At 36.4% G+C, this 64,813-nt stretch overlaps 1 protein-coding gene across 3 annotated transcripts; it reads left to right on the forward strand.

The window, feature by feature from the left end:
* Positions 1-34,400: 34,400 nt before the first annotated feature.
* Positions 34,401-60,618, forward strand: LOC126816107 (uncharacterized). 3 transcript variants are annotated; one of them, XR_007678240.1, is made up of 13 exons: positions 34,401-34,494; positions 35,661-35,953; positions 38,057-38,146; positions 42,402-43,044; positions 48,887-49,118; positions 50,498-50,718; positions 52,063-52,109; positions 53,353-53,419; positions 54,122-54,226; positions 56,108-56,210; positions 57,105-57,232; positions 57,890-60,138; positions 60,203-60,618. XR_007678240.1 is itself a non-coding variant. In XM_050542307.1 (12 exons), exons 2-12 carry the CDS (start codon positions 35,688-35,690, stop codon positions 58,040-58,042), a joined length of 2,055 nt encoding a protein of 684 aa, XP_050398264.1. In that variant the 5' UTR covers positions 34,401-34,494; positions 35,661-35,687; the 3' UTR covers positions 58,043-60,618. The 3 variants fall into 3 exon arrangements, 1 of the variants encoding a protein (XP_050398264.1); XM_050542307.1 differs by having other exon boundaries at positions 57,890-60,618; XR_007678241.1 differs by lacking the exon at positions 42,402-43,044 and having other exon boundaries at positions 57,890-60,618.
* Positions 60,619-64,813: the final 4,195 nt, after the last annotated feature.

Consider the following 64,813-nt stretch of genomic DNA (forward strand, 5'->3'; position numbering starts at 1 on the left):
GTTCAGTAACCAATAGCTCCACTAATGTACACGCTAAGCTCCAAACATCGGAGGATTTGGACGATGTGGAAATCCTCAAAATTAATTCGGGGCCTTGATACATCGGTGTTCCTAATTGAGTTGCCTCCCTCCCAGTACAAGTCAGCGTTTCCAGTTCGTTCACCCTACTCAAGCCGAAGTCACATAATTTGGCTTTTAAATTAACCTTGTCAATTAATATATTTTCTGGTTTAATGTCCGTGTGTATTATCGGGGGATCTATATTATGCAGATAGGATACTGCTCGCATCATGTCATTGGCCACATTTAATCTTTTATCTGGTGTAAATTCAAAATTCGGTCCAAAAATATCTTCAGTATACCCAAATAGAAGTTCGTCTAAATTTGGACCATCAACAAATTCTGATATCATAAATACTGAAGATTTATCAATTGAATATCCCATCAAAATAAAGATATTAGGGTGTCTTATTCGTCCTTGAACTTGGATTTCGCCATCTATAATCTTTTGAATAAGCTTAATTCTTTTGACTTTTACTTCTTTTACAGCTATCACAGTACCCAACCACTGCGCTTTATATACTGTTCCAAAAAGAACCCTTTCCTATGTTATGGGCATTAAAAATGATATCTTCTTTGTTAATTTTCTGAACACTATTTTGGCATATCTTTTTTATTGGTGGTTCAAGTAACTCACACTCTTCTCCAAATTCACTGTTTTGTCTAAATTCACCGTCTGAATTATTAAGTTGAGGAAGATCAACATCAACTGTGTTCGAATAATTAAAAATCATGCCTTGAATCTGTATGGCAACTGAATATCTTCCAGATTCCTTCACAACTAATATAGGCAAATCTCTGCTTTTACAAATTTCAATTCCATCTTTCATCCATATATAATTTATATCACATCCATGTAAGGAAGAAATAACGCCTACTAGGAAATCTTTTCCGTTTACTTCAAATCCATTAAGTACATCCGGCCCATGAAGAATAATGTTGTTGGTAGTTGTGCTCTGTGGAAATTTAAAGAAAATCCTACCATCGTCAGCAAAATCATAATCTAAATATTCCTTCTGGTCTTTGCTGATACCAACAACTGTATAGCCATTTAATAGAGGATTAAAACAATCTGTCCTTGATTCCTCTGTAAAAGAACTGTCTTTACAATCTTCCAAAGAAAAGCACGTTAATCGACTTTCATTGTTAGAAATAATGCTGGTTTTCGAAATCATATACTTGACCTCTAGGTTAGTGTCTGTTGTTAGGACCATTGTTTCTTTTTCGGCATTCTCTGCACACTCCCCTTTAACTGCTTCGGTGTTAATTCGTTCAGTAGTTAACAGATACAATGACGTTCTGGACGAAAACAATCCATGTGAATGTAAGTAGTCTTGAAAAGAGCACTGATTATTCTTCACATCCCTGAAACATGTAATTGTGGCTCCTGCATAGTTACCAAGAGCAACATCTACACTGTTTAGGCTGGAGAGGGTATTAACACCGTTGGGGAAGAACATTTCTTTTCCTTTTGATATGAAGTCCTCAACAGTCATTGGTTCTGCAGTTAGAAACTCTAGACACCGAACTCCTCCACCGTTTGGCGACCTGACTGCTTTAAACGACGTTTGTTTTGCTTTTTTGTGTTTCCAACCAATATAGGCTTTATAGGTCTTTTCTTTTGTTGATGTTGCTGATAACCTATCAACGTTGGTACGCTTTCTTCGAGGTGAGGGACTATCCATATCTTTAATGTTTCCTAATAATTCTCTGATCTTCGTAGCTCTATTCACCTCGACATCTCCTAAAACAAGAAAATAAATATTTCATGATAATGCTACATGTTGTTGATTCGTGATAATATGACTTTCATTTATGCTTATATTTTGCTTGTTAAAACCAAGTACGAACGATCCGAACCACAAAACAAAAATCCTTAAAAAACATTAATAGAAATTAATAGAATGATTTAAACTAAAGGTAGGATACTAACACATTTAGAACTTAAAATAAGGCTTTTTTTTAGCCAGCCAGTGGATTGTCTCTTTAAAGATATTATTATTATTAGTAGTAGTATTATTATTATCATTATGTCTGGGAGGGGCTATAATGACAATGGGCAGAACAAGGTATAGCAATAAGGAAGAATAATTAACAAGTTTTTTTAGAATCCTTATTTAGGGAAGGGGGTGGAGATACCAGCATGTCTGGTGTCGGATAGCATTAGCTATGGCATCGGAACAGTCCTTTGGTATCAAGGGTGGGTGGGGGACTCGAACTCATGGCACCTAATCGCATAGCAGTCGGAAGTTCTACCTACTTAGCCACGGCTAAATTCGACCAAAATATTTAGTTTTGTACACTAGAGAATTAATTTTCTTCTGTGAACCTTTGAAAACAATACTACATCTTCCAAGGAGCCTAGATTTTTTTTTTAAATGCGGAAAAGAAAATGGACATTTGCAATCACCGAAACGTTAGTTATTCTATATCTAAATACGTCAATCACTTTACCTTCCTTCCCCGCTGACCCTGTGTTTATTAATTAAAGTCTGAATTTATATTTAAGAGCTGGTGTTTAATCGCGTATGTATAAATTGCATTTGTAAAGGTTGTTTAATTAAGCCGCATTGTCTTAGTTATATTTAGGAAGTAATATCATTATTTACCAGTAAACCAATCGTTAAGGGCGAATTGAGGCTGGCGCGTATTGTTTGAAAGCAAATTATACAGGATCGAATTGTCGCAGGAACGTGTGTCTGGGAGTGAAAGTTTGTAACATACGAGGGGTTTTATAATAAGTTAATGCTACAGTAGGCATACTATGCGACGCTTAGATAATTGTTTAGGTAGAGCAATAGAAAAGGAGAACCCTTTTTGAGAAATGGCAGTCTAATAAAATTTTGCTTGCCCTAATACGATTAATTCTCATGGGCCCCTGTAACTGTGGACCCCTTACTTGTTTGAAACCCCCCCCCTCCCCGCCCCCTTAAAATAATTTAGGTCCCATATATATATATATATATATATATATATACATAGTTCAGGCATTTAAATGAAAATAAAGGCTACGCAATAGTTATTTCAAACAAATATACAGTGTTTAAAGAGACAATCCCACTCTTGCTGGCTCTAAAAAAATGCCTTATTTTAGGTTCTAAATGTGTCAGTAGCCTACATTTAGTTAAAACCATCCCATTATATTCTATTTTACTAGTCCAACAATTCGAAAATATTTTTAAATCCATTATTCATTTCTATAAAGTACGTGCCTTTATGGCAAAAAAAGGAAATTTAATGTGGACCGGATTCTGACGTAGTAGTAAATATGACGAAATAGATATGGTATATCAACCGTAATATTATATCCTACAAAACAAGATTTCATTCTTCTGTTTGTAGAATGTTTTACTAGTCTCTCGTTCAATTTTATATTTCTAGATTAATAATATAACTGGCCTACGTAAATTTTTTAATTTTTTTTAAAATATTTGTTTTAGATAAAATATATACATGTAGCATCAATAAATTGAATTATCAACTATAATATTACAATTTATTAATCAGAATGAAGATTGGGACATTTTTATAAGTTACAGCAAGAGTGGGATTGTCCCTTTAAATGTGTGTGAGAGAACCTTTTGAATAAAAATATGAACAAATATTTATGTATTTTTCAATCTTATGGGAAAAAAAATATAACAGTAAAAACCGGGGAGTTAGGCGAGCACCTTTAAAAATCGTAACTCGTAGATTATTCTTGCTGTGGCAATAGGACCTGGGCCCTATTCTACAAAGAAGTGTAAATCTATGTGTAATCGTAAACGTAAGAAAGATCGACCCAGACCAGACATAAATTACGAATCATTTGCTCGTGCATAATGTCTGGGAAACAAAAATGTTAGTCACATAAATAGTTTACGTGTGAAAACACACTTACGAATCTCTGTAAAACCGAAACCAGGCCCGTCGCCAGCGAGACAATTGTTTGCCCCCACCCCATAAAAAAACAAGTGGCTGACCATAATTCTAAAATACCTACTAAAGACATACCCACCCTGAAAATTTTAAATGTGCACCTGCCCCTGTCCCTCTGTGGACCGTGGATAGAATGACCATCAATAGGGTCGAGGGTTCGAGTCCCTTTTTTGGCGACCTCAATGACAAGGTGCGGGCGTAGCATGTCCGATCACGATGACCAGATAAGATAACGGTATCGCCGTGCCATAAAACAACATTCATTTATTTATTTACTTCCTAAACAACATTCATGCATTTACTTCCCCGTGACTACGGGAGAAAACATAGCCTATACTAATTACTAATACTATACTCTATAGGCTACTACCCCTTTCCAATTTCATAGGAAATCTTAGTCAGGACACCCCAAAGGCTATATAAGTTTATAACATCAATAAGACCATTCAGATGTAATGTAATTCGCATTCTGAACTTACCTCCACCAGCTTTGGAACGATTTTCATCCATTTTCTCATCCACTGCTTTTCACTTGGTTTAGGCGGGAAAGTTAGCACGAAAGTAGCAACTGCGCATGCGCTTTTATAATATCTCCGAATTTAAGTCTGAAGTAGGAATTCTGAACTCAGAAGTGGGAAGTCGGAACACAGAAATTAAAAAAAAAAGTAAATGAGCTCTGTAGGCTTTCGTATTTTTCGGAAAAACGACAACAAATGAAGAAAAAAGAATTAAGGACTATGCTTTAAGAAGTAAGAATTAAGAACACTGAATAAAAGGTTGTTTGGTCTTGCATATATGTTAGTCTCGACGTGACCTAGTTTGTGTCGATTTGACGCTAAAATAACATTTGGGTTTTTTTTTTCAAACATATATTATTTTAAAACTGGGTGTGTTATAAAGCATTGAGGGCATTAGTGGACGTGTTAAATCGATTAATCGAACTGACTTATTGGTTAAGCGAGCTAATTAATTCGTCAAATTAAATGATTAATTCGTTTAAACGAATTTGTATATAAGAGTGGAATCGTGCACGAAAAAAATATATAATTACATATTTTATTTTCAAATTTGGTGTGTGTAGCATTGAGGCCATTAGTCGACGTTTAAAAATCGGGGTGTTCTCACTTTCCCAGCAGCTATTGTTTTCCAGGTAAAATCATTGGACCAGTACTAATTAGGGTAACAATGGTATTAAAACTATAGTCTTTTTCATATCAATATTAACCACTTCACATAAAAGTTATTTTATTAACAAATTTAGCATGTACATATATATTTTTCATATCAATATTAACTACTTTACATACAAGTTATTTTATTAACAAATTTAGTATAGTACATGTATATTTAAAATCCGGCTAAATGTGATATCGAATTTCCGTATTCATATAAAGTCTTCTTGGTAAACTGCTGGAATTGGCTTAGAATCTGCTTTAACCGATTCTTTCGGTGCTGATAAAAACATGTCAACTTTTAATTAGGTTGGATCAGCTTGATGATTATGGATGTTTCTGTAGGTAGTAACCAGGTCATTCCTGGTATTGCAAGTATCGGGGCATTCACGAACAGTACAACCTCCAGTGAATGGTGGCTCCTCTTCTTGTCTTAACACTAAACTTATAAAATTATCATAAACTAGGCTTCGAGTACCTCTCGAATTTGGAATGAACCTAACGTTTATCTGTGCATTAGCCATTTTGGAATGACATACACTTTGAACTTTCAACTATTTAATAAACTGTTATCACAAACAGTGTTCATCGTAATTAAGTATAAAATTAAACTGACATATGAACGAAAAATCAGACAGTGATTTATAGTTCACACATGTCATAGGTTAAATTGAACTGTTCATGCAATAATTAAAACAGAGTATAAATCACTAATCTATAACTAATCCCTAATCCGCTTAATTAGTATGGTTAATCTGCTGGGAAAGTGAGAACAAACCTAAAAATCGTAACTCGATTAATCGAAATAATTAATTCTTTAAACGAACTAATTAATCCGTTAAACGAAATTATTCATTTAAACGATTAATCATATAAGCATGGAATCGTGCACGAAAAAAAGTAAATAAGAGTGGAATGGTGCACTTAAGAGGACAAAGCGATTGGAAAGTTGAAAGGGAACGTAAGAAATATCGTGGATCTAGAAAAAATATGTGAAACGCATTATGTTGGAACTTGAAACTTAACAATTCTTATAAGTTATAACAAGGTTATTGATATTTGCAGCTTACACCTGTGTGTATACTCTTGACAATTTCTTGAAGTCCACTATGTATAACACAGTAAGTAATATTAAACGAACACGTATGTAGTTCCTGGGCCCTGTTTCACGAAATTTTAACTAAGATAAAATCCAAATTTTAGTAATTTGATTGGATAATATTAAATTGATTTTAGTGCTTATGTAATACTTTTAGTAGAATTTTTGCTCGAGAAATAACATATTCGCATAATATGTGATATGTACTTAAAATACTTAAATTAACTTAGTCTGTAATTGACATATTGTTATATAAAAAAGAGCTCTTTAACCAAAATATGTCAATTATTTACCACCAGAATTACACGTGAGTGAAATATTTTAATTGCATCATTTGATTTAAAGTAACCAATCATTTTGTTAATTACACAAGTTCAGGGCCATGATCACGCTTTATGGTGCATGATATTTATATACCTGTAAAAGAAACCGTGGAACCCTGTAAGTCAGACTTGCATTAGATTCCAGAGATCGGGGGTACATCTGAGTTCCTAGACAGCCGAGAGGCTGGATAGGGTGGAGAAGTGGTTTTAGCTATATAGTATTGTAATTTGTGCTATGCTTGTATACCTGTATTCAGCTATATATATATATATAAAATATGTAGAAGCAAACTGTCGCATTGTTATTCCTGGTAAGACAGACGTCTTAAGAAACTGTGAGAAGTAAATACACAACGTGAAGCAGAAGTAAAGACAGCTAGAGACAAATTCTAGACGATCACAAGGCTACAGAAATATGTAGTAAGAAAAGATGCATGGGTCGTATGTAGGATGTGGCGACCGGTTCCCTTAAATCTGCTCTCCACGTCAGACAGAAAGACTCATGGTGCTACACTTAGCCAATCAAAATTGAAGTATCTACTAAAATTCGGATTTTATCTTTAGTTAAAATTTCGTGAAACAGGGCCCAGGCGTATTACTTAATGTCCTACAGTAACTACAATTATTTAATGTCCTACGGTAACTACAATGCCTAGGTATACTATTCATTTATCACAATGTGAGACTAGTAAATCAGTTATTTTCTCAATATACTTCTAAAGCCTATTCGCAGTTCGGTCAAATCCCGCGGGTTGTCTGGGTTGGAATCTATGGAAGTAGGAGAACAAAACAAACATGTTTTCTTGTTAATTTTGTTTAATTTTTCAAAACATTGTTGATTTTATCTGAGATTTATTTTCCCTAGACTATGTGAATTACTAGATTATATTTACGCAAGTTATCATATCGATCGATCTGCGTATCGGTTGCCATAAACATTTTCTGTTTACTTCAGTTGCCATGTTCTCCAATCAGTAGCTGTAACAATGGTGCTATCTTCACTCTCGTCAACAACTAAACATTGTTTAGTTAACTTATTATAACTGTATTCCACACAACCACATGGTAAATCCTCAGTAGGTGTCATGCATCTTTGACCACACTCCTGTTGGCTTCTAGCATGATAACTCTTCACCATTAACCCTTGAAGCTTTTTGTTTCCCGGTACCTTCTTCCAACCGGAAATCAATACAGTATCTAAGGGCGTATCTAAAATATAACAATAAATACTATCCAATATGTAACACCAATAACAAAACCTAAGATATTGGATTAAAAAACATTAACAAAGCAGCGGAATCGGTGAACAATTTTTCGTGTGTTTTTTTTTTGCAGTTTATAGAAGTTTATAGTAATATTAAATGAATAATAATAAACACATATTATTTTAAAACAAACAGACAAATAAACAGGGGGTATGAATATATTATTATTATTATTATGAACAATATGTCTGAGGTATTTCTGTCCTGTAGAAGAGCGCACATAAACGATTCGATATAATCATTAGCAGATGATCGAATGGATGAAAGTTTTTCTAAGTCAATTTTGATGTGCAATATTTCTACATTGTCTATGACAAACAGTTTCTGTGTCAAATTTTGCTTTTTTCTAATTTTGTCATTCGAGGGAAAGAGGTAGTTGTAGAGGGGCGGGTACGGAGGGTAACTCCTCAGGGGCATTCCCATCAACGTGAAGAAATATTTCAATTCTTTGTCTGTTTTTGACCTTGGTCAATGATATTCAACGACCAGGCTATAAGTTGCATTCAAAATATATGGTCGCCATCAGAAATATACATAACTTTGTCAGAATTAGTAAATACAGACGTGTTCAGTTGACGATCGAAGTAATTAGCATATTTAGTTTCAACGATGATTTAAATAGTATTATACCAGCTTCCTGATTATTTCTAACATGTAAATACTCTACTGGTATTCCAAGTTATGTTATGTATCACGGAAATACAAATCTTGCCCGTCGCCATTACACGATATTTTAATCACCAGAAACACACGTTGCGATATATTTTACCTATTCTAATATTCTTGTATATACACAACTTACATGTCAGTAATTTAGCAACGGGTGTTGTACACGAGGCAGAGTATGCTTACTATTTTTACATGTCTCTGAACTTCACGTAGTTTGAATTTGATTGACCTTTCGGATTGATGGTACAATATCTTACCTATATCCCAGCAGCCAGGACTGTTCCATCCAGTCTCAATGAAAACATAGTTGAATTCCACAGGAATGATTGTATGAAAACATATCCTGTCGGTACCAAATTCATTCCCTTTTCCCAGCTCTAACAATCCTCCTTTCCAACGGATCCAAAATGGCCGAAACTCGTTACAGTCCAAGAGAACTTCGGGGTGGATACAATATTTTGTACCAGCATCTATTGGTGATCGAATGAAACTTTTTGAGTTCGCGTATCCTCCTATTGCAAAATCCCAGGTCCCAAAGCGAACTTTATCCACCACTTCATCTTCCTGGAGGATTATATGGGCATCGTTACAGGCTCTTAGTTTAAATCTTAATTGTGTGATATTTGTAAAGGTGAGTCCCTTTCTTGCCAATGGAAAAGTGATGCCATTAATGTCAGGATTAAACGCTCGTAAACCAAGACAAACTGAAAAATGAAATATTATTACTCATATACAAGGATTAGAGAATTGAAAATAGGCACAATTTCGCATTGTGAACAGTCTTTTAAATTTCCTTATCATGGAGTTGCCACGCAGTGATTGCCCCACACCTACCTTGTTATATTTTTATACGCCCACATTTTCATGTGGACGTATATTGTCGTCGCCCCTATCCGATTTTGACGAACCTTGAAATATAGGTCTATCGGTTCCTTTCGATATTGACATTTATCGGACCATAAATTCATGGATTATGGCCCCTCATTGTACGAAAAATTACGTTTTTAGCTTGTGGACAGTCTAGAGGTCACAGTTGGGATGCATCCCAAGAATCTGGGTTCCTTTCGATATTCGCGCATATCGGATCGTAACTTCCTGAATTATGGCCGCTGAGTATACGAAAAATCGCGATTTTAGCTTGTGGTCCCTCTAGAGGTCACAATTTTTATCCGATTTAAAAAAAAACAACGTTTTATTATATCACCGCCCCTTGTACGCAAATAGTGTAAAATATGGTATATCAAGGTTGTGGACCCTCTAGAGGTCACAATTTTTATCTGGTTTTGATGAAACTTAATATATATGTTTATATACTAAAGATCTGATTTTGATGAAACTTGGAATGCATGTTTATATTCTAAAGATCTTGGCACCCTTTGATATTCGCGCATATCGGATTGTAACTTCCTGAATTTTGACCCCTGATTGTACCAAAAATCACGCCTTTAGCTTGTGGCCCCTTTACAGGCCACAATTTTTATTCGATTTAAAAAAAAAAACGTTATAGTATATCACCGTTACACCCTAATGATGGTTCAGTTCGAATTTTGTGCAATGAGACCAAAACTATCGGAGAAAATGGCTGCCCCTTATACGCAAAGGTCACAATGTTTATCCGATTAAAAAAAACCGTGTGAATATATCACAGTTATACGCAAATGATGGTTGAATTCGAATTTCGTGAAAATCGGACAAAAACTGACGGACATAATGCCCGCCCTTGTACGCAAATAGTGTAAAAGTATGGCATATCAAGGTTGTGGTCCCTCTAGAGGCCACAGTTTAAATATATATTTTTATCATAAAGATCTTGGTTCCTTTTGATAATCACACATATCCGAACGTAACTTCCTGGATTATGGCCCCTGATTGGTCGAAACATCGCAATGTGGGCTTGTGGATTTTCTAGAGGTCACAATTTTTTTCCAATTTTAAAACTGTTTAGATACATCACCATTCCACCATAATGAAGGTTGAATTGGAATTTCGGGAAAATCGAAATAAGAGTGCCCTACAAAATAGTCGCTCTTTGTACGAAAATTGTGTATAAGTATATGACACAAAGGTTATGGACCCTCTGGAATCACAATTTTTATCCGATCTTGATGAAACTTAAAACACATCTTTATATTCCAAAAATCTCAGCCCCTTTTGCTATTTGCGGATTGCAAGCCACAATAAATAAGTATTTCCAGGTCGTTTACTTATGAATAAATAAATTGGCATCATGGATGTTGGAAAGATCTGCAAAGGAAAATAAACTTCTTTTTTCCGCAAAGAAGAGCCCGAGAATATCAAACGTTTCTTCTTGGATAGTCAATGTTTTATTACTTCACATAGATAAGGATTGCATCTTTGTCTCAGCTGGTGGCCTTGCCGTAAAGTTTTAATTTACCCAGAAGTTTCAACCAAACTATCGCCCCAGTTATAAATAAGGTTTGACGGGTATCGTAAACGAGGTAAGTTATGAATATTAGTTTGGGAGCACCCGATACTTCCTTTTTTTTTAAAAAAATAAATATATTTGATATAGCTAACTAAATTTTGTTCTACTGTTGTATTTCTAGTTAATTTGAATACTGTAATGAATAATTTACTTCTCTACGTAAAATATTTCATTATTTGGAAATAATAGAATAGGAAAAAGCTATTGTACCAGCAGCTCCATTGCACCAATGTTATTTATATTGATTTAACTTCTGAACAGATTTTATGAATTCAATTGTATCGTGCCTTCTGTTTAACACTGCGTTAATTTCTGGTTATGAAAAGCCAAGATTTTACATGACCACTATCAGACATCATATAAATGTAAACAGTGACATCCGCTAGCAAGTTTCTTGTACAATCTGCTTTAGCATACAAAAATGAAAAAGTAAAAATTCTAGCATATGTGTAAATAGATAATGTAATATATCAAAGTAATAAACTACATGCATTAAAATAAGTATATTAGCATATTCATTACTAGGTTTGAATATCAAAGGAATATATTACATGCATTAAAGTAAGCATATTCATTACTAAGTTTGAATATCAAATTAATATATTACATTCATTAAAAGTAAGCATATTATCATATTCATTACTAGGTTTGAAAAGTAATATATTACATGCATTAAAGTAAATATATTAGCATATTCATTACTAGATTTGAATGGAGTTTAAAGACATGTTGAGACAAATATACAATGCCATGTTAAATAAGTGAATGACCGCGCGACCGCAGACTCAGATTCCAAATGCGTATGTCCTGTCCTCGTTTAGTCGTGCTGTTATCTAAAAGGGTTTATCTTTATTATAATATGGCGGTTTTGCCAAGAGTCTGAATTCAGCATATTCAATCAGATAAAATGGATTGCATCATTAAATTGAGCTATCATTAATTAACAGCATACGCTAATTTTAATTAAATTTACATATTGATTAATTGGTTGAAAATTAGTAAAGTGTTAAACATTTACCCTTGCATGAAAGAAGAGCGATAATTCCCATCAAAAACTTCTCCATTTTCCTACTTATTCTTAGAGTCTCGGGCAACAGAATATGCGGCGTTTTGTAGAAGTGATCATCTCGAAAATGTAGAAGTTTGTCAATGAAAGAAGTCTTCTAATAATATGCATGATAGCGTTTAACCTCTATTATAACACTAGACCAATCAACAATTTATAAGCCACTATTGTATAAAAACACGTACGCTTGGGGAAGTGATTATCTAGAAAAGAAGAGGTAGATTTATTTTTAAAGAAACAAGTCTTCGAATAATATCCATGATTGCGTTTAAACTCTGTTTGGTTGTTGATGCGAGTACGGGTATGATCAAGTCACAGAAGCCGAAAAAACGTCTTAATACCCTTTTGTAACCGAAATGAAATGGGATTTAACGTCCTACCTTTCTTCTCAGACTGGGCTAATGAAGATGGACATACGCCCTATACAGTGTGCAATGAGGAAAATATCTTGAAATGCCGCCTAGCTACAGATATTTATGGCGAGCTATTGGGTTTAATATGTGGTCTAAAGTGAAAAGTACAAAAGCAAAAGCAAAAGGAAATTTCAAATCTAATAGTCTATTTTTTTATGGTGGACACCTTTAACTTTTTGCATTTAATTTCCACAGGTATCAAACTTTTCAAATTTAAATTATAAGAAATCTGCATTCGTGAAAAAGAATTCCGACATTTTAAAAGTTGAAAGGCTTGATGTTTTTGCAAATCAAATGTATTAAGTTATGGGTTTCCACCTGGTTTAAATCCAGTTCTCCCACACTATATGCAGAGAGATGAAAAAGTAGTCTTAGGTATTTCGAAAGCTACATCAGTGCAAGAGAGAGAGAGAGAGAGAGAGTTAACGCCAAATCGAACACATTAGGTAGTTAAGGGACTAACATATATTTCGATTTTATTTCAATAAAAGGGATCTTTAATGGTGGGAGGAAACAACAATGCCCTGAGATAACCATCTAAGTTAGACAGGTGACCCTGCTGTATGTCGGGTACACAATAGGGTTCGACACCACGGCACTTGACTCAATGACTGAAGTACCATTTGAACTAAATCGGGCCCTGTTTAAAAAAAAAACTTAAACTAAAATCACTAAAATAGATTTTAACTAAAAGAAAACTGAAATTTTAAATTTTATGCGTTTCACGAAGATCGATTGTAACTTAAAATGCAATTTTAATAGATTTTAGTTAAAATTGCTTGCGCTCGCGCAGTGCACAATACCGGCGAGGGCACTTAGGGTGTAATCATACACGCTTCGGAACTGAAAACTGTTGGCAGGTTGAACCATGGACCTTATAAGGTCCATGGTTGAACTAACCGTTACAATACCAATGAGGAGGGTTTCATACGTTGTAACTCTGTCTGCACATGGTCAGTCAATCGTAGAGAGATGAAATAAATAAGTTTATTGCGTGTTTTTTTGTTTTGAAATGTATCAGTTGGTAAGCCTTTCGTGACCTTGGAATTTGGTTTACTCACAGGCTTCAAGAGAAATAATGCGTATCGATAAACTAAATCGCTTGAATTTCGTAGTTTTATCATATAGTTCTATGGTTTTATGGTATTTTGGATAACAGAAACTATTGAGAAATTTTCGAATTTTAAAAGTATTTAAAAGTATTTCCTAGATTTGAAATGTCAGTCCTATGGACCCTTTCAATAATAATTTGAAATTGCTAAATTGCCACACTCCGTATTGGATAATGCCTATCTATCTTACTAAATTAAAATGATTTTTTCAAAATATAAAATACCCCTGGCTCCTATCATCATAACCCCAAAACCATAGATACTTTGCATATGTCGTATCTAGTTTTATAGGACTGACGGGGTTTCGATTCCACGGTTGTACGTGACAGGGAGTAGGGTCGCCCGTCCACCCTCGTCTGTTTTCTTCTCCGAGTCCTCTGATTTCCTGCCACTACAAAAGACCCTTACGTGCAAGCGAATTATTCAAATAAAATTGAACCATGTGTTAGTCTCGAAATGACCTAGTTTGTGTCTATTTGAAAATAGCATAATTTATACTTGAATCATATATAAAATGGTAACATATAAAATAGTAACAAAGAGTTTTGTTTACTGGGTTGTTGTTTTTTTTGTTCTTGGGGTTTAATTTGGGGCGTCATCTAATTGCTTATATTGCCTTACAATAAAATAAACGGGTGGGTCGCAGATATATTTCCCATGCAATGAAACGAAATTGAATGGAAATTATTTTTGTGAATGATAGTATGTTTAAATTATATAACCCGGGTCATTGGCAATATTATCATTATTCCAAACATAACTATATGTCGCAACGTAGCTCTAATCAATGTGTATCATACAGTCTGTCATTGAGTCAACTGGCGGGGTTTCGATTCCCCGGTTGTACGTGACTAGGAGTAGGGTCGCCTGTCCAACCTCGTGTGTTTTCTCCGGTCCTCCGGTTTCCGCCCACTGCTAAAGACCCCTACGCGCAAGCGAATGATTGAAATAAAATAAAACCACATGTTAGTCCCGAAATAACCTAGTTTGTGTCGAGTGGACGTTAAACCCCATTTCTCTCTCTCTCTTCTCTCTCTCTCTCTCTCTCTCTCTCTCATCAATTTTTGTTAATGTCATGATTTTAGTTAAAATTGTCCCTAAAATAGTTTTGTGAAACGTCACTATTTTAAGTTAAGATACAATTTTAACTTATTTAAGTGGATTTTATCTAAAATGCTTAAAATCGTTTTGTGAAACGCATTTATCTTAAGTTAGGGTAAAATTTTACTTTAAGACGATTTTAAGGAGATTTAAATTTTTGTGAAACAGGGCCCATTCTACAGCCCCCTACCGCCAAGCTACATACGCCACTATTATATAATAACACTAGACCAACTAACCCCCAAGCTACTTACGCCACTATCATATCCTCTTCAAAAAAGTAGGCGATATTGAAATGCAAATAATTATGCAGGTTTTGATATGATAAATAGTCATGGACACTTGAATGCTTTAAGAGTATGTTCACAGATGAAGAACTTATCGCCCCAACAGAACCACTGAGCTGCATGTGCGGCACACAGTAGCGCCATACACGGGGGGGGGGGGGTGTTCATTGTCAAATTTGACACTTCAAGGAAGGGTTGATGAAAACTGCCGCATGCTGGTTCATCTTATCCGTGTTTGCTTTCCTATCAGTTCTTGCTTAAGATTTACTGTTAAACGTATCATTGCTTTAGTGTGTTACGTTCAATTTGCACTGAGATGTTTTCAACACGATGAACGTACTATTGGCATGCTTCAAATTGGTTCTACACGGCGATCAGTAGCCAACGTGCTTAATGTGTCACAGTCTGTGATCAGTAGACTGTGCAACAAAGACACAATGTTGATGATAGACCTAGAGCCACTACATAAGCCCAAGATCGATACATTCGTACACAGGTCCTTCGAAATCCAGGACAAACGGCCCATCAGCTTTCTGTAAATTTGTACCAAGTTACAGGATTTCGAGCAATTACTCATTATTAAGACAAAATTCAAAAACGTCCATTTTCATTTTTGACAGTGAAATGGAGCCGTCAGATAAGCCGCCAATATGAACTGTTAATGTTCATGTGTAGGCAATTGGCCTGTTATTAACATACACTGGTTACCTCTAATAAAAACAGCAGTGCATTTCAGCAGTTTTGTATTGTTTCTGAATATCCCCCACTTTTTTGAAGAGTATATATTATAATAACACTAGACCCCCCCCACCCTTGCGACATACGCCACTATTATATAATAACACTAGGACAACCAACACCCGAGCTACATACGCCACTATTATATAATAAGATTAGATCACGCAACTCCTAGCTATATACATTGGTCACTATTATATAATAACACTAGATCACCGAATTCCCAAGCAGCATACGCTTCTATTATATAATAACACCAGATCACCCAACTACCAAGCCACATACGCCACTATTATATAATAACACTAGATCAAGCAACCCCCTCAATCATATAAAAACAGTAGACCAACCAACCCCAAAGCCACATACGCCACTATTATATAATACCACGAGGCCACCCAACCCAAAAGTTATATACGCCACTATTATACAGTAACATTAGACCACCCGACCCCAGGCTACACCCGCCACTAATATATAATAATACTAGGCCACCCAACCAAAAAGCTACATACGCCAATATCATAAAATAACAGTAGACAAACCAATCCCCAAGGTACACACGCCATTATTGTATAATAACACTAGCCCCCACCCCTTTGCGACATACGCCATTATTATATAATAACTAGCCCCCACCCCAAAGCTACATACGCCACTATTGTATAATAATACTAGACGACTCAACCCCCAAGCTACATATGTCACTATTATGTAATAACACTAGGCCACCCAACCCCCAACCGCCCCAAAGTACATACGCCACTTTAACGTAATAAAACGAAAGCTTGGAAAATACTTCTTCTGCGATATCCTCATTGAAGACGTTAACCTTCAAGGGAAATGGTAACGCAATCGCCGTGCTTGTCATTTGTGACTACATTTGCAGACAGTTCTTTGTCTTGAAATATTATTATAAAAAATCCAGCTTTCTATCTGAATAGAAAAAAATCAATGCATTTTCATTAATAAAATATAAGATGGAACATATTCAAGTGTAGTCAGTGATCCAGGACAAAAATGATATGATACGAACAGAAATATTCTTGAAAAAATGAAATGGGGTTTTATATCCTACTGGTCTGTACCGACCGGGATAATGGAGACGGGCATTCGTCATACAATGTGGTATTACAAATTACAATTACAAATCTTGCAAAACATTTGTCAAAAAACATTTCTCCAAATTCATCGAACTGGATCGCTATGGATTTTAAAATGAATAGGGTGAATTTATTCAGATACAATTGATGTTGTTGTCAGAAATATAGAGCAGACCAGGCGAGACGCCATTCAGCATGCGGAGATGATAAACATAGTTCCGATTCCAGCATCATGGTTAATAACTGGAACAGTTAATCCGCCTATTTGTTGTATAGATGACGGAAGTTTTCTAGTATTTCTAGCTTTATTTGTTATAATCATCTCTCCGTATACACAGTGGTTTTGATAAAGCAAGAGGGGTGGGGGTGCTGTTAACGCACACTCGACAAAAACTAGGTCCTTTCGGGACTAACACGTAATTGGCTTGCATTAGGAGTTCGTGTTGAATACCCAAGATGTTGGACAGGTGGCACTATTCATTGTAACATACAAGCTGGGAATAGAAAACCACGCCTTTTGATCAAACACAGTGGATTTGTTTTATTTAATTTGCCGCATTCAGTTATTTATTTTGCTCCATAATACACAATACATATGGCGTGCTAAATAAGATGCACATTTATAGCCCTTTCTGAAATGGTATCTTTATATATTACTACCATAACAATAGTAAGTTAATCAAAATAACTGAAAGAGAAACAAAGAAATCTTTAAATCACAAGGATAATTTTTTTCTGTAAAAAATATCACAATAAGCTAAACATTAAATTTTAATTTGAAAGCAGACGGTGACAAAGGCTGAGTGGCTTTTGAAAAAGAATTCAAAGTACGATGGATCTCAAGTAAATTGATCAAATTCATATGTTGACCCTAGATACACATGTGTGTAATCCTACCTGGATACAAAGACTAAACAGGGTTAGTATGATTAATCCCCACATAAATGCCATATTGACAAATTGACACACTAATAAGATCGGGTCATAAATATGATTTAGTTGTTCTCTGTAATTCCATTATATATGGCAGTAAAGTCTATTTGCCTATATAGTGTTGTGTTCGAAGATCATATGGATCGAGATATGGGAACCTTATGATATAACCATTGTGACCACATCCCAATTTTTCGTTCGAATTTGGTTCCCATATTCCAATGTGTGGTGCCTATAGTTATTTACTGTGTCCATATTCAATTATATGGTATATATCGACTATAGTGTTATAATTATCTATAATATAACAAGCAGCATCTCGGGGGATTAAATACATAAAAATCTGACAATTGGGAATAATGTTGAGTACACGTTGATTTAATTATCTAAAAATCCATTTTGTTCCGGAATATCGGTTTTCATTTCCCCAGTCAGAGCAGAACAGTAGAATGTTTAACTCCTTTTCATTTCTGTCCCGGAAGATAAATATTTTTTGTTCTTTACAATTTTCCGATTGTTGATCCAATTTGAAAGTCTGTTTAAATATTCTGTTGAGATTTTAAAAGTATATAAAGAAACAATATATTGGTAAATACATAAATAATGTATATTTTATATCTATTAATGTGGGGGATCACGTGGCTAAGTGGGTAAAGCGCTGTCTCGCTAGCCTGGGGGTCGGGGTTCGATCACTGCATTGGCCGAGAAAGTTCATCCAGATTTTCCGGCGTAGTTTCCCCTTGTCAGTGATGCATCACGGAGGGCCTGACACGGACAGCTGTCTAGTCATTCGGATGAGACGAAAAACCGAGGTCCCGTGTACACAATGACGTGCACGTAAAAGATCCCTTGACAGTTGGAATTCGATATAAGAGTGGGCCGTAGTGCCGCTGTCCGGGCAAAATTTCCCTCATAGCATACTGTATGGCGTATGCCCGTCTTCATTAACCCAGTTCGGAGCAAAACAGTAGGACGATAAACTCCATTTCATTTCATTTCTATTAATGTGCAGTGTACTTCAATAGACATGGTGTTTATTTACAGACTATGTTTTCAATTGATTATTGATACTCTGTTGAGATTAAATGTACAAAATAAACAAATCTCTTATTAATTGTGGGTATCACAAGTATCAGTTCTATTTAGCATACTTGTATTACTATCAAACACACCACTATCAAGGAAGAAAAGTGAAAATGGAGACACCCTGGACTGGAATAGGCGCTCTTCTTTTATTTGAAGGTAAATACCCCAAACAATATGTCTGATTTTTATTTAGAAAATATGTTTTATTATAACATTGTTCTTTAATCTAATTGTATTCGTAATACTGATAACAACGACGGGAATCCTCAAATTATTCCTTTAATCTAAGGTACCTCCAATACTAAGGCTTATACCGTGGCTTGAATCAGTTGTTCCAACGGGCTTTAAGCAGAGAAAGAGTTTTCGGGTACAGGGATAATCATTGTGACGATTACGTTTTTTTTAAATTTGAAATTGTTTACTTTGGTGTACAAGTTGCTGTACAGTTGTTTCATGCAGTGAGGAGTAGGTTTTTTAATGTGAAGTTATTTCTTACACTTTAACTTTAAGGCAAATTTTGAATGCTCTTACTTTCGGATTTGTATGTGCGACATTTTGATTTCAAGGTGACGAAAAGGTGTAAAAATGAGTTATTATCAATGCATTCGGGCTTTTTAAATTTTAAAATATTTCTTGACAACTTTCATAAACCTGTAGCAATAATGCATACGAAGACAATATATGTCAAAATTAGTTTGTAATATTAGCAGTTGCCGAGAAAAAGGCAATTTTGCATAAGTCACTTTTTGCGTTATTTTGCCGGTACAGGAGATTTACGATTTTTCCCCCATGTGATATCTATTGACACTTTTGACTGCGCGGAACTAATTTCACATTTTCAATGTCACGGGATTTGGCGTCATTTCGGCGAAAACTGTATTTTTAACCTTCAAAACAAATGTTTTATTCAACTGAGTCGCATTTGTAATTTGTTTATAATTAAGATATTTTCTTACAATCAACAAATAGAATGAAAACACAAAATGGATTCTAACTTGTTCAGTTGCAGAGAAATAGACGATTTTCTACAAATCGGTTTTCAATGTTTTTGGTCCATAAAAGTTTCAATTATATTTCTATTTTCGTAACATTTTCACCACGTGACGCCTATTGCCATTTACGATTTCCTAAAACTGATTTCACATTTTCATTGTCTCCGGAAGTAATGTGATTTAGGCAAAAACTGTTATTTTAGCATCCAAAACAACCATTTGTTTGAAGTAAGTGATATTCATTAGTATGAATCAATACGATCATAAAGATATCAAAAAAGTGTTTCTAGCGTCTTCTCGTGCCCAAAAATAACCCATTTTGTCAGTATCACTTATAAGATTTTTAATCAATTGTCTGTCATGTATTCCAATTTAAGGGGGGTTGGATGGTCGAATGGTTAGCAAGTGCGTGCTGTATCATGAGGCCTGTCATTGGGTCAACTGGCGTGGTTTCGAATCCCCGGTTGTACGTGACAAGGAGTAGGTTCGCCTGTCCAACCTCGTGGGTTTTCTCCGGGTCCTCCGGTTTCCTCCCACTGCTAAAGACCCCTACGCGCAAGCGAATTATTCAAATAAAATTAAAACCATATGTTAGTCCCGAAATTACCTAGTTTGTGTCGAGTTGACGTTAAACCCAATTTCTCTCTCTATTCCAATTTAAATATTTTGTTGATAACCGAAGTGATGTCATCGCGTCGAGTCTTCGCTGTATAAATGGAACTGGTATTGCTGGATGTATTGGCCAGTTCTGCTTCCATTCTGGAACCCGTCATTACTGCATCGCAGTTCTAGTTATTATTAATATTGCATTTAATATAATCTCTCGTTGTTGATGCGAGTACACGTCTTATAAAAACGACCAGGCAAGGACACGTCTGAATAATTTTATACAATAATAATCATATTCTAATCGAATGCATCTAACATTCGCAGAAAGCAATAATAGCATCCAAATTATGTGTTAAGTTTTATTTCTACAGTGGTCACTGAAATGAAATCAAGTGAAATAGGGTTTAACGCCCTACTTCACAGTGGTCACAAAATAAATAGATTAAATAATTGCATATATATTCTTTTTTTAAAAGCATCGAGCTATCAAACGTAGCCACATAACAAAATGTTTGAACTGGTTTTAATGTTGATAACAGGTTTCGTCGCGCTCATCCAAAGCACCAACCAATCAAATTGCTTGTCTCTGCTTAGACTTCGCGGAATATGCTAATCGTCAAACTCAGTCAAGACAATCGCCTATTAAACAACTACATCTAGTTTATACATCCTTAAGCGTGTCTTTACACATACAATTAAAGTTAACCAAAATTTCATAATTACTAAACCTTTGCTTCATTCTTCTGAAAACCTTTTCCAGCGGATTGTGTTCAAATTTGATATGAAGCATTGATGTCATTAGTGGACGAACCCTATCAATTTTTAGCGCGGCGAGACTTTTGTTGAAAGTCTTGATGTGAAGCATTGACGTCACAAAATGGTGAACACTGTCGACTTTCAGCGCTTCGCGACCTTCAGTTCATTCCTATCCCCCTACCCCCCATTCAGAAAACCTGTTTGTCATAAATTGCTGTGAAGAATTTAGGTCATTATAGAGACCGAACCCGATCTATTTCCCAATGAATGATTACAAATCTGATGTGACAAATGTCTGATTTGTAAAACAATTATTTATTTTAAGATACAAATGTTAATTTTAGTTTACAAATATCGAAATACGGCAACAAATGAAGAATTAAGGACGATGTATTCAGAACTATGAATTAAGTACACTGAATTAAGACCTGCTGGGTCTCCGAAAAACGACAACAAATGAAGAAAAAAGAACTAAGGACTCTGCATTGAGAAGTAAGAATTAAGAACACTGAATAAAAGGCTGCTAGGTCTCGACGTGACCTAGTTCGTGTCGATTGGACGTTAAAATAAACGATTAGGTTTTTTTTTCAAACATATATTATTTTAAAACTGGGTGTGTTATGAAGCATTGCGGGCATTACTGGACGTGTTAAATCGATTAATCGAACTAATTAATTGGTTAAGCGAACTAATTAATTCGTTAATCGAGTGGAATCGTGCACGAAAAAAATATATAATTACATATTTTATTTTCAAATTTGGTGTGTGTAGCAAATAGGCCATTAGTCGACGTTTAAAAATTGTAACTCGATTAATCGAAATAATTAATTCTTTAAACGAACTAATTAATCCGTTAAACGAAATAATTCATTTAAACGATTAATCATATAAGCATGGAATCGTGCACGGAAAAAAGTAAATAAGAGTGTAATCGTGCACTTAAGAGGACAAAGCGATTGGAAAGTTGAAAGGGAACGAAAGAAATATCGTGGATCTAGAAAAAGATGTGAAACACATTATATTGGAACTTGAAACATAACAATTCTTATAAGTTATAATAAGGTAATTGATATTAGCAGCTTACACGTGTGTGTATACTCTTGTATAACACAATAGAGACTTTTGGCAAGTGTAAATTCCTGGTCCGTATCACGTATCCGTATGGATTTTGCGCGTGACATCATCAATGTGTGTGTATTTCTCATATGTGATACGCCACACGGATACGGCAGCACGTATCGAACAGCTCTCATACGGAAAAGGTCCGTATAACATTGCCGTCTTATTGCCCTCTTCTTTTGCAACTTTTAGACCCTGAAATGTTGTATCATTGCGTTTTTATGAATTTACGTGTATCCTAGAATACGAAGGTGTATATTTGATGTTAATTTAACCATGATAAAGCTGTAATGTAATTATTATTTTTGATGGGTTTTGCTCGCAATTTTCACACTTTTCTATGTTTGCATGCGGGTTGATATATGTGCTAAATGTAGGGAGGTGGGACCTTGCAAATCTGTAAATGATTTTAGTCTATGGTAAAGGGATCTACACTTTCTCAAATGTACATTAGTAAAACCAAATTTTTTAAAAATTAAGATTCGACATTAAATATTTTCTAAATAGCTTAGCGACTCCGGGAAATTGTAGGCTAGGCACTTGACTAGTACTGATGATGATCTCGGTAGATATCTACCATCATACTCTAATAGAACTAACCTCAGCTCAGCGATGCATACGTATGCGACGCGAAATTCTGCCAAAACTCTAAAACTACGTTGACACAACGTATCATACGATACGTGATACGGATGGGAAAAATCTGGCTTGCCAAAAGTCTCTAGTAAGTGATATTAAACGTACACGTATGTAGCTCCAGGCGTATTACTTAATGTCCTACAGTAACTACAATTAGTTAATGTCCTACAGTATAACTACAATACCTAGGTATACTATTCATTTATCACAATGTAAGACTAGTAAAATCAATTATTTTCTCAATATACTTCAAAAGCCTATTCGCAGTTCGGTCAAATCCCGCGGTTTGTCTGGGTTGGAATCTATGGAAGTAGGAGAACAAAACAAACATGTTTTCTTGTTAATTTTGTTTATGTTTTTCAAAACATTTTTGATTTTATCTGAGATTTATTTTCCCTAGAGTATGTGAATTACTAGATTATATTGACGCAATGGTACTATCTTCACTCTCATCAACAACTAATCATTGTTTAGTTAACTTATTATAACTGTATTCCACACAACCACATGGTAAATCCTCAGTAGGTGTCATGCATCTTTGACCACACTCCTGTTGGCTGCTAGCATGATAACTCTTCACCATTAACCCTTGAAGCTTTTTGTTTCGAGGTACCTTCTTCCAACCGGAAATCAATACAGTATCCAAGGGCGTATCTAAAATATAACAATAAACACTATCCAATATGTAACACCAATAACAAAACCTAAGATATTGGATTAAAAAACATAAACAAAGCAGCGGAATCGGTGAACAATTTTTCGTGTGTTTTTTTTTTTTGCAGTTTATAGAAGTTTATAGTAATATTAAATGAATAATAATAAACACATATTATTTTAAAACAAACAGATAAATAAACAGGGGGTATGAATATATTATTATTATTATGAACAATATGTCTTAGATATTTCTGTCCTGTAGAAGAGCGCACATAAACGATTAGATATAATCATTAGCAGATGATCGAATGGATGAAAGTTTTTCTAAGTCAATTTTGATGTGCAATATTTCTACATTGTCTATGACAAACAGTTTCTGTGTCAAATTTTGCTTTTTTCTAATTTTGTCATTCGAGGGAAAGAGGTAGTTGTAGAGGGGCGGGTACGGAGGGTAACTCCTCAGGGGCATTCCCATCAACGTGAAGAAATATTTCAATTCTTTGTCTGTTTTTGACCTTGGTCAATGATATTCAACGACCAGGCTATAAGTTGCATTCAAAATATATGGTCGCCATCAGAAATATACATAACTTTGTCAGAATTAGTAAATACAAACGTGTTCAGTTGACGATCGAAGTAATTAGCATATTTAGTTTTAACGATGATTTAAATAGTATCATAGCAGCTTCCTGATTATTTCTAACATGTAAATACTCTACTGGTATTCCAAGTTATGTTATGTATCACGGAAATACAAATCTTGTCCGTCGCCATTACACGATATTTTAATCAGCAGAAACACACGTTGCGATATATTTCACCTATTCTAATATTCTTGTATATACACAACTTACATGTCAGTAATTTAGCAACGGGTGTTGTACACGAGGCAGAGTATGCTTACTATTTTTACAAGTCTCTGAACTTCACGTAGTTTGAATTTGATTGACCTTTCGGATTGATGGTACAATATCTTACCTATATCCCAGCAGCCAGGACTGTTCCATCCAGTCTCAATGAAAACATAGTTGAATTCCACAGGAATGATTGTATGAAAACATATCCTGTCGGTACCAAATTCATTCCCTTTTCCCAGCTCTAACAATCCTCCTTTCCAACGGATCCAAAATGGCCGAAACTCGTTACAGTCCAAGAGAACTTCGGGGTGGATACAATATTTTGTACCAGCATCTATTGCAAAATCCCAGGTCCCAAAGCGAACTTTATCCACCACTTCGTCTTCCTGGAGGATTATATGGGCATCGTTACAGGCTCTTAGTTTAAATCTTAATTGTGTGATATTTGTAAAGGTGAGTCCCTTTCTTGCCAATGGAAAAGTGATGCTATTAATGTCAGGATTAAACGCTCGTAAACCAACACAAACTGAAAAATGAAATATTATTACTCATATACAAGGATTAGAGAATTGAAAATAGGCACAATTTCGCATTATGAACAGTCTTTTAAATTTCCTTATCATGGAGTTGCCACGCAGTGATTGCCCCACACCTACCTTGTTATATTTTTATACGCCCACATTTTCATGTGGACGTATATTGTCGTCGCCCCTATCCGATTTTGACGAACCTTGAAATATAGGTCTATCGGTTCCTTTCGATATTGACATTTATCGGACCATAAATTCATGGATTATGGCCCCTCATTGTACGAAAAATTACGTTTTTAGCTTGTGGACAGTCTAGAGGTCACAGTTGGGATGCATCCCAAGAATCTGGGTTCCTTTCGATATTTGCGCATATCGGATCGTAACTTCCTGAATTATGGCCGCTGAGTATACGAAAAATCGCGTTTTTAGCTTGTGGTCCCTCTAGAGGTCACAATTTTTATCCGATTTAAAAAAACAACGTTTTATTATATCACCGCCCCTTGTACGCAAATAGTGTAAAATATGGTATATCAAGGTTGTGGACCCTCTAGAGGTCACAATTTTTATCTGGTTTTCATGAAACTTAATATATATGTTTATATACTAAAGATCTGATTTTGATGAAACTTGGAATGCATGTTTATATTCTAAAGATCTTGGCACCCTTTGATATTCGCGCATATCGGATTGTAACTTTCTGAATTTTGACCCCTGATTGTACCAAAAATCACGCCTTTAGCTTGTGGCCCCTTTACAGGCCACAATTTTTATTCGATTTAAAAAAAAAACGTTATAGTATATCACCGTTACACCCTAATGATGGTTCAGTTCGAATTTCGTGCAATGAGACCAAAACTATCGGAGAAAATGGCTGCCCCTTATACGCAAAGGTCACGATGTTTATCCGATTAAAAAAAACCGTGTGAATATATCACAGTTATACGCAAATGATGGTTGAATTCGAATTTCGTGAAAATCAGACAAAAACTGACGGACATAATGGCCGCCCCTTGTACGGAAATAGTGTAAAAGTATGGCATATCAAGGTTGTGGTCCCTCTAGAGGCCACAGTTTAAATATATATTTTTATCATAAAGATCTTGGTTCCTTTTGATAATCACACATATCCGAACGTAACTTCCTGGATTATGGCCCCTGATTGGTCGAAAAATCGCAATGTGGGCTTGTGGATTTTCTAGAGGTCACAATTTTTTTCCAATTTTAAAACTGTTTAGATACATCACCATTCCACCATAATGAAGGTTGAATTGGAATTTCGGGAAAATCGAAATAAAAGTGCCCTACAAAATAGTCGCTCTTTGTACGAAAATTGTGTATAAGTATATGACACAAAGGTTATGGACCCTCTGGAGTCACAATTTTTATCCGATCTTGATGAAACTTAAAACACATCTTTATATTCCAAAATTCTCAGCCCCTTTTGCTATTTGCGGATTGCAAGCCACAATAAATAAGTATTTCCAGGTCGTTTACTTAGGAATAAATAAATTGGCATCATGGATGTTGGAAAGATCTGCAAAGGAAAATAAACTTCTTTTTTCCGCGAAGAAGAGCCCGAGAATATCAAACGTTCCTTCTTGGATAGTCAATGTTTTATTACTTCACATAGATAAGGATTGCATCTTTGTCTCAGCTGGTGGCCTTGCCGTAAAGTTTTAATTTACCCAGAAGTTTCAACCAAACTATCGCCCCAGTTATAAATAAGGTTTGACGGGTATCGTAAACCAGGTAAGTTATGAATATTAGTTTGGGAGCACCCGATACTTCTTTTTTTTTTAAAAAAATAAATTAATTTGATATAGCTAACTAGATTTTGTTCTACTGTTGTATTTCTAGTTAATTTGAATACTGTAATGAATAATTTACTTCTCTACGTAAAATATTTCATTATTTGGAAATAATATAATAGGAAAAAGCTATTGTACCAGCAGCTCCATTGCACCAATGTTATTTATATTGATTTAACTTCTGAACAGATTTTATGAATTCAATTGTATCGTGCCTTCTGTCTAACACTGCGTTAATTTCTGGTTATGAAAAGCCAAGATTTTACATGACCACTATCAGACATCATATAAATGTAAACAGTGACATCTGCTAGCAAGTTTCTTGTACAATCTGCTTTAGCATACAAAAATGAAAAAGTAAAAATTCTAGCATATGTGTAAATAGATAATGTAATATATCAAAGTAATAAACTACATGCATTAAAATAAGTATATTAGCATATTCATTACTAGGTTTGAATATCAAAGGAATATATTACATGCATTAAAGTAAGCATATCAGCATATTCATTACTAAGTTTGAATATCAAATTAATATATTACATTCATTAAAGTAAGCATATTATCACATTCATTACTAGGTTTGAAAAGTAATATATTACATGCATTAAAGTAAATATATTAGCATATTCATTACTAGATTTGAATGGAGTTTAAAGACATGCTGAGACAAATAGACAATGCCATGTTAAATAAGTAAATGACCGCGCGACCGCAGAGTCAGATTCCAAATGCGTATGTCCTGTCCTCGTTTAGTCGTGCATTTATCTAAAAGGGTTTATCTTTATTATAATATGGCGGTTTTGCCAAGAGTCTGAATTCAGCATATTCAATCAGATAAAATGGATTGCATCATTAAATTGAGCTATCATTAATTAACAGCATACGCTAATTTTAATTAAATTTACATATTGATTAATTGGTTGAAAATTAGTAAAGTGTTAAACATTTACCCTTGCATGAAAGAAGAGCGATAATTCCCATCAAAAACTTCTTCATTTTCCTACTTATTCTTAGAGTCTCTGACAACAGAATATGCGGCGTTTTGTAGAAGTGATCATCTCGAAAATGTAGAAGTTTGTCAAAGAAAGAAATCTTCTAATAATATGCATGATAGCGTTTAAACTCTATTATAACACTAGACCAATCAACAATTTATACGCCTCTATTGTATAAAAACACGTACGCTTGGGGAAGTGATTATCTAGAAAAGAAAAGGTAGAATTTTTTTTAAAGAAACAAGTCTTCGAATAATATCCATGATTACGTTTAAACTCTGTTTGGTTGTTGATGCGAGTACGGGAATGATCAACTCATAGAAGCCGATAAAAACGTCTGGAATACCCTTTTGTAACCGAAATGAAATGGGATTTAACGTCCTACTTTTCTTCGCCGACTGGGCTAATGAAGATGGACATACACCATATACAGTGTGCCATGAGGGAAATATCTTGAAATATTTATGTCGGGCTATTGGGTTTATGGCGGGCTATTTATGGCGGGCTGGTTTCAAATGTGGTCTGTAGTGAAACGTAATCTTATAGTCTATTTTTTTTATGGTGGACACGTTTAACTTTATGCATTTAATTTCCACAGGTATCCAAACTTTTCAACTTTAAATTATAAGAAATCTGCTTTCGTGAAAAAAGAATTCCGACATTTTAAAAGTTGAAAGGTTTGATGTTTTTGCAAATCAAATGCATTAAGTTATGGGTTTCCTCCTAGTTTAAATCTAGTTCTCCCACACTTTGTCAAGATTTTACATGGCCACTATCAAACACAATAGAAATTTAAACAGTGTCCCACTTTTACATCTTTGAATATCAAAGTTACATGCATGAAAGTAAGCATTTTAGTGGAATGCCGTTTAAAGTCATTTTGAAGGCGGAGCTAAATATAAAAATTGACAATAGTTTTAATCAAAACAACGATTGATTATTGTTATTATAATATTGCTGTAATGTCTAGGGACATTATTCTACTGAATGTCTCACAACTAAAAACTAACTTCATCTCCTTTGAACATTTAACTGCAATAATTACTTCTGGAAAGATCACAATCAAGATTATTTGTATCTACAGACCACCACCATCGCGAAAAAATAAACAAACTGTGTCTGATTTTGTCAACGAATTTACAACTTTCTGCGATATCACTGATTCAAAAGATAACACAATTATCATTGGCGATTTTAATGTTCATTATGATGTTTCTGATAATTCCACTACAAAACAGATTTCACACGTTTTACAATCCTGTGATCTAAAACAGTATGTAAAAACATCAACTCAAAAGGCAGGGCATATCATTGATTGGGTTATCTCAAGAGACAATCATCTTATCCATGATCTACAGGTTATTGATAAACAAATGTCTGATCACTCAATTATCTCTTTTGATGTCAATTTCACAACGCTTCCATCAAAGAGGACTAAAGTTATTTTTAGGAATTTTAAAAATATAAACATCGACGATTTCACGTCTGATCTCTCAAACTCTGTTTTATTGTGTAATCCACCTGATGATGTAGATGACTTAGTTGACTTGTTCGACACCACACTACTGGATATTTTAAATAAGCACGCCCCTATACACACTAAGAAACTTAGTCAGCACTTATCTACGCCATGGTATAATGAAGACGTTGCAATCTCCAAGAGACATAGAAGAACTGCAGAGCGTAGATGGAAAAAATCTGGCTTAGAGATTCATAAACAAATGTTCAACAATGCTCGTAATGATGCAAACCGCTGTATTAAAAAGGCTAAATCTACCTACCTGATTAAAGAGATTTCCAAACACTCTACAAATCCCAAAGCGCTTTACTCTACATTGGATGTTTTATTGGGTAAGAAGTCTGAAGTCGTATTGCCTCAAGGTGAAGATCTACATGTCGCCAACAGTTTCAGTTCATATTTTTCCGAAAAAATTTCAAAAATTCGAGAAAGTTTCGATTCTACTAGTGATGTATTGTCTGTTGCAGAATTCCCAGGTGCCAAATTGCAAGCATTTGCTGATGTCACAGAAGCAGATGTTAAAAACATCATTCTACATTCGAAGCCAACCTCTTGCCAACTAGATGTTCTTCCTACAAAGTTCCTTCTCAACATATTGGATGTGATTCTGCCTATCATTACTAAAATCATTAATCAAAGTCTAAACTCCGGAACTGTTTCTAAATGTTTCAAAAGGGCTGTTGTAAAACCCCTTCTTAAAAAACCATCATTGGATTCTGAGGTGTTTAACAACTATCGCCCTGTTTTAAATTTTCCAAAGTTTTAGAAAAAGCAGTCAAAATACAACTTGTTGAGCATCTCACCTCGTTTGTACTACTTGACAAATATCAGTCAGCTTATAGAGAAGCCCACAGCACTGAAACCGCCCTAATTTGTGTTCTTGATAAAATAAAGATGTCTGTCGATGCTGGAAATATCGGTTTGCTAGTGCTTCTAGATCTGTCTGCAGCATTCGATACCATAGACCACAGAATACTGCTTGATCGGCTGCAACTGGAATACGGTTTAGACAATAGTGTCTTGAAATGGTTCTCATCATATCTGACTGACAGGAAACAATGCGTAGAAATAAACAAGGTGAATTCTGGTAGTTTATTTATTTCGTGTGGTGTCCCCCAGGGATCTGTTTTGGGACCCATTCTTTTCACCATGTACACACGATCACTAGGCAAGGTTATTCGCGAGAAGCATGTTGATTACCACGCCTGTGCAGATGACACTCAACTTATTGATAGTTTCCATACCGATCTTCAATACCAAAAGTCTGTATGTCTGAACATGGAATCTTGTATTGATGCAGTCAAAACTTGGATGTCCTCAAACATGCTTAAGTTAAACGATTCAAAAACTGAAGCCTTGTTAGTAGCTCCAACGCAAAGGCTAAAAAAGAGCCACGCAGATGTTCTTAACATCGGCCAGTCCACCATATATTTTTCTGATACTGTGAAGAATCTTGGTGTCTTCCTGGATTCTGGACTAACTATGGAGAAACACATTAGTTATTTATGCTCAATCTGCAATTTTCACTTGAGAAACATAGGTGCAATTCGTCATTTTCTGACAAATGAATCCGCAGCAATTTTAATCAGATTTTTGGTAATGTCACGATTAGATTACTGCAACAGCTTACTAACTGGTGTGTCATTGGAGCAGTTATCCAAATTACAAAAATTACAGAACAGAGCAGCCAGAATTGTGACCAGAACTAAACCGCGAGAACACATTACTCCAGTATTGAAATCGTTGCATTGGCTACAACTTCGTGAAAGGATTGATTATAAAATTCTGTCGCTCACCTACCAATCAGTCCACAAAACCTCTCCAGATTACATTCAAGATCTCACAGTACAATATGTGCCGAACAGAATGCTAAGATCTTCAAAGCAATCACGTTTATATAAACCTGACATCAATTTAAAAACATTTGGTGCGCGATCGTTTGGTTATACATCAGCTGCATTGTGGAATGAACTACCCGAAGATATCATAAGTTCCTCATCACTAGATATATTCAAATCAAGAATAAAAACTTACTTATTTAGACGCTATATATAACTCGTAGTGAGATAACTTTTTAATGCGCTTCGAGCATACTGAGGTGTGGTGTTACAGCGCTATATAAATATTATTATTATTATTATTATTTATTATGACAGCGTATCGTTTTAAAAGATGGCGACCTTAGTAACGGCTTAGTAACAATTTTAAAAACGACGATTTGTACCCGTTTCAGGTAGGATTATATGCTAAACTGTAGTTGGATGTGGCAGAAATATTATAAATAACAATAATCAATCGTTGTTTTGATTAAAAATATTGTCAATTTTGTTTACAAAAGCCGGGTGCGAATCGCTCCCGCGTGTGCTACGTTGGAGTTAATAGCACCAACTCTTATCTCGAAACATGGAGGGTTGAGAGGTAAGATTTGTTATCTATGTTCACCGGTGTTCAGCGTTAATGAGCTCTTAATCCCTCTTAATAAAATTTATTAACCAACTAATTAATAATATTTTGAACACAGTTCATGCCGGCGTTATGCCTTCAAACATGAATTCAAATCACTATATTAATATAAATAGATGGTCGATCTGTGTCGAAATTATATTTATTTTAAAATGGCAAACGTTCAGGTAATATTCGCTTATCTCCAATAATCGATGTGGCCGGAATTTAAGTACCGAATAAAGTTAAGCAAAGTGTAAATTGTAATGCATTTTTATATGTGTAAATTATTTAATTTTATTTAATAAATGTTAAATTTGTTAAAATCAATATATTTTTATATGTGTAAATTATTTAATGTTATTTAATAAAAGTATAAATTTGTTAAAATCAATACAGTTTTATTCTTAAAAAAGATACGGACTATAGTTTATAACATCATTGTTTTAGGATTACATCCGCATTAGCGGCAAAATTTGACATCAAAATCTGCCGGCAAAGTGGGATCATCCCGAAAACTGCCGCTTGCTGGTATATCCTATCCATGTTTGTTTTCCTATCGGTTCTTGCTTAAGATTAACTGTTTAGCGTATCTTTGCTTTAGTGTGTTACGTTTAATTTGATCGGGAGACCTGTTCGTCGACGTCAACGTCAACCGACAACACTGCAAGAATTGGCCGTGGCACTGCAAGAGGAGTGGGCCAGATTGCCCCAAATCGTGATTGGACGGTTGATTAGGAGCATGCCACGACGAATTGCTGAATATCTGAGGATTGATGGAACAATTACTCATTATTAGGACAAAAATCTAAAACGCCTATTTTCACTTTTGACAGTTAAATGGGACCGTCAGATAAGCCGCCCATATGAACTGTTTATGCTCATCTGTAGGCAATTAAGATGTTATTAGCATACACTGGTTACCTCTAATAAAAACAGCAGTGAGTTTCCGCAGTTTTGTATTGTTTCTGAATATCCCCTACTTTTTTTTGAATAGTATATAACAACACCAGGTCACCCAACCCCCTAGCTACATACACGTCTGTTATATAATAACATTAGAAAGCACCCCCCCCCTCCCTCCAAGCTACATACGCCACTATGCCCCACGCTACATGCGCAACATGTAATAACAATATAGACCCCCCAACACCCACACAAGCTACATACGCCACTATTATATAATAACATTAGATCACCCAACACCCTAGCTACACACGCCACTAATATATAATAACAGTAGAAAGCCGCCTCACCCTCACCCCCACCGAGCTACATACGCCACTATTATATATTAACATTAGGTCACCCAACCCCCTAGTTACATTCGCCACTGTTATATAATAACAGTAGAAAGTTGCCCCACACCCACCCCATCCAAGTTATATACTCCTCTATTATAGACAAACCAACCATCCTAGCAACATACGCCATCCCCACCCCCATGGATGTATACGTTAACCCGGCCCAAGCAACCAATTAAGAAAAATACCAAACCAATAGATGTGCTTGTCAGGGTTGAATAAATAATCAGCCCGTTCTTTGTCTTGAGTTGTTACGGATGTATGAAAATGGTCCAGCTTTGTGAAACTGTAATGTCTGAACAGAAAACAGTCGGTTCATTTTCATTAATAAAATATATGAGCGAACATATTGGAGCGTAGTCAGCGATCCAGGACGAAAATTAGCCGTCCAATATGATACGAACACGAGTATTTCTTTTAATTTCTTACAACAGATACATTCTTGTATTTTCTCAAAGTGAATTCCGGTGTCTTAAAGTAATTTATTATTAATGCAAAAATAATATTAGTAAGTGGAAATTCCGATATGTTGAAAGTGAATGAAGGGAGATCGGAGACGCTCCTACACATTTTAGCACAAATGCCGTCATAGTGTGGATTGTGGTTAAGGGTTAGGGTAAGGGTTAGGACCTGCAGATTTCGACAAAGTGTCGTGATGGAAACAGGGCTAGGCTAATCCTTATACTCTAATCCTAACGCAGAATCCACATATGACTTCATACATGTATGTGCAAGACTGTCTCCGATCTAGCGTTCTCCTACATGAATATCTGACTGGTTGTACTGTAAGGTCGCATCCGGCGTCGTACGAGCGACTTTTGACCCTATGACGTTCCGCGGAAACGTCAAGAACTCGCCGTAACAGACCGTTTCATTGGCTAATCCCTCACTTCAACCAGAACTCCGGTAGGCTAATTAACAACTTTTCCAAATCCTAAGTGTAGTAAAGACAAGCAAAACGAGATTTTGAACTATCAAAAACGAAACGAAATAGGATCTGCATGTTTTTTAATCAGATTGATTCAGTGCTTTATAAATAGATCATTATTGTTATTAAGATCTTAAGTGCGAATTCTAATATTTTGAAAGTGAATGCCGGTATTACATGTATATGTTTTCAAAGTGAATTCTTGTGATTTTCGGTGTTTTAACTAATTCAATATTAATATTACTGTAAATATAAGTAAATAGGAAGATTTGGCGGGCGAATTCTGATATCTTCAAAATTAGTTCTGGTGAATTCCGGGGTTTATAATAATTTCCGGTGAATTCCCGTGATAAGTCTACCCGCACTTGATTATAAAGATGGTGCGTGCGAAAAAACCCCGCTATTTTGAGCAGATTACAAATATGATCACATGAATCAAGTACAACTTCAAGGGAGGTAATCGATAGCAGCAAAAATTTTAAGCATACCTTCTGTGCTTCTTAGAAAATTTGTTTTGTTTATCACTATCAGTCTTAAACGGACAGGTAATTGGTTTTATGGTGGGCAAGAAGCTATTAAGCAATAGAGAATCACTGTTTTTGTTATTTTGTATCAAGGCGCTATGCTTTAGCAAAAATGGTCTGGTACAGTGTCACTCTACTCACACTGTCAATGCAATAACTCGTCAATATCAATCATTGGCATTGCCGCATTATGGCATGGGTCAAACAGTAATCACAAATATTTAATTTATCCGTTTAAAATAATATGTAACAGGCATTGCCTGAGTAGAGCGAAGCTGATTATTGTCAAATATAAAACCTTCATGATTAATTTTCTCAAGTGATACAAAAAATGTTAAATAATTTAGTTTTTATTAAGATCTAAATTAGATCTATATACATTAATTTTGTTTTTTAAAAAAAGAACAAAAAAGTGTGAGAATTATTTTCATTGATGTAAAAAATATGTGACGTCATTGATTAGACGCATCATAAAAATAGTTCTATGAGGCGCGTAATCTCGCTTGGGCGAGATTTGGTGGATATAATTAGTTTTGTTAGTTACGTGATCTCGCTTGGGCGAGATTTGGTAAGTTGACATGCACATTGCCTGTTTTGCCCAGTGTATCCGTGGTGCTTTGGAGCTTCGCTCTATATAAATATTTATTCAGGTTTTTAGCCGATGCATTCAGCAATTCGTCGTGGCATGCTCCTAATCAACCGTCCAATCACGATTTGGGGCAATCTGACTGGTATTGTTGCCCAAAAGCAAGTTGATTGTTGATATTGACAGTATTTTTCGTTACCGGTATATTTTTCTGATTATTTTCGTTGAGGGGAGACGATTTAGACATTGACGCGAGCTATAAAAAGCGCACCTCGACTGACATCCAGGAGAGCGAGAACAATCGCCCTCCTTTTACGTGAAGGCCTGCTAAAAATACAGTTTTTGCAAAAATGACATTACTTCCGGGGATAATAAAAATGTAAAATTAGTTCTATGAAATCATAAATGACATAAGGCATCACATGGTGAAAATTTTATGAAAATCGAATAATGATTCACACTTTTATAGACCAAAAGTACATGTACATGTATCAGGAAGTGCATTATTGGCTTAATCAGAAAAATCTGATTCAGATTGTACAATGGTATGCAGCCTCCTCCCTTACCAATTACTCTCACTCAAGAACATGATTTATTTCAGAACAGGAAAAAATATTTTATAAGAAGAATGAATACAAAACAGATATATGATTGGGGTGGAGTTAGTAGTGACAGTATTAAACGATCAGTAGATAGAGATTATTATGGAGGATGGTCAGGTGACTACGATCAGACCAATAAAAACAAAAGATATGGATTGATGTCCGAAGGCACCATCAGCTACCCTGATCCGTCAAAATACAGACAACAGTCGTCATCCACTATTAACCGTGGTATTGGCGATAACCCAGATTATCCTGCTGTACCATCTTATAGTAGAAATACACAACCAAGGTACATGTACTTCTATTATTCTTTGCTATTCTTTGTGTTCATGAAAACTGGTGACTTTAAAAACAGTATCACATGTAAGGCCATGTAGAAAAAATATTCTGGTTCACAAAGACTCCTGCCTCTTTTAAAATGAGCAGCATGACCTGTTTTCATTTTAAAAAATAAAATAAAAGTCTTATTAATTATGTAAATGTTTTCCCTTGTCAGTGATGCTGGATGGAGGGCTTGACAAGGACAGCTATCTAGTCGTTCGGATTTGACAAAAAACCGAGGTCCCGTGTACACATTGGAGTGCACGTAAAAGATCCCTTGACAGTTGGAATTCGATATAAGAGTAGGCGGTAGCGCCGCTGCCCGGGCAAAATTTCCCTCATAGCACACTGTATGGCGTATGCCCGTCTTCATTAGCCCAGTTTAGGAGCAGAACAGTAGGACGTTAAACCCCATTTCATTTCATTGTAAATGTTTTCCCGGGGTTACAGGAATGAGTTAGAAAATGTACCGTAGGCTCAATTATCGAGTACACAATCCCGATAAATGTTATTGATACCGGTATTCATAAATGATACTGGATATTCAAACATTGAACAATATGATAAGATAAATGTAGTGCCTTGAAATGTGGTGTTTGTGAGAAGTCATTTAAGCCCACTATTGATCATTTGACATAATAAAACACAAAAACAAAAACTTCACCACTTATCCGATTTTTGGGAATAATTCATTGTCAGAGAACAAGAATTATATTTTTTGTATGACCTAAGTATAATTAAAATAATCAATATTATTAAAATATTTGACCTTCTGTTTTCCATGGATTTTAAATGTAGTTATTATTGTTTCAGCAATAGGTAGGCATTAATTTAATTTGAATACAACTGATGTAGGCCAACTCTTTATCAAACTGAGTCAAATACAAAATTATTTTTTCATAGACTGGCAAAGTCAATTTAAATAATAAAATTGATAAGGCTTCACTAAAAATGAAAACAAACTCAGAACAAGGGAGACAATCCAAGAAAAATGGCTGAATATTTATGATACAATGTAAATCCCAACACTGTCTTATTCTACTCTTATTCTGGTGAATCAGTTGTAGGCCCTACACATCAAATTACAATCTGTTTCACAGAGGTTTACGAAAGTCTTCTAATAATTTCTCTGTAAAAGATAACTTCCTTTAACACGTGACGTCACATCACGCGGCGTCCATCATTGGCGCGTGTATTGTTTACATAAGACATTACTGGTTCGGGCAGAATGGTGCCTTTTACCCATTTTAATAGCCTACCCATTCACACTAAATAGAAAATAATTTTTACCCACAAATACTTCAAACGTCTTTATTCATTTTTCTAATAGAAAAAAAAATGTTTTAGAATTTAATTTTTCGAGAAAAAAAAGTTAATATTTGGGACTCATTAAGTCGCATCAATGTCATCCTTATCAGTAATTGTAGTGGCCTAGTGCATATTCACTGCTGATCAGTGTGGTCAAATTATTGAAAATTATTGTATGTTTTAGTAAAATTGTAGGCCTTACACATCAAATTAAAGTAGGTCAGTCTCTAACTCAATATCATTATCCAAAGTCTTCGACATTGAAAATACAAATTATTTGTCAATTTAAATCAACATTGATGTTGTGATCTTACCTGATAAAGATGGACTTCTGATATCCACTATTGAAGACAAAATAAACATTTTACCATTGGTACACGAATCATGTACCATAATGAGTTTCAGTGCCATTTGTAACAAGGGACTCGAAGAACGAGGCTAGACATATTCCCCAAGTCATGCCAAACAGTGATGGAATATTCTTATCTGGAGAGCATGCGCAATAAATACTATCAGTATAGACTGGAATAACCAGATGCTAGAGATTGACATTCGATTGAGACTTCTGGCGTATTTCACGGAACATAACTGTTTTGAAATTAGAGTAAAAACGGAAATGATTAAATGTAAATCAGATTATACATTCATATTACATAATTATATCCGTTACGACCCTTTTGTGTTAATTTCTAGGTCCCAAATATTAGTGATCTAGCTCCTTTAATTCTTATTGCTGAAAAAAAAAATTTATTGTGTATTGTAGTAAAATGGATTATGTTCAGGGAAGAAATTCTGGTTATGATGATTATAATGATAATGGTGATGACAGAGATTTTGATTATGACATGGGAGGGTGAGTTTTATTATATATTTCCAGCCAGGTTGTCAGTAATGGCGTCAGCAGGGATGCCAAGTAGTTCAGATGTTACCAATTACCGTTTTGTAATTTAAAGATGATATATGCACAGGTAAACAAATATCCATTGACCTAAGAATTACTGTTACAACGCGTCAATCTGAGTAAAACACAGATCCAATTTCGTTTCATTTTTTAGAGTTCAAAATTTCGTTTTACTTGTCTTTACTACATTAGGATCTGGAAAAGTTGTTAAATAACCTGCTTTCTGCTTGATGTGATGGATTAGCCATTGAAACGGTCTTTTACGGCAAGTTTTTGGCATGGGATTTCTATTGCGCTAAATAACACAGAATCAGGTTGACAAGACTTTCAACCCTTTCTATTACAATCTCTTCAAATTGTCTCCAAACTCAATTTGAATATTTATTTTAATTTCTACATTGTTTTTATGTACATGTACATGTGTATATCAATATTGGTACCGGTAAATGAATCCATAAAAAATTAACAATATTTATTAACTATATTATATCATTATATATTACTATAGTTCTAAAATTGAGGGAGCTACGGTGGTCAGGGCACTGTACTCGAGACTGTAGAATACCCCTGCTTCAAATCCTAGCAACATTGTCTAGTGGTTCGGATGGTATCAAAAACCAGTGTCCTGTGTACTTGTTGGCGTGTACATAAAAGAACCCTTTCCAGTTGGAGTAGGCAGAAACCCAGCTGTCTAATTTCTCTCGGAGCAGTCTGCATTGCATATATACACAGTTTGTGCAGAAAAGTTGACGTTGAAATCGATTTCATTTCATTATGAATCCTGGCATGGGTCCTGAAGAACCTTCAGGATATATCCAGTTTAGTTCTTTTAATGAGTGGCACCAGCTCACTATAAGCCAGTTTTGCTATTTCAAAATTTCAAAAAATTTTCTTGTTAACATTTTACCGAAAAAAAAAGGGGTAAACTCTTGTCTTATCGTTATTTAAGATCATGTGTCAACAAAAAAATATTCAAATTCGTACATAAAAAAATAGGTATATCTCACTATTTATCATATGTAGTTCCCGTATGGTACATGTATTCAAATTTATGTCGGTAATATTCCTACAAAATAACATGTTTTTCGTAATACGATAAAACGAAAGCGTGCCAACGGGTACCTGCTTCTAACTCACGACAGTTATATTTATCCAAAAAGTGTATCCAGTCTCGGTTTGAATTTTTATTTAACCTAACTAAGGTCTGTTACCAGAAAGGAGTTGCGCTTTTGGGCTTTATTCGTTATGTTAAATAATACATTGATACTGCACAAGGACGTTAGTCCGAGTGAATATTGGTTCAATATATTATGCAATGTCTTGCTCAAGACAATTAAACAACTTAAAAAAACAGACACTTTCACGCATATTTTTCATCTCGTATAAATAATGTACTATTGCCAAGTTGCCCGTACACTACATGTATATATAATCAACGGATGACATCACATCTGTATTTTAATGGTTGTTAAAACATCGACACAGAAAATGCCTTTCATTCCACCTGCAGGGGTTGTATTGATGCTTCAAAGGAAAAGCAATCCAAGACTTTCGAAGATTATGTATAGATATTTTAGTATATGATGGCTAATTATCAACAATAAATTACGGAAGGCATTGATGTTTCAATACATGATTGCTTTGTCTGTTCCTCAATCCCTAAAGCGGCGGAAACACTAGCGTCATTCGGCAGAATTTCTATTCGCTCAAATGATTCACCAAAATCGAACATCTTTGATATATTCGCCTAGCGTGTGCGATTCGCCCAATTTTTAGAATTCTTTAGCCCATCTCCACTGATGTCAAGAAGTTAAATAATTGTTTGAAGACATGGTCGCTGCCATGTTGAATCATGTGATGTGAAAGGTGATTCACTGACTGGTGAATCAGGTGGAGAATTCACGTAGTGAAGTGGTTCTCAACCTTTTTTCTGCCAAAGGCACACCTTGGAACACATGAAGATATAGCGGCACACCAGGTTAAATATACTCTTCAAATAAAGTAGGGCATATTCAGAAACAATACAAAACTGCGGAAATGCACTGCTGTTTTTATTAGAGGTAATCAGTGTAGGTTAATAACAGGTCAATTGCCTACACATGAACATAAACAGTTCATACATGTATGGGCAGCTTATCTGACGGACCCATTTCACTGTCAAAAGTGAAAATGGATTTTTGTCTTAAAAATGAGTAATTAATCCACCACCGTCCAATCACGATTTGGGGCAATCTGACCCACTCCTCTTGCAGTACCACGGCCAATTCTTGCAATGTTGTCGGTTGACGTTGACGTCGACAAACATGTCTCCCGGTCATGTCCCAGACATGCTCTATAGGGGAAAGGTCAGGACTCATGGCTGGCCAAGGCATATCGACAATATGGTGACCCTGGAGGTAGTCATTCACGACACGAGCACAGTGGGCACGGCATTATCATCTTGAAGATGAAACGTCGACCTGCACGTTGAGCAAAGGGCAGAACTATCGGTGCCAGGATGTGGTCACGGTAGTACACACCAGTGACCCTTCCTTAACCAATATGCAATTCCGTTCTGCCAGTCATGGTGATTCTTCCCCACACCATAACAGACCCACGCCCAAATCTGTCATGCTGTCTGACTTTAACGTTAGCATTATGCTCATTTACACGCCTCCAAACGCGAGCACGCCTATCGGTGAAAACCAGAGTAGATCTGGACTCATTACACGCGTGCCCATCCACGATTACCCCAATTTCTACGCTGCCTACACCATTGATGCCTGTTCGCCATCTGCTGGCGAGTTAATGGAGGCACAACACGCGGTTGTCGCGTATGCAAATGGGCTGCATGTAGCTGATTTCTAATCGTTTGGGGAGTAACTCGAATTCTTGTAACTTGGTACAAGTTTACAGAAAGCTGGTTAGCCGTTTGTCCTTGATTTCGCAGGACCTGTGTATGAATGTATCGATCCTGGGCTTGTGTAGTGGCTCTAGGACAACCTGAACGAGGTCTATCATCAACATTGTGTGTTTGTTGGTACTGGTTCCACAGTCTGCTGATCACAGACTGTGACACATTAAGCATGTTGTCTACTTCTTGCTGTGTAGAACCCATTTGAAGCAAGCCAATAGCACGTAGACGTTCATCATGTTGGAAACGTCTCATCGTAAATTAAATGAAACACACTAAAGCAAGGATACGCTAAACAGTAAATCTTATGCAAGAACCGATAGAAAAGCAAACATGGATAGGATAAACCAGCACGCGGCAGTTTTCACCAACTCTTCCTTGAAGTGTCAGATTTGACAATGAACCCCTCCCCACGTGTATGGCGCTATGGCGTGTCGCACTTGCAGCTCGGTGGTTCTGTTGGGGCGATAAGTTCTTCAGCTGTGAACATACTCTCAAAGCATGTCAAGTGTCCATGACTATCTATCATATCGATCACAACCTGCATAGGTATTTGAATTTCAATATCCCCTACTTTTTTTGAAGAGTATATATATGAAAACTATTTCAATTTTGCAAAATTAAAAAATGGCAAGTCATAGACGGCATACAACCGTAGATACAGACTAGTCATAGACACTTAGAATGATTCAAACTAAATAAATAAAAACACTCTATAAACGTACCAGTAGACACCAGTGAATGCTCAATTGGGATCACATGGTTTTTTGCATTTTCTTAATGTGCTCAATTGGGATCAGGTGGTTCTTCGTGTGCCGTTAAAAACTTTGCGGCACACTTAGCAAGATCTCATGGCACACCTGTGTGCTGCGGAACACAGGTTGAGAATCACTGACCTAGTGTGTCCACTTATTCTAGTGTTTCCACCGTTTTACAATTTTTGAGTAAAGTGTATTGATATTTCAACACACGATTGCTTATTATCAACAAAACATTGAATTGTTTTATATTTCAATACATAATTGCTTGTTATCAGTAAATATTGAAAGGTATTGATATTTCAATGCCCAATTGCTTATTAGCAATAATAAATATTGAAATGTATAGATATTTTTTAGTACATGATTGCTTATTTACAATAAATATTGGAATACATTGATATTTCAGTACAGGATTGCTTATTATTAGCAACAATAAATATTGAAAGTGAAAGGCATTGATATTTTAGTACATGATTGCTTATTATCAATAGTAAATATTGGAATGCATTGATATTTATATCTTGAAATAATGGCTTTTCTTCCCTTCATGTAGCTCCAGTCGAAAGAAAATGAAGAACAATGAGGAAGCTTCAGAGAAAATGAAAAATGAACTTCAACTTCGAGAGAAACAATTGATGGCTGCAAGTGAATTACTGTCCAAACAAACCAAATTACTGAAGACACTAGAGACCAATATCAACAAACGCTTTAGTGGATCAGGTTCTGCAGATAACTCATCCATCAACATGTCTGATATGGGCACCAATATGTCAAGACCTGACATGGCCAGTAGCCAAGGTATGCCTATATCAAATAGGCCTTTGGTTCGTGACATGGGAATGCCTATGCCAGATAGGCATGACATTGGAATGCCTATGCCCAGTATTGGCAGTGACTTGAGTATGCCCAGGGCAAACAGGGGAATGCCTCCAGGGCAAAATATGGGGAACATGGGTATGCCTATGCCTAGCATGGGTAAAACCTATGATGCCCCACCCATGGGTATGCCTATGTCTAGCATGGGTAAAACCTATGATGCCCCACCCATGGGTATGGGAATGGATGGACTGAATCCACCGTTTGAATATGATCACAGGCCTGGAAGATTTTCAACATTGGATGGACCGGATCCTTCATTTGGTTCAGATTCGTTTCCATTTGAATATGATCATGAACCTGGAAGATTTTCCACCATGGTAAGTACTGGTTAATAAACAATTAAGTTGTTGTTTATTCAGATCGTATGATACTGAAATTAAAGTAGAATTCTGATCAATTCTCTGTGCTATGAAATAAAAGCATGTACAATAACATCTTCAATAGAAGGCTTGATCTTGCCTTAACTACGTACATCTTATCAAGGCCTTCACGTAATACCCTGCATATTGCGGCACAAATTTTGATTGGGTACAAACCCAAATTGTTAGCCTATCAGATTCCTCGATCGTCGCGAATACCAAGTCTCGCGCTTTCAAGCAAAAATGTCTACCTGTGATAATCGAGTTGCAAAGTTCTAGGTTCATTCAATGTCAAGTTTTCTGTGGAGGTCGCGATGTCACAACCTCTGATTGGACGCTACTGCTCACGTGTTTGTAGATAACATAGCTATAAGTTTGAGAATTGTGAAGTAAACAAGCAACGGCCAGATGTTGTGAAACTCACAGTCGTTGCTTCAGGAACATGGTACAATAATGACTTACTGTTATTGGTCATGTTGGATACTGAAATTGAAGTAGAATTCTGATAATTCTCTTGAGAATTTCGGAAAAACATAAATTAAACTCTGTGCTATGAAATAAAAGCATGTACAATAATGACTTACCGTTAGTGGTCGTATTGGATGCTGATTTTACTGTTCAGGTAATCTTAAGTCATTATTTGAATGCTATTTGATGCAACTAAATTGATCCGTTTGATTTAATTGGTTTATTTATTCTGAAGTGGTATTTTTGATTTAATATAGCCATTCATCCCATTAAGGTGGGATTGGAATGGTCTAGTGCCTAGTGGTCAAGAGTGTAGCACCTTGAGCTCTAGCCAGACCTTGAAATAACGGTTTTAGATGTACCTGACAAAATGTCAGGTACTATTTCAACTAAGTGGCAGACATTTTTTAATAATATCAATAAAAAAGACAAATCAGTGCTGGACAAAATGACAGGCACCAGAGGTTTTGAGTCTGACAAAGCCTGAATCGTGTGATTCGTGTCTGACATTTTCTGTGACAGGTGCCTTATTTCCAGGCTTGGCTCTAGCCTACCAGTCACCTAATACTACAATGGCTGTCACTTACAATGGCTGTCACTTACACTGTAAAGTTAATATTGTTCACTTATGAACAAATAACGTTTACAAATAAAAATGTGTGACACAAACATATAAGTTGTCGGTCTCTATACATAATCTATTGTACAGATTAATTATCAACTGTTATTCATCGTTTATTGCCATAAACTCTGGATAATACATTTCTAGATTTCTAGAAATTATTAATCAAGATATTTTAGTTTATTTTTGAACATAAATTGTACCTGGCCTTAAAAATCAGGGGACTATTAGAATGGGTCTCTCTGTTCGTCTGTCCCATTTTTTAGGACACAATAACTCTCCTTCTTATTGAGCTAAAATCTTTAAACTTGGTGTTGGTTATCATTATGTGAATGCCTTGATGGAATTCGGAGATGATGACCAATTTCTGCTCATTTTAACCAGAATGATAAGCAATTTGACATCTTTGATTTTAATTAAGTGAGACTGTGAGAGTGGTGAAATTTGGTCTATAGTTTCATTACATCAATACCTTGACTAATTTTGATGTGCATTTTCTACTTCTACTACATGTAAGTAGAGACTTTAATTTGATTAACCAAGAATACAATAACTCACCTTCTAATTGAGGTTGAATGTCCAAACTGATTGTTTATCAGATAAATGCCTTGACTGAGTTTGATGCAAACACATATTTGTTGTTTTTGTGTGATTTTATTGATGTTAGTCCTGAAATGACATAGTTTGTGTCAAGTGGACATTAAACCCTGTTTATCTCTTATTTCTTTAATACATCAACTAAAACCGTGGTCTTGCAAACGGTTGGTGCAGAAAAGCAGGACTTTAAACCTCATTTCATTTTGCAGCTGGTTTTACATATTTTGGGACCAGAAAGTGTATTATTTTGATAACTGAAGGCTTTCATTGCTTGAAACTCTGGGGGGCTGGATCGCTGAATGGTTAGCATGTGTCGCTGTATCATAAGGTCTGTCATTGAGTGACACTAGGGACCGGGTATCATTCAGATTTGATGAAAAAAGGAAAGAAACTGAGCTTACCATCTATAATCTAATACACATATTCAGTTAATAGATTGCCATGCGGAAAGTATTAAATACCATCAAGATTCATCAAATAACGCCCAGTTTGTGCTACCGTTTAGTTTTTAAGAAACACCATTTAGTTTTGACTTCGGTCATCTAGTTTATGACCATTTAGTTTAGTTTTGATATTGGTCATCCAGTTTATGACCATTTAGTTTCATAAACTAGACAACCGATTTCAAACTAAACGGTAGCACAAACTGGGCGGTTTTTGATGAATCTTGATGGTATTTAATACTTTCTGCATGGCAATCTATTAACTGAATATGTGTATTAGATTATAGATGGTAAGCTCAGTTTCTTTCCTTTTTTCATCAAATCTGAATGATACCCGGTCCCTAGTGTCAGCTGGCGTGGTTTCGATTCCCCAGTTGTATGTGACAAGGAGTAGGGTCGCCTGTCCAACTTCGTTGGTTTTCTCCGGGTCCTCCGGCTTCCTCCCACTGCTAAAGACCCCTACGCGCAAGCGAATTATTGAAATAAAATTGAACCATGTTTTAGTCCCAAACTGACTTGGTTTGTGTCGAGTGGTCGTTAAACCCCATATCTCTCTCTCTCTCTCTCTCTCTCTCTCTCGCTTGAAACTCTTGGCAAGTGGAAATCAAATTCTGCTGGCCCTGTCTGTGTTGTGTCGGCCCAAATGTAAATTGTATGCAAAAATTAATATTCTCTATACCGGTAATTATTAAGGATGCATTATAGCAGCGCAAAATCTGCCTATTCAGGGTTTTATTTTGGCTAGTCTATAATCAACTCTCCAGATCAGACGATGGTCGAGATTTAAATGGATTTGAACACCTGCACGATTTTTAAAAATTTAACGATAAAATGGATAATCGAGACAAGGATGAATGATCGAACCTACATCTTCAAACAGTCATAACTTTTCCCAGAAGAAAGCACTTTGAATCAAGTCTGCACTATATTCATTTTCCATTAACTACTTTTGGACTATTATAACAAGAACAGTCAACTCTTTATCTAAACCTTACATAATGCATCTTTCTGGACACCTGTTACCACTGTTTGTCGTGTATTTTGTACACGAGGAGCAGTCCATTTGCTGATTACACTATTTTGCTTGAATACACTATTTTGCCTGTAACGTTTTTTAGGACTTTGAATTCTGTCTTATGGTTTGGATTGTTCGTACTTGGTTTTATTTTATTTATTGCCACGTCTTGTTCTCATGGCGATTTCGTCCAAAAAATTCTTTAGCCGGTATAACCATAAAAAAAAGAATCCCCACTTTGGGAAAAACAAATGGGACAGTAACATGTACATGCAACTGTGTTTTGAGTCTAGTCTCCCAAACCTAATTTTTCGTGCCACTACCACTGATTTTACAATTACTTGTCGACTGAGCAAGGTTTGGGTCATATTTTCTGACATTGCGACAAGCTGTTTCAAGCACTTGTATATGTTACGTGAAAAACTCCTGACATGGGATAATGAGTGATTTCCTTTTGGATGAAAAATTCATGTACATGTACCAAATACACTAAGTGTTCACTGTAATGCTTATTGTACAACAGCGTAATGTTCAGATTCCTATACACAAAATGGCACAGTGGGTCTGACATTGGCTTGCTAACCTGGAGGTCTTGTGTTCGATCCCAATTGATTATTATCCCAATTGATGTTGAAAAGTAGGAGGATAAACCCCATTTACTAATATAACGTCCTACTTGTCTGATGAGTTCTATCCTGATGCTGGCTGAGAAAAGTTCCTGTATGTTTTCCAGCCTAGTTTCCCTTTGTGGGATAGTATAGTAACCGATGTCCCCTATACACATAACTTCATTAAAAAGAAGTCTTGGAATTCATTTAAGGATAGGAGGAAAGTCAGAATTTCATGTCTTTCTTAGTACTGTTGTTGCGTAAAACCAATTTTTTAAATGGAAAATTCCTTGGATCGAACCTGGAACTTCCGGCTTGGTGAGCCACCAGCATTATACTCACTGAGCCATCATAGCTCCTTGAGTAGTAAAGGAGCTACATCTGAGGCAATCGATTTGCAATTCCTTTTCAAACACATATACGGCAAAAATTAGCCTAATCGGTTTCACCTAATTGTCGTATTTACCATGACGATTTGCCAGATCGATTATGCAATTCTTCCAAATTGCTCACCTGCCTGATTGACGATTTGATTTCCAAGATGGTGTCCCCAACAAGGGGCACGACGTCCCCGATGTAGTTCATTTTCTTTTTGAATTTCATGTTAAAATATGAATATCATGGACATTCCTAATAAGAAAAGGGGCATTTGGGGACATTCAACTGTTAAAACTTATTGTTGTTATTTTTGGGTGGTTTCGCCAAGAACAGAATAAAGAAAAATGAATTTTTTACAATTTTCTTCAATTCTTCAGTCTTCAGCCACCTTGCGAGGCAACTCGTCGCGTTTACGAGAACCAATTCAAATACCAACTCGAGACCTATATGTCATGTACAAAATGAGATAAGTAATCGAAACTGATTTGTTTTCTCGTAAAAACACCTTAGAATGGCACATGCTCTTTGGATCAAACTCTTGACAACAATCTAGGGTTGTTTATTCACCATGTGTTGAAATTCAGTCTGAATTTCAAGAAAGATTCAAAATGGTACATTTATCTTTAAATTTGAAACAGGGATGCTTGTTTGTCTGTCTGGACTCTAAATTGACAGAATAACAATGGAGTGCCACAGTTCTGAGGGTAGTGTGAGTAGAATCGCGATGTTATTAAACACAACAAACATACATGTTTCTATTATCTTGGTTCTTACATGTATTTGGTCCTATGTCAATTCCCAGCGCAAGCTGCCCTAATGATGTGTAAGTCAGATACCAACCTATTTCTACTGTTGTTATTCCAATATCATCTAGGCAAATGGTTGCTATCTAATGCTAAGTTATGACAAGATTGTCCTTATTGTGTCCACGGATACATTTCGATACGATCAACGCGATTGATACGACTGACGCCAATGTATGATTAGACCTGATAGGATCACCACGATTTCTCCACGATTGAAACCTCGATTTCAATCGCAGCAAGAATCGTGATAGTGGGATACGTTTCGATACGATCAACGCAATTGCTACGACCAACGCCAATAAATGATTAGACTTGATAGGATCACCACGATTTATCCACGTGTGTGTGTGTGTTTGGTTGCTTGGAAACCTTATGTTTCTTTTAAATAAAAATTGTTTTCAGTATAAATAGGCCTATAATACAGGACACTGTGAGTTGGAGATAATCGTTCTTTTTATCCCATATTGGGGATCACAGTAAGTGGGTAAGACACTGGCTCGCTAGCCTGGAGGTCGGGTGTTCGATCCCTGCATTGGCCGAGAATGTTCATCCAGATTTTCCAGCGTGGTTCCCCCCTTGTCAGTGATGAAGGATGGAGGGGTGACAAGGACAGCTGTCTAGTCATTCGGATGGGATAAAAAAACAAGGTCCCGTGTACACATTGGCGTGCACGTAACAGATCCCTTGATAGTTGGAATTCGATATATGAGTAGGCCGTAGTGCCGCTGACCGGGCAAAATTTCCCTCATAGCACACTGTATGGCATATGCCCGTCTTCATTAGCCCTGTTCTGAGCAGAACAGTAGGACGTTAAACCCCATTTCATTTCATTTCCATATTATATGATTTCCTCCATCTTTCAGCCTCAACCAATAACTAGAGATTATAATCATGGACGACAATCGTATCTTGGAGGAGGAGGAGGGTATCCCCTAGAAACTCCTTTCTTGAGAGGAAACAAGGATCAGAGCCGAAAGCGATTGCTAAACAAGAAAAATGATGGACAGAAGAGTAGTAGCAGTAGACAGAATTTCGGGAACATGAAGCCTGTTCCTGAAAAAAAGGACTTCCAATCAAATAAACACACTAATCAAGGTGAGTAAGAGTCTTGAGGCCCACATTTCATCTACGTGTTTTTTCGCTGGTGAAAAAGTAGGTCTAATGTAGTGATTCTCAACCAGTGTGCCGCGAAATTTTAAACGGCACACTAAGAAAATTTCTCACTAAAGAATCCATCTATCTGACTGATGAAATTTGAAACACTGCAATAAAGTAAGTTCATAGCCGTGTTTTTCTTCATTCATTGTTAAGTTTGGGTCATTCTATGTGTCTATGACTAGTCTGTATCTACGGTTGTATGCCGTCTATGACTTGTCATGTTTTTATTTTGCAAAATACAAATATTTTCCATATATATTTAGCTAGGTGTGCCGCTAATTTTTTCATGTGTTCCAAGGTGTGCCGTTGGCAAAAAAAGGTTGAGAACCACTGGTCTAATGCAAATGTAATAGGACAATTTCCATGTAACAGGCGAAAACGCGAGTTTTAACGAGTACATGATAAACGGGCTTAATCACTGTTTTATCACAAATATTTCATGCCTTAACTATATAGATACACGTTTTATGATTGTGGTCAAAACAATATGTGCATCTCAAGAAAGCGTTGTTTCGGGACAGTCACGCTGTCATTAAAAACCCAACATCTGTTTCACCGTAGTGATCTTGAAAAATAATCCCCTGACAATGACAGGCATACAGATACCTACCGTCGTATGAAACCTGAAAAATATTTCACCGTATCGCAAGAGGTCAGTACGAAAACTAACACTTATTACAGTATTAAAACACAGTTCAGCGAATCTAACATTGTGCGGTAAAATAGACATTCGGCGGCAAAACTGAACGATGACTCATAACTAAACACATTGTAATTACTGAACATCGCACGTGAAATAGGATATTTGACAACAAAATTGAACACCTTGCGTAATTGGACACATTGACTAATTTTAATCATGGCTCCGGAAATTGAACGGTCCAACTAATTATTGAAAAGTCGTGATAATTAAATGTGACGCTTATAATTAAGCACGTGTCAACAAACTAAACACTAGTTAATTAGACGCTTGGTAATCAAAATTAAACACTGAGATTTAAATTCGATACAAGTACAAATAGAACACTATTAGCCAAAATTTAACTATAGTTATGAATATTTGATCACAGGACAGAAATTAATGCTATTTACGCGAGCTTAAACGATACCAATCTCACAGTGTAAGTATGGATGAGCAGTTAGTTTGATCACAAATATTTTCTGCTTTAACTAGGTATAGATAAAGCAGTTAGATTGCTTGATGCTTTATAAAAGACAAGTGTTTAATTAATGAATATGTATCATCTATATATTTAGTATGTGATATCGGCCTCACCTTTGGTTTTATTTTTTTACTTCTTTGTTTCATGTTTTAGGTAACAAGAACAAGAATAAAGGCCCTAACCAACAAAATAAAGGGGCTAATCAGCAAAATAAAGGCCCTAACCAACAAAATAAAGGCCCTAACCAACAAAATAAAGGACCCAACCAACAAAATAAGATTTTAAATAAACAAAATAAAAGAAGTATTGGACAAAGTCAAGGCCTTCAAAAACCCCTACCTGGATTAATGTCATTGAAGTCTAACCGTGATAGTGTAATTATTTCATATTAGCTATTTTAGATGCATTATGTAGGATTTAGATAAAGAGCTGGCCGGTCTTGCTACATAATGAGAAATGAATATAATATTAAACAGCAAAAAAAACATCAGTACAATTTCAAAATCAGAGAAGCACTTTAATCAAATCATTCTAGAAAACGACTTACCTAAATGGATCAATGCACATGCAGCATGAATTACATGAAAATCATGGAGAACATATTACCATCTCAGAAGTCAGGTTGCGATTTTGAGAACATTTCCTGGAGTTCAATTCTGTGTTTGGGAAGGAGCCTTATAGCTCCAGTAAAGTTGGAGATGAGGTCACAAATATACAATAAAAACATTTGGCAAGTTTTATACAGTGCATCTATTCAGAGTAACATACCAAACTGACGTTTCTTTTGCTGTTTAGTATATTAAAATTACTTTATTTCGAGTGTGGTTATGAGGCTTTGAAGTTTTGACAAGATATAGGTAAATAAAAATGTAGCCTTGATTGTCAAGTATAATATTGCTACTACAATAAACGAAGTCTAGATTATCCATTTATCAATAAGTTATTTAATGCTGTCCTATATTCTAAACCATTCAATATCTCAACCATCTGATTGTCGAGAGAGTTGATTCCAGGGTTGACATATGAGTTCATGGAACTGTTTAAATAATTTACATAACATTTGAAGCCAGAAAGACCTGCAATAGGTACATTTAGCTCTTACATAATGCATCTTTAGGTTTATTTCATATTCGAGGCTAAGTGGGTAAGACACTGGCTCGCTGGCCTGGAGGTCGGATGCTCAATCCCTGCATTGGCCCGAGAAAGTTCAATCAGATTTTCCGATGAGATTCCCCCTTGTCAGTGATGCAGGACGGAGGGCCTGACAAGGACAGCTGTCTAGTTGTTCGGATTAGATGAAAAACCGAGGTCCTGTGTATACATTGGCGTGCATGTAAAAGATCCCTTGGCGGGTGGAATTCTGTGTAAGAGTAGGCTGTAGTGCCGCTGCCCGGGCAAAATTTCCCTCATAGCATACTGTATGGCTATGCCCGTCTTCATTAGTTCGGAGCAGAACAGTAGGATGTTAAACCCCATTTCATTTCATTTCATATTCTTAGGAAACAAAATTTATCAGACTTTTTAAAAGTATATTGCATTGAAACACAATCAGGTCATTTATTCGAGCCACATACATTATTTTATTTGAAAGTATGATATTCTAATGGACCAAGAAAAAAGAATTTATATTTTCTAGCTATATTTATATTTAATACCAACCAATTAGTAGTATCTCAGTTGTCAAGAATATATCTCTAACAAAGCTAATTTCATTTCAGAATAAACCTGCTGTAACAGGAAATGAGTTAGCAACCAGTTTCATTGGGTAAGGTCATCAAACTTGTACCAACTACCGTCTTTGATTTTACCTTTTATTGCCCACCTTTGTCCATAATAATGATTTTATTTAAGAAGGGTAAAGGATTAGGTTGCAGAAGCCTTTCTACCATCCTGGCCTTCATGAAAAAACTATAATACAAATGATGATATCCATGACACTAGGGACCGGGTATCATTCAGATTTGATGAAAAAAGGAAAGAAACTGAGCTTACCATCTATAATCTAATACACATATATTCAGTTAATAGATTGCCACGCAGAAAGTATTAAATACCATCAAGATTCATTAAATAACGCCCAGTTTGTGTATTAGATTATAGATGGTAAGCTCAGTTTCTTTCCTTTTTTCATCAAATCTGAATGATACCCGGTCCCTAGTGTGAATTTCTATGTGGGATTTTATTGTTTGACCATTGAATCGATCACGGTTGATTTTCATACAACCCTATGATCTTGATTGGGGTTGATTTCCAAGCAACAGTACAGCAAATGTAGTCTTGATTGCTGTTAATTTTTATACAAAAGTACAGCATTTGTGTAGTCTTGATTGGGTTAGATTAACAAACTATAGTGCAGCACAGTAAAAATGGAGTCTTGATTAGGGTTGATGTACATCCTTGAAATGGGGAGGGGTTTCAAGAGTTACAAAAAGAGTAAGCTTAACCAGCCTTATGCATGACCCCCAATCACTACTGGGAAAACCAGGGCCAATGGCCACCAGCAGCGAAAGATTAAAATACAGCAGTGTAACCAAAAGAATGGAATTAAATGGGGTTCAATGTCCAACTATCGTCACCAACTAGGCTCATAAAGACAGGGAGCAACAAAACGTCAATAATGCATGTGACAATAGGTTTGGGTGGGGGGGGTTGCTTTGGATCAAAAGGTCTATTATTAAGTCAAGTGGCATGATCTGATCTCACGCTTGTACATGACAAGGAGACCGGCTGCCTACCCATCCTCGTTAGTTTTCCTTTGTTTCTCCAGTTTTCTCCTACTGTTAAAGACACCTACGTGCATGCAAATTATTAAAATAAAATGGTAACATATGTCTGTCACACTATGACCTAGATTTTGTCAAGGGGATGTTAAAACACATTTCTCTCTCCTTTGGATGTAGTTTCATGATAACAATCAAGTAACAATAAATAGCGAGTACAGATTTTGTACTACGTCATTCAAGATTGTTTATTATTATTATTTTTTTTTTCTTTTTCTGCCTTTTCAGAAGTTTTTGTCCATCATGTAATTTAAAGATACGAGAGCCAAACCATCATCTAATAAAACCCCATCTTGTAAGTATATCTTGTAACCATTGGTTTTCATCATGCAATATCACAACAATCTAATGGCCTAGAAAGGTGCGTATAGGCTTGTCTAAACAATAATTCATATAGCATTTGGGGATCACGTGGCTAAGTGGGTAAGACGCTAGCTCACTAGCCTGGAGGTCGGGTGTTCGATCCCTGCATTGGACGGGAAAGTTCATCCAGATTTTACGGCGTGGTTCTCCCTTATCAGTGATGCAGGACGGAGGTGCTGACAAGGAAAGCTGTCTAGTCGTTCGGATGGGACGAAAAATCGAGGTCCCGTGTACACATTGGCGTACACGTAAAAGATCCCTTGGCAGTTGGAATTCGATATAAGAGTAGGCCGTAGTGCCGCTGTCCTGGCAAAATTTCCCTCATAGATAACTGTATGGCGTATGCCCGTCTTCATTAGCCCAGGTTAGGAGCAGAACAGTAGGACGTTAAACTCCATTTCATTTCATTTCACATATAGCATTTGAAGCCAGAATAAAGATCCAAAATAGACGGATTTAGCTTGGTGAAGGTTGCGACAATTCGAAAAAACCCTTATTGTAATATTCATGAGAATAATTTTCTAAACAATAATTGAAGCCACTCACTGAGCCACCTTTGAACCACATGTTTTTGGAAAATAAATAAATACCACGACAATTTAAAATTTTGATTAATCTTATTGTTTAACTACAGGGCCGTATGCAGAAGGTTAAAAAGGGCTGTATCCTATGTGGAACAGGAAGCTTTCGTCATCATTTGGAACTTGAACATCATATGAGTAGCCAGGAACATAGAAGGGTAAACTATTCCTTCTTTTAAACTAAAGTAGCAATGTTATTAATTTATAAAAAAAACCAATCAGTCCATTCTTTGCACGAAAGGCGGGTTGCATGGCCTAAAGGTTAGCTCGTTCGCGTTTTAGCATTAGGTCTGTCATTGAGTCAACTGGCTTGATTTCGATTTCCCGGTTGTTCGTGACAAGGAGAAGGGTCTCCTGTCCAGCCTTGTGGGTTTTCTCTGTGTCCTCCGGTTTCCTCCCACTTCTTAAGACCCATACGTGCAAGCGAATTATTGAAAAAAAATTGAATCATTTGTTAGTCCCAAAATGACATAGTGTCGAGTGGACGTTAAACACCATTTCTCTCTCTCATTAACCTGGTTGGTCTGTCCTCATTAGCCTGGTTGGTCTGACCTCATTAACCTGGTTGATCTGTCCTCATTAGCCTGGTTGGTCTGTCCTCATTAGCCTGGTTGGTCTGTCCTCATTAGCCTGGTTGGTCTGACCTCATTAACCTGGTTGATCTGTCCTCATTAGCCTGGTTGGTCTGTCCTCATTAGCCTGGTTGGTCTGTCCTCATTAACCTGGTTGATCTGTCCTCATTAGCCTGGTTGGTCTGTCCTCATTAGCCTGGTTGGTCTGTCCTCATTAGCCTGGTTGGTCTGACCTCATTAACCTGGTTGATCTGTCCTCATTAGCCTGGTTGGTCTGTCCTCATTAGCCTGGTTGGTCTGTCCTCATTAGCCAGGTTGGTCTGTCCTCATTAGCCTGGTTGGTCTGTCCTCATTAGCCTGGTTGGTCTGTCCTCATTAGCCTGGTTGGTCTGTCCTCATTAGCCTGGTTGTTCTGTCCTCATTAACCTGTTTGGTGCAGAAAAGCACAGCTTTAAAGTTTAAACCCCATTTCATTCACTTATTTATTTGTTTCTTGTTGGTGTTATTGATTACAATCTGGTTAAAATTAGATGATAAAATTAGACGAAAAGCATCTTTACGAAGTACAGATTCATTTGACCTTAGTGACTTAAGTTTCTTTTTCATTTTTACAGTAGTGAAAAAAATGCCAACATTAAAGAATAGGAAGTGTTGCTAAGAAATGAATCGCGATTGACCTTGTCACGATTCGTCTACTTAATCGCGATACTCTGAATCAGTGTATTGCATTCCTTTTTTATGTTTTTTGTCGCTTTTGTAAATAACCTATTGCTCTTAATTATCCATGTCACACATTATCAATAGGTACACAAACAGTCTTAAATTGTTGTGGTCCTTATTTTGATCCACATCAATATCTTGATATAAAACATTTTTATTTCTTTGACATCGGCAGGACTAAAAATATCAATTATTTCTTTCTCCTGTTGTTTACATGGTGAATATTGACATGGTTATGAATCTAGATACGAATCGTATAGTAGCACCTGAATTGCAATACCTGTAGTATCGTGACTGCAGTGGCAATACCCAGCCCTAGTTCGGTTCCATCAAAACATCATCAAACCCTTAATACACATTTGGAGCCATGGTGGCTAAGTGGGTAAGACGCTGGCTCGCTAGCCTGAAGGTCTCATGTTCGATCCCTGCTTTGACCGAGAAAGTTCATCAGGATAATCCGTCGGTTGTGCATGACAGAGGGCCTGACAAGGACAGCTGCCTAGTCATTTGGATGAGACGAAAAACCAAGGTCCTGTGTATACATTGGAATGCACGTAAAAGATTCCTGGGCAGTTGGACTTCGATATAAGAGTAGGCCATAGTGCCGCTGCCTGGGAAAAATTTCCCTCATAGCACACTGTATGGCGTATGCACGTCTTCCTTAGCGCAGTCGGAGCAGAACAGTAGGACATTAAACCCAATTTCATTATTCATTACAGTATATATTAAACTTATATTTTGTTTCAGATTCGTCGATTAGTAAAACAATATCCAAAGACTAAACTGAAGTATAGTAACATAAAGACGGGTGTTCCAGAATATGATGCAGTAAAAACAGATACCGTATATGGTATGTAAAACATTGACCAAAATTTCGTGAACATAACCCTGTCAGCTTTTGTTTGTACTTGATATGTAAGAAGCAGAATATAAGTATCTTAAAATGTAAATGTCAAAAGAATCAAACACTGGTTGAAAAGTTCTATACATATATACTAAAGTTTTGGGTTGGTTTTTTTTCACACCACGATTTCACACACAATCTTATAATACAAGTTCCTGTAATTACATATCAAGTACAAACATCTTAATGTTAAAGACCCCATAACTAACTTGTATTGAGGGAGCCATGTCCTAGCTTGGCACAAATGTGCCAACTCCAAGACGCTCTCCCTCATTCCGTCACGCCTACCCTCCTCTCTAGCCGCCCAAGGCCTCTGCTCTGGGCTCGTCTGCCGATTCGTTTGTATTCTGGGTTTATAAACTCTTCTAGACAAAGACGCTCTCCCTCGTTCCGTCACGCCTAGCCTCCTCTCTAGGCGCACATGGCCTCTGCTTTGGGCTCGTCTGCCGATTCGTTTGTATTCTGGGTCTATAAACCCTTCTAGACAAAGGATCTCATTAGACATCTGGCTACTGCATCCTATCAGATTTAACATTCAGTACAGTTTGCTTATCAGACAAAGGAAGATAAATAAAACACTCAAGCCACAAGTTGATGTTACATAATGACTAATGAATGCCAGCAGGACCACCAGGAGTGAGGAGTGTCAATAGTGGACAGGTTGATATTAAAATGACTTTCATGTGTCAAGATGGCACTAAGCGTCGCTATGTAACATTACATAAATGTGAGAATCATTGGTTATATTAATGTGAGAATTATTTGTTATATTAATGTGAGAATCATTAGTTATATTAATGTGATTTATATAAACATGAGAATCATTGGTTATATTTATAGGTGCTGAAGTTGTAGAAGAGATGAAAGGAATGTATTGTCATGCTTGTGATATGTTTTTCCCAAGCTCAAACCCAGATAAAGATTACAAAAAACATCTGACATATAGGATTCACCATACAAACTATGTGGTAAGTGCAATACACACTTGTTTGTTTCTAAATTGTGTACTCAAAATGATTGCATCTGAGTGACTATGCAATTGAAACCAGACTAATACCCCTGATGAGTGGGAACCAGACTAATACCCCTGGCGGGTTGAAACCAGACTAATACCCCAGGTGAGTGGGAACTAGACTAATACCCCTGACGAATAGGAACCTGACTAATACCCCTCACAAGTTCATACTAATACCCATGACAACTTGGAACCAGACTAATACCCCTGATCAGTTTTTATGAGACTAATACCACTGATAAGATGGAACCAGGCTGATACCCCTGACGAGATGGAACCAGACTGATACTCCTGAAGAATTGGGGACCAGACTAATAATCTTATTGGTTTTCTCTTTGTCCTACGGTTTCCTCCCAAGTCTTTGACCAAGCAAATATGAATTGAACCATATGTTATTCCCCCAATGACCTAGTGAGTTGATGTTGAACACATCTCTCTCTCTCTCTCTCTCTCTCTTTCTCTCTCTCTTATTCTCTTATAAAGGATCTTGTGTTTGAAATATTCATTGATGTGCAATGATTATATAGCAGTTAAAAAATCTTGAAAATGATAAAGACACTTGAGAATTTGGGGTTTTGAATTTAATTTGAAATCTCTTACTTTTTTGTAGAAATATAAAAAGGCTAAAATATTCGAAGAATTGTTGGCCAAACAGGGAGGTGGAGTAGGGATCAAAGGGAAAAATTCAGTTGAAGAAATTGATGAAGACGTGGATGCTGAGGAGGACGGAATTGACATGGAAATGGACGGAAATGACATGTGATTAAAGTCACTCATCATCAGCTGATCATCACACTGTAACATGGGGGTCATTTCATCTTGTGTATCTAGCACTAATTTCTTTAACATTTGTTTAATATCAAATCTTTATGCAAGAGCTAAATCTGCCAATTACAGGTCTTTCTTTAGGCCTGAAATGTTATCTAAATTAATATTTAGACATTATTTAACTTATCCAGACCATAATCAACTCTCGATGGCATCGGTTCATAGTGGATCAATTTGATTTCCTAACCACTGTTCAAATATTAATCATTATATATCAATAATCAATTGTTTTTTTTATTTTTTAACAGTGATCGAGAAATTAAACGCTTGTAAATTGGACACTCATTATCAAAATTGAATGGTCAGCTTTAAACTGGACACAAGTACAAATTGTGTGAATTTTGGTGATTTTAAATGATTTTTACAAATTTTTAAACAATGATTTGATATTGAATAAATATGAAAGAAATTAGGGCTAAATACACAAGATTAAATGATACCAGGATTCCAGTGTCAGTTCCTGTCATTATTTACAAAAATATGTTAGACTGAACATTTGTCCAATAAGTAAATTACTGTATTGTCGTGTTTCTGATTGTTTCCTTAAATTCACCTCGTGTACATGGATGCCATGTTATTCATGTTTTTATGTGTTATATGTTTTAGATTTATCTTAGGGATTTCAAAATCCTGTGAATTCTTATCCCGGGATCTGGGATGGAATTTGCACTCAAACCCGAGATTTCTAAAATGGGATTCACTAAGAGTTCATATCATCATGGTCCAATTCGGTGAATATTTTATATTGAAACAGTGTACAGTGACAAAGAGTACACAAACCAAGAATCGTGGTTCTTAGCTGCCAAAATTGAAAACAAAAGTGAGATATATTATTTAAAAAGATATGTTGGATTGGAACTGCACCAAATGATTCACAAAAATGAGGGCTTCTGAAATCTAATCCAGGGAAAGAAAATCTCAATATCAAACCCTAATTTCTATTTAAATAATTATCTGTATTGTGGTTTTAACTCTTTGTTCTCAAATGTATATAGAGAATCTCCTACGAGTATTTTTTTATATCAAAATAGACGAGTAGGAGGTTTTATTTATCACCCAATCCTTTCTTACATGCACAGAAAAATAAATATAATTCTTTGCTATAAATTTCACTTTTACTGAACCTGATTACATTACGGCGTAGTGATACATCATTTTTTGACAGCAATTCCACCATTGCAAAGTCCTTTATATTGACCCAGTGTTTCCATCAAGGTCAATTTAATAAAAATAGTTTATTTTTAATAAAAAAAAGAAGTTATTTTTAATAAAAAATGAATTGTTCTTTGAAAATAAAAAAAGTACTTCCTTTTCAATTGACCAATCAAATTCATGTGAAGCAATATATCCTATTATGAAATTTATCGCACAAGCAATATCTACTGTAGAATTATTATTGGCTGATAATATTATTTTCTTGTATATTGGTGTCTCATCACTTATTTTTAATAAAATGTATCATTTGCTTGATAAAATCTGAAGAATCCTGATCAAAACTCTGATCATGCGATGAATTGAGCTTTATTTTTTGATTAAATGTATATTTGCTTGATAGAGAAACTTAGGAATCCTGATAGAAAGTTTTTTTCATTCTATTTTAAAAATAATGATTTTAGTTTGACCTGGCAAGAGGTGACCACAGACGTAGTACCTGATAATTTTTAAAAACTCTGTGGCTGACATGTATTAAACATATAAATAATATTTAATATCTAAAAACTAATAGTCAATTTATTCTCATGAAATTATCATAGTATGTGATGCATTGATTTTTTTGGTCAATGTTTATCAGACATTAAGAAATAATAATATCACAGCATCTGGCACATCAATGGTTTAGTTTCTAGTCTGCACATAAATTGATTGCAATGAAAAATCTACTATTTTTATAAAATACTTGATTTTATATATTTGTTAAATGTTTGCAATAGGTACACTGTGGGTCAGTTTCATGCTTAGTTTGATAGGTGTTCTGCCATTGGCAGGGCTGGTGACAGACATGTAGGTCTGTTTCATGTTAGTTTTTGATAGGTGTTCTGCCATTGGCAGGGCTGTTGAAAGACATGTAGGTATGTTTTATGTTAGTTTTTGATAGGTGTTCTGCCATTGGCAGAGGCGGTAACAGACTGTTTTGCACAACTTCTTGACCACACCACTAAAAGAGTTTTTCAACTTGTTGATTTTCTAATACAGATGTTATGTACAGAAGAGTGAAAAGCACTTGTGAATATATAGAATAGATATAATATGTACAAAACTGTAGTCCTGAAAGCTCAGAATTTGACCCCCTTTGAGGTCAGTACCTCGACAACAGCTTATCCTAATGGTAGCACCAACCCTGTCTGTGAATACTTTTTGATCGTTTTTGTGGGTGAATTTTCTCATATATTTTTTCCATTACAATATTGTAGTAAGTATAGTGGTTTCTTTTGTACAGCTAATGCTTTTTTCAAATGTATTTTTCTAATTGTCAAATTTATCAGTAGTCAAATTAAACATGCATAGCTTCAATTTATTTTGTTCTTTTTCTTTTTAAAAATGGGGAATCCCACATATGGCTGTGCTTAATCATACAGTTGATCACGTGGAGATGAATTGAGATTTAACGTCCTATTTTTCTGTACCAGCCAGGCTATATAAGACAGGCATATTCCATGACGCGTACCATTAGAGAAATTTTGCCCGAACCGCACCGAGATGGCCTACACTTATTTTGAATTCAATTATTTTACGTGGCTGTCGTCTTGGACGCCATCTTGAATTTCTCAAAACGCTCAGGGGTGACCAAGGTTCACCCGGCAGATTCTGAAAGAGGACACCCTAGGCTACTAAAATCAATCATAAAAAAAACTTTGTATACAATTTCCAGGTCCATTCGAAATATTGGGTTTGGCGTCCGAACTATATTGACAAATATCTTCAAGAAATGACGAGCACACGGTTTTCTTTTATCCAAACACATCCCTGAAATGCATAAAACAGTAGAAAATCAGTCATAAATTAATTAAAACCGTTTTCGGGCATCCTAAATTATTCGTAACTAGGCAGTGTGGGCAATTGTTTTGTTTGCACTCAGCAATGTTTGCTTAATAAAGTCGAAGTTTCTTAATCACGGTTTGAACAAATTCTGCCATTATCTGCCTAATAAAAAGTTATTGGTCACAAGAAATTGCTTTCAAATATTATAAGGTAGGCGAAATAGCAGCTGAAATGGGACTAATAAACCGGAATTATGCCAAAATTGTATATACGGCAACCGCCAGATTCCTAAGCATCACATAGTTTTATAGGTAGTGTAAGCACGAGCTGCCCTTGTCTGAACATGAACTAGCAACAAAATTGTGACAGTCTGCAAATAAAATAAGATTCACCCTTAAACATACATTATGTAAGAGCTCAATCTGCCTATTGCAGGCAAGGAACTGTGGGTATCCCACTAGAAACATCGACACTTATTGGTTAATCAAATATGTGACTTCATAGAGTCAAAGGCCTCTCGTTTGACCCCTGACTCGACCTCAAACTGCAAGCGGTCAGATCTTCATGTAGTGGAGGCCAACGAAAGTATAAAGAAACGAAACGAAATATAAATCTGTATTTTAATCAGATTGCATCTAAAGTGCTCGCGATAGACTACTAGACTCTTGAAAGCCACTCACTACAAACATCACATTGGTATATTTTACTCTGAATAGACGCATTGCATAAAACTTGCCAAATGTTTTTATTGTATATTTGTGGCCACATCTCCAACTTTACCTGGGGAATAAGGCCCCTTCCCAAACACAGAATTGAACCCAGGAAATGTTCTCAAAAACGCAACCTGACTTCTGAGATGGTAATGTATTCTCCATGGTGTCATGTAACTCATGCTGCACGTGCTGTTCACCGGGACCAGCCCAATAAAATGCACCCCCATACCTGGTTGAATCTTTAACACTACAACGCCAGCAGCATGCCACGACAGCTCAGAGGAACCAGGCGCTTGGAACACTCGACGATGGCCACACTGCCCATGCCGTTGCCAATCACTTCTAGGTCAATGTTCGAACCATCTACAGGCTTCAGCAACGATTTCGGGCCAACAACACCACAGACGATCGCCTCCGAACTGGTGAACCAATTGTTACCACAAGGCGACAAGGCCGCCATGTTGTGCGATAGCACGTGCAGAATCCCTTCACACAGACATCTGAGATAGCACGTCAGACGGTGAGAACACATGGAAGACCCATCAGTACCGATACAGTGCGACGACGTCTCACCAGAGAGAACATCCATTGCCGTAGATCTTACCGTGGACCGATCCTCACCCCTCGCCATCGACGTGAATGTCTACAGTTTGCCCAACAACACAAGAACTGGCGACACACGCAATGGAGAATTGTTCTGTTCACAGATGAGAGTCGAAATTGCGTATCAACTGCAGATGGCAGGACCAGTATGCCCAACAACACAAGAACTGGCGACACACGCAATGGAGAATTGTTCTGTTCACAGATGAGAGTCGAAATTGCGTATCAACTGCAGATGGCAGGACCAGTATATGGCGTCTACGTGGCCAGTGTTTTTCTGACCAATATGTCATGGAACGAGACCCATGGGGAGGTCCAAGCATAATGGTTTGGGGTGGAATCGGCCTGAACCAGGGAGTGGGTCCTGTAATGTTCCAAAATCTTGGTCCAGGGAGAGGAGGCGGCATCACAGCAGTGCGCTACATCGATCAAGCTCTCAGACCCCACGTCATACCACATTTCGTACGTCATCGAAACAACATTTTCTAGCATGACAACGCCCGTGCCCACACCGCCATAGTTACTCGGGACTTTCTACAGCAGAACGCTGTCAACGTTATGCACAGGCCAGCCCTTAGTCCGGACTTAAATCCGATTGAACATCTTTGGGTTGAAATTCAGGGGAGACTTAATAACGTCGTACTGAGACCAAACACAAACTCTTTACGAACGAAACTAGATGTTGTTGATAATATATCGTCAGTGTATATGCAGATATTGTAATTGAATTGCTGCCAAATAATGAATGAACGAAATGTAGTTTAATGGCACGTCAGCCCCAGTCGGGCGATGTTGCGCCAAGCATATGGTGAAATACAAAACCGGCGAAATCATATCACATAAACAAAAATTATTTGTATGCATAATAAAAATAAATATCACAGAGTATTTTAAAATAGAATTAAATATCACATGATGAAATACATACAAATATTTAAAATGTAAAAATGACAATGATATGTATATATATGTACAATTAAAATTTACGATAAAATCCTGTCTTTTTTAAAAATTGGGGGGTTGAATGGCCGAATGGTTAGCATGTGCGCACTGTATCATAAGGCCTATTATTGAGTCAACTGGCGTGGGTTCGATTCCCCGGTTGTACGTGACAAGGAGTATTGTCGCCTGTCCAACCTCGTGGTTTTTCTCAGGGTCCTTCGGTTTCCTCCCACTGCTAAAGACCACTACGCGCAAGCGAATTATTGAAATAAAATTAAACCATAATGTTAGTCCCGAAATGACCTGTATAAAATCCACTTTTCACTCTCGTTCAATGTTAATGTCCTATCAGTCTGGTTGCCCCATAGAAAGGGTGTATTTAGATTTTCTGAGACCCTTACCTGTCATTGTCTGTTGACGACGGCGGATGGTAGATTCTCCTGCCCTTTTTTTGGCTCCAGGCGATGCCCGATGTCTGTTGACGACGACACTGCAGCCTCTCTCGATCCCGCGACGAAAGCGCAAGCCAGGAAACGATACCCGTTAACGGGTTATCTGTTGCCGACACTGTATTCTCTCACCCGCAACGAGGGCGCATTCCCAGGCGTATTTTGTCTGCGCTCGACCGCCTCTCTCTCTCTCTCTCCCTCTCTCCCCCCCCCCCCCCGTGCGCCGCGTAGGGCTCTACCCGTCCTTTTCGGATTTACCTGTCTTCGAAAGACACCTGCCGAAACACACAGGTCGGACACACACCACCCCGTTCGCCCCGGGAGGGCGAAGCGAGGCCCAATCGGTTCGTTGGCGGCCGACGGAAGTAGACGCGGACGTCGTGGGATGGGATTCCGGGTTAGAGACGTTCAGTGGTGACGCATGTTTGTGAGGACCCCCTAAACCTGGACTCCAGGACATTTTAGTGGCTGTAAAAACGTGTTGGATCGAGAATGTGATTGGCAGTTGTGGCCCAAAGTCAGTAATTCGCACTTTGTCGTGTCCAGGTGTCACGGCTGGGGGTGAGCGGCCACGGGTGATCCGGTATCCATTCTGCAGGTCGCGCATGAAAACTAAAAAAAAATTTTTTAAATTTGCCACGCCCCCTTCTGGACATGTCATACAAAACAAAATTGTACCAAAGGTCCTAAAATTTTGCGTGGGTGAGGTTGGGTGGGCCTTGGGGAGGTGAGGGGGCTGCTCCGTGGTGGGGTGGGGTCAGTGTCCGGGTCGGTCATTGGTCCACGCAAAATTTTCTTTTTCCTTGGCCTTAGCTGGCGCTGGCATAATTCAATAATTGCGGTCATTTATCCTTGTAGTCTACTTTTTTCAGACATTTTTATTTAATATAAATAAGTTTTAAAATATACGCCTGCGGCGATGCCAAAATATACAAAGACATATAACAATATTCAAATATTATAAGTTTAGACCCCAAACAGGGAAATAGCCAGCTGTAGCCGTTTGAACCCATATCTATC

This window comes from Patella vulgata, chromosome 3 (genome assembly GCF_932274485.2).
Source record: "Patella vulgata chromosome 3, xgPatVulg1.2, whole genome shotgun sequence".
Lineage (NCBI taxonomy): Eukaryota > Metazoa > Mollusca > Gastropoda > Patellidae > Patella > Patella vulgata.

Coding starts and splice junctions, on each gene's coding strand:
- LOC126816107 (XM_050542307.1), top strand. CDS start 35,688: ATGAATACAAAACAGATATATGATTGGGGTGGAGTTAGTAGTGACAGT. Junction 43,045..48,886: donor CTGGAAGATTTTCCACCATG/GTAAGTACTGGT, acceptor TCCATCTTTCAG/CCTCAACCAATAACTAGAGA. Junction 53,420..54,121: donor ATCTAATAAAACCCCATCTT/GTAAGTATATCT, acceptor GTTTAACTACAG/GGCCGTATGCAGAAGGTTAA.